A 72089-nucleotide genomic window follows, 5' to 3' on the forward strand; every position below is an offset into this window, starting at 1 on the left:
GAACGACTTTTTTGTTTGTAGCTTCGTCATGCTCTGCATCCCTTTAGGGACGACTTTCGAGCTTCTCCCTGTTTTTTTTCTCTCTCTGCACTCGATGGTGTATGCTCAGATTTTACATTTACATATTTTGGGGGATTTTGCTCTCGTGGAGCTAAATAAGAAAAGAAAGATTCCAAATTATGGCCCCATTAAAAACCTTTCTCCCCCTTTGGAAAGGAAAAGGGTACCATATGAAAAATGAAAAAAGATTACATCAAGTTACACATAGTATCGCCGAAGCTCGTTCGCATTCCAAGATTTAGGAATGTCGTTGCCATCCATATCCTTCAATCTATAAGAACCGGGTCTTGACGAAGGTATCAAAAGAAAGGGTCCTTCCCATTTCAGCTGTAACTTGCCTACTGTGTCTGGATTGGCCACTCTCTGAAGCACCAGATGACCTGGCTTAATGTTTTTTAGCCGAACCTTTCTATCACGCCATTTTATTGTTTTGGCTTGGTATTTATTGATATTCTCCACAGCCTGAAGTCTAGTCCCTTCTATAGCATCTTTTGCCACAGAATAATCAACTTCGTCTTCTGCCAAAGCTACTGTTCTAATTGACCCTGCCTTAGCTTCTTCTGGAGTTATTGCTTCATCACCAAATAATAACTTGAATGGTGTAAAACCTGTTGACCTTGATACTGTTGTGTTGTGGCTCCACACCACTTTAATCAACTCGTCTAGCCATTTTTCTCTGGGCTGATTGAAGATTAACTTCATTATTCCCGTCATTATGATGCCATTTGCCCTTTCGACAAGTCCATTTGACTCTGGATGTCTGACTGATGCAAAATGGATCTTCGTGCCAATCTGATCACAGAATTCCTTGAAAGCTTCGGCATCAAACTGTGTTCCATTATCTATAGTGATAGCCTTCGGCACACCGAAGCGACAAACAATATTTTTCCAGAAAAACTTCTAGACTGTGACCGAAGTTATTGTGGCCAAAGGCTTCGCCTCAATCCACTTGGAAAAATATTCTACCGCCACCACAACATATTTTAAATTGCCTTGTGCTGGTGGAAGTGGGCCTAGCAAATCAAGACCCCATCTTTGCAACGGCCAAGTGGGCTGTATTAATTGAGTAAGAGATGAAGGTTGCTTCTGGTCGCTTGCACATTTCTGACAGCCTTCACACTTTTGGACTAGCTCTACTGCATCCGAAGCTGCCTTCGGCCAGTAAAATCCTTGTCGAAAGACTTTTCCCAGCAAAGGCCTACACCCAATGTGAGATCCACACAATCCTGCATGTATCTCCTTCATCAGCTCTATACCTTCGGCTCTGAATAAACACTTAAGAAGTGGAGAGCAGACTCCATGCTTGTATAACTCCCCTTCTATTATTACATATGGTCTTGTTCTTGCATCCATTCTCTTATTATAAGCTTCGTCGTCTGAAAGGCAATTACCTTGGAGGAAAGATATAACCTCAGTCCTCCAATCTTCACTATGAACAGGAGATATAGTGAGCACTGCTTTTTCGAGGAGTTCCACTGAAGGTGCTCTTATTGTTTCAAAAAATACTTCCGAAGGTAGGGGCAGCCCCTGTGCCGCTAACTTGGCTAGCAGATCAGCGTGCTCATTTTCTCCTCGTGGAATATTCTTAACAGAAAACCCTTCGAATGAAGCCTCAAGCCTTCGAACTGTGTCTAGGTATTTCTCAAGCTTCGGATCTCTTGCTTTGCAACTCTTGTCGACATGTCCAGAAATAACTTGGGAGTCGGTTTTAAGGACCGCCCTTCTTATCTCCATTGCCTTTAACTTCCGAAGCCCCAAAGTAAAGCTTCGTATTCAGCAATATTGTTTGTACAACTGAAATCAAGCCTTATTGCATAGCATGTTCTGACTTTGGAAGGTGCAACTAAGACAGCAGCCGCACCTGCCCCGAAGGTTCCCCAGGAACCGTCGCAGAACATTGTCCAAGCTTTGGCATCTTTATTTGCTTCTTCTTCCTGAGCCCCTGGCATCCAGTCAGCGATGAAGTCTGCTAATGCCTGGGACTGAATTGAGGATCTATGCACATAATCAATGTTGAATTCGTTTAGTTCCGTAGCCCACTTTCCAATTCTTCCAGTAGCTTCTCTGTTCCTCATGATATCCTTCAGAGGTTATGATGAAGGAACAATTATATGGAATGCTTGAAAATAATGCCGAAGCTTCCTGGAGGCCATTAAGACAGCATACAACACCTTCTCCAATTCTGTATAGTTTTTCTTTGATAAGCTTAGAACTTCGGAAACAAAGTATACTGGAGCTTGCTTTTTAATTTGTCCTTCCAGTTTCTCCTGCACAAATGCCGCACTTACTACAGAGTGCGAAGCTGCCACATACAATAGTAATGGAGCCCCTGACACTGGTGGAGTTAGTGTTGTTAGATCAATTAAGTATTGTTTCAGCTCTTCAAAGGCTTTCTGTTGAACTGGGCCCCATTGAAAGACTTCGGCTGACTTTAGTATTTCAAGGAATGGCAAGTTTCTTTTTGCTGATCTAGATATAAATCTATTCAATGAAGCCAATCTTCCTGTCAACCGTTGGGCCCCTTTTTTGTGCTTGGCGGTTCCATTCGAAGGATGGCTTCGATCTTGCTTGGGTTAGCTTCGATCCCCTTTGTTGAAACCAGACAGCCAAGGAACTTACCCTTCTTCACTCCAAAGACACATTTTTCAGGATTTAATTTCAGGCCAGCTTGCCTGAAATTAGCAAATGTTTCTTGCAGATTAGTGATATGATTTTCTTGCTTCGTACTTTTTACTATAATATCATCAATGTATGTTAGCACATTTCTGCCTATCTAGGAATGAAGGACCTTAGCTGTCATCCTGCTGAAACTGCCTCTAGCATTCTTGAGCCCCTCAGGCATCCGAAGATAACAATAGGTGCCACTGGGAGTTATGAAGCTAGTCTTTGGCTCATCCTCCTTCTTCATCCATATTTGATGATATCCTGAGTAGCAATCCAGCAGACTCATAAGTTCTGAAGAAGCTGCCGCATCCACTAGGGAGTCTATTCTTGGTAATGGAAATTCATCCTTCGGACAGGCCTTGTTAAGATCCGTGAAATTGATACACATTCTCCATTTGCCATTGGCCTTCTTCACCATAACAGTGTTTGCTAGCCACTCTGGATATTTTACCTCTCTAATAACACCAGCACTGAGAAGTCTTTTCACTTCATTCCGAGCACCTTTGGCTTTATCATCAGACATTTTCCGAAGCCTTTGCTTTCTGGGCCTAAAAGATGGATCGACATTGAGTGAATGTTCGATGATGTCTCTGTTGACACCACAGAGATCATTGGCCGACCATGCAAAAACATCTTTGTTGTTGAATAAAAACCTTATCAAATTTTTCTCCTGCTCTTCAGATAATTGAGACCCTAGCAATACCTTCTGTTCTGCTATGTCTTCACATAGAAGCATGGGCTTCGGCTGATCAGCCGAAGCAGCCTTCTCTCTTTTGTACTTGTACTGCTCACAAGCTTCAGCTCCATCTATATTGTGGATGGCTTTTGAGTCTGTCCAATTTCCCTCAGCCTTTCTGGTAGCTTCCTGACTTCCATGAATAGCAATAGGCCCTTGTTCCGAAGGTATCTTCATGCATATATATGCTGGATGAAGAATTGCTTCGAAAGCATTAAGTGTCCCACGACCAATGATTGCATTGTAGGGGTATTCCATGTCAATAATATCAAACACAACCTGTTCAGTCCTTGTATTGTGGACAAATCCGAAGGTCACTGGCATTGTGATCTTACCAAGTGCTACAATCTGCCTTCCTCCGAAGCCACAAAGAGGGTGTGTAGCATCATGAATCTTGTCCTCTGGCCCTTGCATCTGTCTGAAGGCTTTAGCAAATATGATATTGGTTGCACTGTCTGTATCAACTAGAACAAAGAACATTATGGACCAGAAATCCCTTGATGACACAAGATATGACCATAGCATCATTATGGGGGTAATCCTTGAGCTGAAGGTCCTCCTGGGAGAAGGTGATTGGGATGTGGGACCATTTCGACTTGATGAAGGGTCCCTACACCCCCAACATGTTGCACCCTTCTCTGAGCTTCCTTTTTCTGCTTCTTGTTGGCCGGCTCTAAGCATGAACCACCTGTTATCGGGAGCACCAGCTTCGTAGTCGAAGCAGCTTCAGCTTGCTTGTTGGACGAAGCCATCAGCTCAATCAGTGGAAGTGAGTTCACCGGAGGTGGGCGCCAATGTTGTGGACTTATTCTCAAATGCTATGAGTTAAGAACAAGGCAACATAAAAAGGTTAATGGTTAATACCCTTCATCCTTCGAAGCATTATCTCCCTTAGGATATAATGATCTTCAGACGAAGGGCATGAATGACATACCTTCGACATCACAGTATATATTAATGAAAGAAGAAGCATATGAGACATGGGAAATAACTTGAATAATCATATGACATCATTAATATTTTTAAATTATATCATCATGAACAAACATGAACAATATTGAATTACATTTATACCTTCGGCTTGGCAGAAGGCAAAAGTCCAAGCGTGATACGCGAGCGAATACAAGTCAGCGTGAACAGTATAGGGGTACTATTCATCTATTTATAGGCTCAGGACGCAGCCTGCGAGAAATTACAATCGTGCCCTTTACACTTGGTTACAATCATAACATAAGCTGTCATGGGCTAATTGGTCATTCCATCCTTTAAGTCGGTGCAACTGGAGATACGTTACGAAGCTCTTTGACTGATAGCTTCGGCATTGTGTTCTGGCCCTTCTAAGGTGTTTCTTCTCTCAAGACCTTCGACGACGAAGCTACCCCCCAACACAAAGGAATCATCCTGTGGATCAAATTCTGGGTGATATCAGCAAGGGAGTAACATTCGCTCACGTTTAGCTAACTTTTGTGATCATTACTCATTTATTTCTTCTATTGAGCCTTTCAGGGTAGAAGAAGCCTTGTAGGATCCGGACTGGGTGTTGGCCATGCAGGAAGAAGTCAACAACTTAAAGAGAAATGAAGTTTGGAGCCTGGTACCACGTCCAAAACAAAACGTTGTGGGAACCAAGTGGGTGTTCTGCAACAAGCAAGATGAACACAGTGTGGTGACAAGGAACAAGGCTCGACTTGTGGCAAAAGGTTATGTTCAAGTCACAGGTTTGGATTTTGAGGAGACTTTTGCTCCTGTAGCTAGGCTTGAATCAATTCACATATTATTGGCCTATGATGCTCACCACTCGTTTAAGTTGTTTCAAATGGACGTGAAGAGTGCCTTCCTCAATGGACCAATAAAGGAGGAAGTATATGTGGAACAACCCCCTAGCTTTGAGGATGACAAGTATCTCGACCACGTCTACAGGCTCTCTAAGGAGCTCTATGGACTTAAGCAAGTCCCAAGAGCATGGTATGAATGCCTTAGAGATTTTCTTTTTGCTAATGCTTTCATGGTTGGGAAAGCTGATCCTACTCTCTTTACTAAGACTTGTAGTGGTGATCTATTTGTATGCCAAATATATGTCGATGACATAATATTTGGTCCTACTAATCAAAAGTCTTGTGAGGAGTTTAGCAGGATGATGATGCAGAAATTCGAGATGTCTATAATGGGTGAGTTGAACTACTTCCTTGGATTCCAAGTGAAGCAACTCAAGGAATGGACCTTCATCTCCCAAACGAAGTACACCCAAGACTTACTCAAGAGGTTTGGGATGAAGGACGCAAAGCCCACAAAGACACCGATAGGAACGAACGGGCACTTGGACCTCAACAAAGGAGGTAAGTTCGTTGATCAAAAGGCATACCGGTCAATGATAGGTTCTTTACTTTATCTTTGTGCTAGTAGACCGGATATTATGCTAAGCATATACATTTGTGCTAGATTTCAATCCGACCACAAGGAATGTCACCTTATGGCCGTTAAGCGAATTCTTAGATATTTGGTTTCTACGCCTTGCTTCGGGATCTGTTGCCCTATCCACCGCTGAGGCTGAGTATGTTGCCACAGGACAATGTTGCATGCAACTGTTTTGGATGAGGCAAACTCTCTGGGACATTGGCTACAATCTGAGCAAAGTCTGACTCTTATGTGATAATGAGAGTGCAATCCGCTTGGCGGATAATCCAGTTGAACACAGCCGCACTAAACACATAGACATCTGACATCACTTTTTGAGAGACCACTAGCAATGGGGAGATATCGACATTTACCATATTAGCATTGAGAACCAGCTAGCCTATATCTTCACCAAGCCTTTAGATGAGAAAAGGTTTTGCAGGGTGCATAGTGAGCTAAATGTCTTAGATTCACGGAACTTGGATTGATCTATAGCATACATGTGTTTTATGCCTTTGATCATGTTACTTTAAGCATTAATGTATTTAGTTGCTTAATTTTGGTGCTCAAATTGTACAAGTCATCCCTGGACCTCACACGTCCCTATGCACATGATGCACATGTTTAGGGGAGGATGTACTACAACTTGATCCTTTGAGACTAACGTGTTTGCTTGAGTATTTTTGATAGTCTCAAAGTTGAATTGAAAGGGAAAAGGTGAAACTGGACAAAGAAAGGGCTTCCACTACATTCCGTATCAATGTATCTTGTCCCAAGTTCTTATTTGTGTTCTCATTGCCTTTTGATCTTATTTGACATTTTGGTGAGGCAATGGGGTTAAAGGGCCAAATAGTTTTCCTGTTTTGGTGCTTAATGCCAAAGGGAGAGAAATTAAGGCCAAAGCAATTGGATCAGCCAACCACTTGTGAATTTCAAAATTTTAGTGTTTAATTCTTGGTGTTTGATCAAAACCCCCTTATTGCAAAAGTTGTTCTCTTATGGGGGAGAAATTCGATTATGTGGAAAAGTGAGAGTTTTTAGCATTTGATCAAATTTATTCTTGAAAGACCTTTTGATTTGCCAAAATAAGTGTTTTTGACATAGAGATAGGAAAAAGAATTTGTTTTGTGAAAATAAACCAAGTGGTGGCAAATGTGATTCAAATATGCCAAATCCTATGTGAGATAAATTTGTCTTCAATTTGCACTCTTTAGCTTCTCTTTGAAAACGTTGTTGCACTTTGAGTTGCTTTTAATGTGTTGGCATAAATCACCAAAAAGGGGGAGATTGAAAGGGAAATGTGCCCTTGGACCATTTCTATAAATGTTTTGGTGATTAGATGCCCAACACATATTGTTTTAGTTGATATGTGCTAAAGTGTTAAAGAGATGCAAATCAAGAATCAAGGTATGTCTCTAGCCTTAGTGAATTGTTTTTGGTAGTAACATATTCCTCTAAGTGCTATGAATCTTGTCAAATCAAATGAGATTGGATTGGAGAAGGTTGGTAGTGCCTAGCCAGACTTGCATTAGCCTGCGGGTGCACTAGATAGTGTACAGTGACCAAGCTGGCATGCTCAACGAACTCGTTGCTCTCGGAAAAAGTTGGGAATGCTGCAGCTAAAATTCAGTAGACTATCTGGTGTGCACCGGAATGTCCGGTGAGGCACCCGCGCCCGCGCCAATGATCGGCAGCGCAATCAACGCACAATCCGCAGGCGATGCGTGGCCTACGCCAACAGTCACCAGGCCACACCGGACTGTCTGGTGTGCTAAGGGGGTCATGGCTGCAATGGTTGGCTTCGCCAGGAAAGGAAGGAGATCACGCACTGTTCACTATCCGGTAGGGCACCAGACAGTCCGGTGCGCCCACGGACAGAAGACAACTATTGCCTTCCAAATGGAGCTCCAACGGCTCCTAACTGCCTTGGGGCTATAAAAGGGACCCCTAGGTGTATGGAGCAGTACACCAAGCACCTCTTGAACATCCTAAGACGTTGAGACCTCACATTCGCGCATTTGATTCACTATGTTAGAGATTTGAGCACTTTTCTCAGTTGCAACTCCGTTGTGCTGCTTTCGTGTGCTCGTTCTCGTCTTGTGTGCATGTTAGTGTTGCGACTCTTGCTTTTGTGTGTGTTGCTACTCGCTCCTTACTCCTGTGCTCATTCGAGATCATTTTGTGTAAGGTGTGAGAGACTCCAAAGTGTGGAGATTCCTCACAAGGGGATAAACTTGAGATAAAGAGAACTGTGGTATTCAAGTGGATCATTAGATCACTTGAAAGGGGTTGAGTACAACCCTCGTCCGTTGAGACGCCACAACATGGACTAGACAAGTGTTCCACTTGGTTGAACCACGGTAGAAAAATCGTTGTCACCTGTCTTTATTCTTGTGTGATTCTCTCTACTTCTACACACTTTATAATTCCGCTAAGTTATATACTCATCTTGTGAAGATCAATTCAGTGAAGAAGTTGTCTCTTCTCGTTCTCTTCCTCTCTAGTCATAGCACCTTGGTTTTGAATTCACTAACATTTCATAAACCAAGTTTATGTTGTTTAGTCTTGATTTTTACAGGATCACCTATTCACCCCCTCTCTAGGTGCTCTCAGTTAGGACTAACCGATGTCTATTTTGAGAAAGACAGACCTTGTGCAGCATGCCAAGCAGGATGAAAGTGCATTCATCCCTTTTGTGAGTTTTGGTGATTTGGATAACAACACATTTAAAGGACTAACAAGTTTGCTAAGTGTTGAACAGGAAATTCAGTATGATGAACATACTTGAATAGTGTATAATGACAGTGAACAAAGGTTCAACACAAGGTTAAATAACTAGTGAGACAATGCAAATGGATATAATATGATCTTTATATTGGTTTGAACATATGGACAAGACCTGAGAAATCACTATGCATAAATATGATCATAATAGAGGTTGAAGTGATTAAGAGGATTGGTCAAGCCAAAGTGAATAAGATATGAGGAACCGTGAATTGGCTTGACCATATTACTATTAGCCATATATGAATATATGAGAATCAAACTAGAGATTGATTGATCTTAGCAGTTATATCTAGATGACATTCAAGCAAGGTTCACAATATTGAAGAAATGATTCTCTCAATGGATGCTCAATAGGATGTGACTCAAGAATGGCTTGATAGGGTGAAGATAGCAAGGAAAGGGCTTCGAGGAACTAAGCGAAGGTGAAGGCCAAGCGACGGCTTGTAGACCGAGGTACCATGGCTAAGGTGAAGAAGAGAGTACTTGCACTAAGTCGATGAACTAATCAGCTATGAAGAGCTACAACATGTTGATGCATTAGTAAAGTGACTTGAAGCCATGATTTGAACTCATATATGGTGAAATGGTACAAGTCACATGGTTTGCTTTGTGTTTGCTTCAAAAGGTGAGACAAGGATGTTTGTGATCCTTATGAAGCAACACCATGGAGAAATCACACATGAGACACCAATTTCTCAAGGAGTTTACTTAATTATATTTTATCTAACTTGAGTATAGGAATCGTCGTACTATCAAGGGGGATCCATAAAGAAGGTTGGTGGTGGTACTAAAGCTCAAAATCCTTGATCTAAAACTTCCATTTTACCCTTGTTTCACTTCAGTTTTCTCAAAATCTGTGCAACAGTTTCAAAAATCGGTTCAACCGAAATTAAAACGGTTCAACCGGTTTTCCTCTCTGTCACAGTCTGACCTACCAGTCAGCCAGTCAGAAAAAGTCGTGTGCAGATTTTTGGAAAACCGGTTCAACCGAATATGAAACAGGTTGAACCAAATTTGAAACTGGTTCAACCGAATTTTGAGTCCGGCTCAACCGAATTTGGGACCGGTCCAGTCTCCGGCTGAGTCCGCCTGTGAACTGAATCCCCCCTGGTGGAATTCGTTTCAACCAGTTTTAGAACCGGTTCAACCGTTTTTCAGTCAGATTTCCCCAACGGCCACCAGCTTTTGGGGGCACCTTTATATACACCTCCCACACTCTTCCCCATAGTAGAGCACGCACAAAACTCCATTTCTAACCTGAGAAACACCTCCCACTCTCTCTCACACACCTCTTGCCTCTCCCATTTCAAATCTTTGGAGAGAAATCTTTGAGTGAGTTTGAGAGCTGCGGTTTTTGTGCTTCATCTCCAAATCTCTCTTGCTCTTCTTCATTCGAGCTTTGGTACTACATCGAGTTCTTTGTGGATTCATTACTCTTGGAGCTTCTAGCTCCTAGACAACTAGGTGTCTCTTGTGAGTCTCCAAATCTTGTGGAAGACCACAAGAAAGTTTGTATTACCCGCTCGTTTGAGCAAAGATTAGTGTGTGGGCTTGACCTTTGTGGTCGGCAAAGGGAGGATTAGGGTTGAAAGAGACCCGGCTCTTTGTGGGCGCCTCAACGAGGAAGTAGGGCACCTTGGTGGTGTGACCGAACCTCGGGATAAATCTTGTGTCTCTTGTGTTCTTGCTCATTGTGTTGGTTTGTGTTCTTCGTTCTCTCACCATCTCGCGGAAGATTTGTTTATATCTTTTTGGTGTGTGGATTTTGAGAAGTGCCCTTCTTAGATCTACTACTTTGAACTCCGTGGATCATTTAGATCATCTCATTTCCAAAGTTAACTGGGTGAATTTCGAGATCAATTCAGTTTTACCCAGTTTGCTTCTACTTTTTGTTGAAAAAATTTTAACTTGCCTATTCACCCCCCCTCTAGGCAACTTTCAATTGGTATCAGAGCCTAATCCTCGTTCTAACGCTTAACCGCGTGAGGAAAGATCATGTCGGGGGGACTAAGAAACTAAAGTGCTTCTAAGCTTGAAAAAGTTGAGGTTGCCTCAACTTCATCTTTTGGTGCAGATGTTGATCCTAGGGCAATAGACCTTGCCATGAGAATCGCCAAAAGGATGTTCCTCAAAATAAAGGAAGATGAGGCGAAGAACAGTATTGAAGAAGAAGAAAATGTCGATGGAGACCAAACGATGAATCCACCTCTTCACAAGGTTCGTCTTTCAAATCCACTTCTCATATGTGCTTTGTTGCTAATGAGAGTGACAGTGAAAGCGAAAGTGAGGATGAGGAGGAGCATGAAAGTGATAGTGAAGATGAGGATGATCTTCAAAAATTCTTCGCTCAACTAAGCAAGAAGAATCGGATGAGCTTGCTCAAACTCATGAAAAGAGCGGAAGAACAAAAGGAAATGCTTCATAAGCAAGAAGATATCCTCATCAAAAAAATCAAAGACTTGGAGAAGTTGACCAAAGAGAATGAGAAGCTAAAGTGCTCTCATGATGATTTGGTACAAAGGTATGAAGACATTTCAATTGAGCAAATTAAAGCTATTAATCATTCATCATATATTGCTCAATTAGAAAATAAAAATGCTATGCTCAAGAACACGGTAGAAAAGCTAAATATTGAAAATCTAGCTTTGCAAGAAAAACATGATCGATAAGCTTGTGTCCTCTCATAATAAATTTATGGATTCACATATCATGTTAGAAATGGCTCATGAGGTTGTGTTAACTAATTTGAAATCATACCAACCTCACATATGCACATGTACTCAAGTAGAAACTATATTATCATGTGCTAACAAATGTTGCTCTCAAGAAAGCCAATCTTCCATTGAGCTAGACATTTCAGGAATTAGTGATATTTCTATCACACAAGAAAATAAAGAGCTCAAGGAAGAAGTTGGAATGCTAAGAAGGAGCTTAACTCGTTTGAAGGGAAAGTGTCATGCTCAACCTTCTCAAGATAACTGTGATAATATGGTGAAAAAGCTTGAGAAGGGGACAACCGTAGCATGCACAAAACCCCTTCAAAAGAATACCAAGCTTTCCAAGAAGGGCATGAGCAAAATCCATGGTGAGAAAATTAATGCTCATATGATTTGCTCTAACAATGTACCTATGTGCTTCAACAAAGAAAGATCAAAGAGAAGCGATAGGAGGTGCTATGGATGCAAGGAGAAGGGCCATGAAATTGATTCATGCCCCCACATGAAGAATCAAGACCTTGCACGATCAAGAAAGATGTCCATCAAAAAGGATGAAAGCAAAAGGCAAATGCATTGCAAGGACAAGCATCGCATTTGCTACAATTGCCGTGAAAAATGTCATCTATTCAAGGTTTGTCCAAAGGGTAAAACTCCTAAGCCTAACTTGTCAATACATTCAAATATGCTTAGGAGACCCAAATTTGACACTTGTGCTAGAAAGGTAAGTAGTTCACCTAAAACTAGCACAAAGGCCATTTGGGTGCCTAAGTATTTATTAGCTAACCTTGGTGGACCCATCCAAAAATGGGTACCAAAATGTACTTAATAAGTTTTGCAGGTACCCAGAGATGATATGAAGCTTTGGGGTGCTTGAGCGGTTCAACTCAATTCTTATCTCAAGCTATCAATCTTACATTGTCTATCCTTTAAGATTGACCCAAAGATGAATTGAGTTGTTATATCACTAACTTCATATTCATCTCTAGCAAGAACTTGTGTTGTAGGGAATAAGGATTAACCTTTGTGGGAATCAAGCAAAAGGCCTACAACCAAGTGATATCCAAAGGATGGTAACAATTAATTCTTAAGTGCACATTGCTTTTAATTGGTATATTCCTTTGTGTCTTTTGTAGCCACATAGGAAAAATGAAGCACTTGAGAATGAACTTAAAAGATTTTACTTGCTTTGGAAAGGATCTAATTATATGGTAGATTGCAAGTTCATATTTTTATATTGTGACAAACTACATGCTTTAAATTGATTGTATGTATCTTGTGGCATATTTCAAGTTAATCATCATATTATTGCCATTACCTAGACATAAAGAGTATTATCCCATGTTCTTAAATGAATAGAGTGCTAAGTAAGAAATTCAAATTCTTATAGCACTTACCAAATGGGGAATTCTCTATATGACTAGAGTTGTGAGACTAATGTTTCTGTCTAAGTGTTTATGTAGTCTCACAACATGAGAATGTGTTTCCCAAATGGAGTGTGCCATTAACATTCAAAGAAGATCGAACCAATACTATGTGATGTATTCATTCTTGTTTAAATTGGTTTTGAGTCTTCTCCATTAATCACTCACCATGCTATGAATTAAACTTGCCATGTAAACTTAATTAAATAATCATGCTACTTTCATCTTTTTTACAATTGATGTTATGCATGATGCTTGTAAGGGTAATTTAGTTCATATCATGAGGTTTCCTTGTTTTTGTAACCTTCTTGTCATTCATATACTAGAGGTTGCTAAATAGGAAACTATTGCTTGTGTTACTAATACAATCTCTTTTAAGATATTTCATGGAAATTCATAAGTAGAGATTGTGCTCTTTCAATTGGTAAAATCACAAGCTTTAAAGGTTAATCTTCACCTAAAAGAAAGATTAGGAATGCTCAAGGCAAAGGTATGGAACAAATTGCTTCAATTGGTAGTTGATCAATAGTAGTTCCTTCCAAGTGGCATTCTTTCAATTGGTAATAATATATTCTATGGAAAGGAATGTCAATATGAAGGTTAAATTCTTTTTGGCTTAAATTTGTAAATTAGTGCATATTCTGCTCCATGTGCATTAACTTAAAAGGAATTTAATTTATGCCTTTACACCTCATAAATGATGATTTGTTTGCCATTCGTATATAGATATCATCATTCATTAAGGGCATGTTTGGTTCGTTACCCCAATTGCCACACTTTGCCTAACTTTTCTGTCTAAGGTTAGTTATTCAATTCGAACAAATAACCTTAGACAAAGTGGGGCACAGTTAGCCACAAACCAAACAAGCTCTAAATACTTCCTTGTACTACTAATACCTCTTTTCAAAGTGTTTTATCGACTAGTTTTAAAAGGAAAAGAGATAACAAAGAAGGAAGTCTCCACAAATGATGAAAAGAAGAATACTAAGGTGACACCACCACAGATAGTAAGATCTATCAACTTGGTATAACAAATGGTACATTTTATATGGTGGTAAGTATTCTTAGGCATAAGTTAATTCATTGCAAATTTGTCATGCCTTGACCATGATATGTAATATACTCCTCATGAGACTCTTAACTGAATTGAAAGTGCATGTGGCAAGTCATTCAAATACTTGATGCACATATCTAGTGGGAGAACATTATATATCTTGTGTCATAGAGAATAAGTTTCACTTGAGTAAGCTATACTAAGACAATCCAAAATGGTAAATTTGTATCTCATTCATATGGATTGTAATCTTTGTTTTCTAAATAGCTACTCTTGATGCAGTTTAAAATTCCCTTATCATTAATTCTAAAAGTGCATAAGAATCTTTTTGTTGATATTCATCACATACATATGCACTAACATGGATATGATTTTTAAACTGTAAAAGGTACAATTAGTGATCCATACTCTCTAAATTTTGGAAACCCATATTTTGATATCTTAGAAATCTACTTCAATCGATATCCATATGCTTCACATTGAATTGGATCACTAAGTTGTAAATTCCATGCATAACTTGTCTTTATGATATGAATGCTTGTGCGACTAACTTTGATAAGCTAGGTGCACCCAAAGTCAAGGTAGGTTCATCATCAAGAAGGCAACACAATGATGTATTAATAAAAGGAGAAAAGGCTCCTATTCTTAACTCTAGTTTTTATCTATGTGATTAAATATTGACTTGAAACCATGTAAGATGGTTGTCAAGTATATGTGGGTGCCTACACAAAGAGAAAGGCCACAATAAGGATTGTGTGGGTACTCAAGGCTCTTACTACTAATCTCAAAGGACCCAATTCAAATTGGGTACCAAGATATGAAGCTTAAACTTGTTTTGCAGGATCACTCCTTCAATGAATCAGGTTGGGTGCTCGATAATGAATGTATAAATCATCTTTGGAGATAGTAGCTAGGGTGGTAACAACTGAATCTCAAGTGCATATTATTTTCAAATCTTATCTTTTTGTGACTTGTGTAGCCACTAAGGAAAAAGAAGCACTTGAGGATATACATCAGTTGTTGATTATGAAATAAAGGTCTAATTGGAAGTTGAATGAATATTATCATATAGTGAACAATCCAAAATTATGTGACGTATTCTCTATCTAGTTAATTTGGATTTGATTCTTCTATATTAGACACTCACCATAATATGGATTAAGTCACCCCTTTAGACTTCATTGAATAACCATGCATATTATCCATGTCATTCAAAATATATTGTGCATGAGGGTTCAAGGAAATTTAGTCCATATTATGATGTTTCTCTATTTTAGCAACACACTTGTCTTCCACATATAAAGGGTTGCTAAATAAGAAACTAGTGCTTGTGCTACTAATGCCATCTCTTGTGTTGAGTTTATCCATAGAAAATCTATGTTAAGAGATGGTGCTTGTTTTAAATTGGATAAATCACAAGCTTAAAGGATACTATTTAACTAAAGTAAGATGAAGTTGATAAGAGGCCAAGGTATGAAAACTTCCTCTCCTTCAGTTGTTTTAGTATTCTATCCTTAGTGGGATGTACCATAGTATAGGTTAATTTCCTTGCAATATAAAATGTTCAATAGTGCATATAACTTTGACATCAACTATATGTGTGCACTAATTTAAAGGAATTTAATCTATCCTTTTGGGTTTCAGAATGATGATTCATTCTCCATCCACATATAAGGATTATCATTTGTGAAACCCTCCCTTGTGTTTCTAATGCTCTCTTTTCTAAGTGTTTCAATAAGGTCTTTCCAAGTGCTTTCAAGATGGAGTCAAAATCTACGGATATAAGAGTCTTGGTTGTTTCAATCATTGAGTTTCAATGGGTCTCATATCAAGTATGATTGAACCAAGCCAAGATGAATGAAGTTCAAGATCGCCTGGTTGGATGAAATCATAAAGAGAAAAGAAATCACAGTGATTCAAGAAGGGAGTTACACTTTTTGTCAACCAAATAATGAAGATGTAGTGACATATTTATATGATATCCTTCATTATGAGGTTTGAGGTTCATATTAGCATGCTTTACCCTTCATAATTTCAATTGATATACTTTCAGTTCTTAAACTTTCAATTGGTTTAATTTTCATCATCTATGTAAAGCATGTTATGTTAAACCAAGATATAGTGCAAACATCTCCTTTAACCTTGTATTGTTGATGTGCATAAGTGCACTTTGTGTACTCTTGCATGCACAAATTGAGGGAGAGTTTAACCTATATCTTGTGAGACTAATGATTTCTTGCAAGTTCATGTTGTGTAGTCTCACACCTTGGTGAAAGAAGAACATCAAATGAGGATGAGTGGTTCCAAGGAAATGATCAAATAATTACCACATGTCACCCCATGGATTAGTTCTTTTGGGGAACGATATGTGTTCTCTAGCATGATTTCAATTGTTGCAAATTTATTATGCCCTGGCCAAGATATATGACGAACCCCTCTAAGAATCTTAATTGAATCAAGTGCATGTTACAAGTAATTCGAGTACTTGATGCACACATTTAGGGGGAGCTCATTCTATATCCTGTGTCCTTAAATACTAACATTTTCTTTTAGTGAACTTGTGTAGTTCTTTGAAAAGAATGGGTTTCTCTTGATTTTTTTGAAGAGGATATGTTTCTCTTTGGCATGCTAAATTTACTCAATACATGTCGTAATGAAGACTGATGGGCATGAATGAAAATCATCTTGCTTTGTGCAAAAATAATGTCAATCCTGTCAAAACACTAAGTTGAAAATTGATGATCATGATGGAGAACATGTGGCATAAAACAAAGGTGTGTCATTCCATGAACTATTGTATTACCTTTGTACATCTAGTCACTTACATGCTAGTGTGTGAATGTATATGCAATATCTTAAGTCACACCATAAGGTTGCACTTGTGGTGACGATTAAAGAATCTCTAGATATTTGATTAATACCTCTTGTGCTGATGTCATAAGTTAGTCTTAAGTCATCTTAGTGAGGTATGAGTCAAACATGTTAACTTCTCAAGAATCTTGGCTTAAAATATTGCATATCATGTCTATTAGTATACCTTTTGATTATGAGTAATTCCTTCAATTGGTGCAATTTTATATTTTCATACTTTATTTGTACCAAGGTTCAAATTGTAGAACTTAATCCCCTGTCCTCACAATTCTAAGTGCATAAGGTAAAACAAGTATTCATCACTTGTATGCACACGTTTAAGGGGAGAATGGTCTATAATTTCAATCTTTGAGACTAACTTCATTTCCAAGTCTATTATGTGTGTAGTCTCAAATTAGAAAGGAATTTTTGGGCAAAGACAATCGCTTCCACTGCAAATTTGATGGGTATCAAAGATTATTTGCTCCTAAATGTATCTTTTATACATTTCATAAGAGAATGAGTTTCTCGTGTATATGCTACTCCAATGTCATCTAAAATTGGTAAATATGTATCACATCCTTTTGGATTGCAAATATCTGAAGTAGCATAGCTTATAAATTCTCTTTTCTAGAACTTAATTGATTAAATAGTGCACATGTTCCTAGGGATGAAAGTGGTAATCCGAACTGTTAGAACAAATTTAATATTTTAAAATAGATATGTATAAAATTTGATGTTGATCTTTTCTTATGTTATCAAGCACATTAGTACAAATATGAATAAAATATTATATAAGTTGTTTTATGTATTATTTGCTCTCTACAACACAAAAAGTAGAAAAAATTACCAAATTTGTTTCCGAATCTATACCAAAGTTTATATCTATTATTTGAGAAAATATAGGATGAATTTGATGTTTACCTTTTATGAATCTTAACAAGTTGGATGTTAAAAACAAGAATACAAATTTGTATTATATATTCTATATCCTATTTATTCGCAATCAAACAAAAAACTGATTACCGAATAAATATCGTTTCCGACCGTTTTCATCCCTACATGTTCCTTATGTTGCATGATTATGTTCAATTGATACTCCTTGTATGCCAATGGTATTTTAAGTTGCAAATAAGTACTTTCAACAGGTATCAATTGAATTCATATATATATGTGTGCACTAAAACTTGAGGAGAACTTAGTGTAATATGCAATTAGTGATCAGATTATCTATCAAATTGTATCAATTGGTGGTTTTCAATTGATATTTTTCGTACATGATCACTAGTTGTATAATCCATACTTGTGCAATTTTCATGCTGCCTCTTGTTATGATAAGAAAATGCTAGGTGACATCTAGACTCCAGGTATCAAGATTTATCTTTCAATTAGTATGGCAATACTCATTTGATATCTTGGACTTATGTCACAATTATGCCAACAAGAGATTGCAAAATGAACTCTAAATACAACACAAGTGTGGAACACCCCTTTGAAAAGGTAAAACGCAAAGGTACATCACTTATGACACTTCTCCATTACCTTTGTGCCATATAAGGACCCTTTTCATGATAGCATGTTCAAATCTTGCTTAATCATTATTTCTACCCTTTATATTCTTTGTATCCTTTTTGGAGATTTATGACAAAGAGGGAGAAATTGTGCATTAAAGCTTACCTTTAAGTCTTATGTAAGTGTAAGAAGACTTTTGAAAAGGGAGAGAAATAATTGACAAAAGGGGGAGAATCATAAGTAAAACATAAGATGTAGGAAATAGATGAGTGCATCATATGTCATGAGCATCACGTTTATTTTATGACTCAGTGCACCCCATGAATAGTATTATATAAGTTGTCTCCATACTTTGACCCAAATATGTGCTTTTGGCATTTGAGTACAAAACTGGTATTTTCTGAAATGCACATATTTAGGGGGAGGAAACTATATCATAGGATTCAAAGTCTTATTTATCAAATCTTATGTAAGCTTTAAATGTGTTGTCATCAATCACCAAAAAGGGGGAGATTGAAAGTGCATTCATCCCTTTTGTGAGTTTTGGTGATTTGGATAACAACACATTTAAAGGACTAACAAGTTTGCTAAGTGTTGAACAGGAAATTCAGTATGATGAACATACTTGAATAGTGTATAATGACAGTGAACAAAGGTTCAACACAAGGTTAAATAACCAGTGAGACAATGCAAATGGATATAATATGATCTCTATATTGGTTTGAATCTATGGATAAGACCTGAGAAATCACTATGCATAAATATGATCATAATAGAGGTTGAAGTGATTAAGAGGATTGGTCAAGCCAAAGTGAATAAGATATGAGGAACCGTGAATTGGCTTGACCATATTACTATTAGTCCATATAAGAATATATGAAAATCAAACTAGAGCTTGATTGATCTTAGCAGTTATATCTAGATGACATTCAAGCAAGGTTCACAATATTGAAGAAATGATTCTCTCAATGGATGCTCAATAGGATGTGACTCAAGAATGGCTTGATAGGGTGAAGATAGCAAGGAAAGGGCTTTGAGGAACTGAGAGCACCTAGAGGGGGGTGAATAGGTGATCCTGTAAAACTTAAAACTTAAGCCACAAAAACTTGGTTAAGTGTTAGCACAATAATCGCCAAGTGGCTAGAGAGGAGTCAAAACATAATAACCACAATAGATCAATCACGGAGATGGCACGGTGGTTATCCCGTGGTTCGGTCAAGACCAACGCTTGCCTACTCCACGTTGTGGCGTCCCAACGGACGAGGGTTGCAATCAACCCCTCTCAAGCGGTCCAAAGACCCACTTGAATACCACGGTGTTTTGCTTGCTTTTCTTAATCCCGTTTGTGAGGAATCTCCACAACTTGGAGCCTCTCGCCCTTACACTTGAAGTTCACAAAGAAGCACGGAGCAAGGGAGGGATTAGCAACACACACAAGACACAAAAATCAGAGTGTCAATACGCACACAAGTCGCAACAAGAGCTCGCAACGCAACCCAATGAGTTCACAACTCCACTAGAGCTCTATATGCTATCACAAAGAAACAAATGCGTGGAATCGTGGTCTTGGTGCTTAGGAATGTTGTAAGAATGCTTGGTGTTCTCCTCCATGCGCCTAAGGGTCCCTTTTATAGCCCCAAGGCAGCTAGGAGCCGTTGAGAACATTCCTGGAAGGCAGATCTTGCCTTCTGTCGACTGGCGCACCGGACAGTCCGGTGCACCACCGGACACTGTCCGGTGCAGATCTCCTTCCTTATTTGGCGAAGCCGACCGTTGGAGCCTGAGAGCCGTTGGCGCACCGGACACTGTCCGGTAAACACCGGACAGTCCGGTGCACCAATGTGACCGTTGGCTTGGCCACGCGTCACGCGCGGAATCCTCGGCCGACCGTTGCCCCGGCTGACTGTTGACTCACCGGACAGTCCGGTGCACCACCGGACAGACCGGTGAATTTTAGCCGTACGCCGTTAATCATCTCCCGAGAGCGACGAGTTCGCCTGTGAACGGCTCACCGGACAGTCCGGTGCGCCACCAGACCGACCGATGAATTTTAGCCGTACACCGCCGTCGAAGTCCCGAGAGCAGCCTGTTCGCCAGAGCCAGCCTGGCGCACCGGACACTGTCCGGTGCACCCAGACCGAGCAGACTTTGGCTGAACAAAGCCATCTCATTTCCAATTCAATCTTTCTTGTTTCCAGTACTTAGACACAATACATTAGTCCATAAAAACTATGTACTAAGTCTAGAAACATACCTTTTTGACAAGATTTTCACTTTGTCCACCACTTTGCATAGATTAGCATAAAAGCACTTGTGTTGGCACTCAATCACCAAAATACTTAGAAATGGCCCAAGGGCACATTTCCCTTTCAATCTCCCCCTTTTTGGTGATTTATGCCAACACAACATAAAGCAACTAGAACAAGTGCAAAATCAAAGCAAATGAACACTCAATATTGTTTTGTTTCAATTTTGGCATATATGGATCATACTTTGCCACCACTTGGTTTGTTTTTGCAAATCTAACTCAAATTCCTATCTCTAAGTCAAATTCACTTGTAGAGACATAAAGAGAGGTATTCCAAAGGAAATTGATCAAGGATTTCAAAAACTCCCCCTTTTTCCCATAATCAACACTTCTCCCCACAAGAGGCCAACTTTTGACAAAAGAGACAATAAAAGAGTTTTGACAAACCAAAAGCTCTAATCTACTATTTTCAAAATTTCTCAAGTGGTAGCTGATCCATTTGTTGCTTTGGCCTTTATTTTCTCCCCCTTTGGCATCAAGCACCAAAACGGGATCAATCTTGGCCCTTAAACCCCATTGCCTCACCAAAATCTTTAAATAAGAACACAAAGGCAATAAGAGTACATGAGATGAACTTGGAATAAGTTACCCTCTCATCGGAGTGCAGTGGAAGTCTTTCATGGTCCAAGTCCATCTTTTCCCTTTCAAACCTCCTTTGAGACTAAATCAAGCAAGCTCAAGCAAACGGTTAGTATCAAAGGGTCAAGTTGTAGCACAACTCCCCCTAAATATGTGCATCACTTGCACAAGGACTTGTGAGGTCCGGGGAGAGATTGTACAACTTGAGCACCATAGTAAGCAACAAAATGCATAAGGAACATGGTCAAAGGCATAAACACATGTATGCTATAAATCAATCCAAGTTCCGCGAATCTAGGACATTTAGCTCACTACGCAGCCTGCAAAAGGTCTTTTCATCTAAAGGCTTAGTGAAGATATCGGCTAGCTGGTTCTCGGTGCTAACATGAAACACTTCGATATCTCCCTTTTGCTGGTGGTCTCTCAAAAAGTGATGCCGGATGTCAATGTGCTTTGTGCGGCTGTGCTCAACAGGATTTTCCGCTATTCGGATAGCACTCTCATTGTCACATAGGAGTGGGACTTTGCTCAGATTGTAGCCAAAGTCCCGGAGGGTTTGCCTCATCCAAAGTAGTTGCGCGCAACACTGTCCTGCGGCAACGTACTCGGCCTCAGCGGTGGATAGGGCAACGAAAGTTTGTTTCTTAGAGTTCCACGACACCAGGGACCTTCCTAAGAACTGGCACGTCCCCGATGTACTTTTCCTATCGACCTTACATCCAGCATAGTCGGAATCTGAATATCCAATCAAGTCAAAGTTAGACCCCTTTGGATACCAGATCCCGAAGCAAGGCGTAGCGACTAAATATCTAAGAATTCGCTTCACGGCCACTAAGTGACACTCCTTAGGATCGAATTGAAATCTAGCACACATGCATACGCTAAGCATAATATCCGGTCTACTAGCACACAAATAAAGTAAAGACCCTATCATAGACCGGTATGCCTTTTGATCAACGGACTTACCTCCTTTGTTGAGGTCGGTGTGTCCGTCGGTTCCCATCGGAGTCTTTGCGGGCTTGGCGTCCTTCATCCCAAACCGCTTTAGCAAGTCTTGCGTGTACTTTGTTTGGGAGATGAAAGTGCCGTCCTTGAGTTGCTTCACTTGGAACCCAAGGAAGTAGTTCAACTCGCCCATCATCGACATCTCGAATTTCTGCGTCATCACCCTGCTAAACTCTTCACAAGACTTTTGGTTAGTAGAACCAAATATTATGTCATCGACATAAATTTGGCACACAAAAAGATCACCATCGCAAGTCTTAGTGAAAAGAGTTGGATCGGCTTTCCCAACCTTGAAAGCATTAGCAATTAAAAAGTCTCTAAGGCATTCATACCATGCTCTTGGGGCTTGCTTAAGTCCATAGAGCGCCTTAGAGAGCTTACACACGTGGTCGGGGTACCGTTCATCCTCGAAGCCAGGGGGTTGCTCCACGTACACCTCCTCCTTGATCGGCCCGTTGAGGAAAGCGCTCTTCACATCCATTTGGTACAACCTGAAAGAATGGTGAGCGGCATATGCTAGCAAAATACGAATTGATTCTAACCTACCACAGGAGCGAACGTCTCCTCAAAGTCCAAACCTGCGGCTTGGGCATAACCTTTTGCCACAAGTCGAGCCTTGTTCCTTGTCACCACCCCGTGCTCGTCCTGTTTGTTACGGAACACCCATTTGGTTCCCACAACATTTTGCTTGGGACGAGGCACCAGTGTCCAAACTTCATTGCGCTTGAAGTTGTTGAGTTCCTCCTGCATGGCCAACACCCAGTCCGGATCTAGCAAGGCCTCTTCTACCCTGAAAGGCTCAATAGAAGAGACAAAGGAGTAATTCTCACAAAAATTAACTAATCTTGAACGAGTAGTTACTCCCTTGCTAATGTCACCCAATATTTGGTCGACGGGGTGATCCCTTTGAATCGTCGCTCGAACTTGGGTTGGAGGTGCCTGAGGTGCTTCTTCCTCCTCAACTTGAACATCCTGTGCTCCCCCTTGATCATGCGCCTCCACTTGAGGTGCCTGTTCGTCATCTTGGGTTGGGGGATACACCATAGTTGAGGAAGACGGTTGATCTTGCTCCAATTGTTCCTGAGGCCGCACATCTCCAATTGCCATGGTGCGTATCGCGGCCGTTGGAACGTCTTCTTCATCTACATCATCAAGATCAACAACTTGCTCTCTTGGAGAGCCATTAGTCTCATCAAATACAACATCGCTAGAGACTTCAACCAAACCCGATGATTTGTTGAAGACCCTATACGCCTTTGTATTTGAGTCATAACCTAATAAAAATCCTTCTACAGCTTTGGGAGCAAATTTAGAAGTTCTACCTTTCTTCACAAGAATATAACACTTGCTCCCAAATACACGAAAATAAGACACATTGGGTTTGTTACCAGTTAGCAGCTCATATGAAGTCTTCTTGAGGAGGCGGTGAAGATAGACCCTATTGATGGCGTGGCAAGCCGTGTTCACGGCTTCCGACCAAAAACGCTCGGGGGTCTTGAAATCTCCAAGCATAGTCCTCGCCATATCGATGAGCGTCCTGTTCTTCCTCTCTACCACACCATTTTGCTGAGGTGTGTAGGGAGCGGAGAACTCGTGCTTGATCCCCTCCTCCTCAAGGAACTCCTCCACTTGAAGATTCTTGAATTCGGACCTGTTGTCGCTCCTTATCTTCTTCACTTTGAGCTCAAACTCATTTTGAGCTCTCCTGAGGAAGCGCTTGAGGGTCCCTTGGGTTTCAGATTTATCCTGCAAAAAGAATACCCAAGTGAAGCGGGAAAAATCATCAACTATAACAAGACCATACTTACTTCCTCCTATACTTAAATAGGCGACGGGTCCGAAGAGATCCATATGAAGCATCTCCAAGGGTCTTGATGTGGTCATCACATTTTTGGTGTGATGAGAGCCTCTCACCTGTTTCCCTGCTTGACAAGCTGCACAAGGTCTATCTTTTTCGAAATGTACATTGGTTAGACCTATCACGTGTTCTCCCTTTAGAAGCTTGTGGAGGTTCTTCATCCCCACATGTGCTAAGCGGCGATGCCACAACCAGCCCATGCAAGTCTTAGCCATTAAGCATGCATCTAGACCGGCCTCTTCTTTTGCAAAATCAACCAAATAAAGTTTGCCGTCTAGTATACCCTTAAAAGCTAGTGACCCATCACATCTTCTAAAGACAGACACATCTACATTTGTGAATAGACAATTATATCCCATATTGCATAATTGACTAACAGATAGCAAATTATATCCAAGCGACTCGACTAAAAACACATTACAAATAGAGTGCTCGGACGAAATAGCAATTTTACCTAACCCTTTTACCTTGCCTTGGTTCCCATCACCGAATATTATTGAATCTTGGGGATCCTTATTCTTGACGTAGGAAGAGAACATCCTCTTTTCCCTCGTCATGTGGTTTGTGCATCCGCTGTCGATAATCCAGCTTGAACCCCCGGATGCATAAACCTGCAAGGCAAATTTAGGCTTGGGTCTTAGGTACCCAACTCTTGTTGGGTCCTACAAGGTTAGTTACAATTGTCTTAGGGACCCAAATGCAAGTTTTATCTCCCTTACATTTGGCCCCTAGCTTCCTAGCAATCACCTTCTTATTCTTTCTATAAATGGCAAAAGAAGCATTGCAAGCATGATATATTGTAGAAGGTTCATTAATTTTCCTAGGAACATTGACAACATTTCTCCTAGGCATATTATGAACAACATTTCTCCTACAAACATTTCTATCATGCACATAGGAAGAGCTAGAAGCAAACATGGCATGAGAATCAAAAGCATCATATGCATTATAACTACTATAAGCATTTCTAGATTGTCTCCTGTCATGATACATAAAAGCATGGTTCTTTTGCACACTATTAGCCATAGGGGCCTTCCCTTTCTCCTTGGCAGAGATGGGAGCCTTATGGCTTGTTAAGTTCTTGGCTTCTCTCTTGAAGCCAAGACCATCTTTAATTGAGGGGTGTCTACCAATCGTGTAGGCATCCCTTGCAAATTTTAATTTGTCAAATTCACTCTTGCTAGTCTTAAGTTGAGCATTAAGACTAGCTACTTCATCATTTAGTTTGGAAATGCACTCTAGGTGTTCACTACAAGTATCAACATTAAGATCTTTACACCTAGTGCAAACATGTTCTACACAAGAGTTAGATTTGCTAGCTACTTCTAGTTTAGCATTCAAATCATTATTAACACCTTTTAAAGTAGCAATGGTTTCATGACAAGTAGATAGTTCACAAGAAAGCATTTCATTTCTGTTAACTTCTAAAGCATGAGCTTTTTGTGCCTCTACAAATTTGTCATGTTCTTCATACAACAAATCCTCTTGCTTTTCTAAAAGTCTATCCTTTTCATTCAAGGCATCAATTAACTCATTAATTTTGCCAATTTTAATTCTATCCAAACCTTTAAATAAACTAGAATAGTCTATCTCCTCATCGCTAGACTCATCCTCACTAGAAGAATCATAAGTAGAACTGTCTCGAGTACATACCTTCTTCTCCTTCGCCATGGGGCATGTGTGACGCTCGTTGGGGAAGTGAGATGACTTGTTGAAGGCAGTGGCGGCGAGTCCTTCATTGTCGGAGTCGGAGGAGGAGCAATCTGAATCCCACTCCTTTCCGATATGTGCCTCGCCCTTGGCCTTCTTGTAATTCTTCTTCTTCTCCCTCTTGTTTCCCTTGTCCTGGTCACTCTCATTATCGGGACAGTTAGCAATAAAATGACCAATCTTACCGCATTTGAAGCATGAGCGCTTCCCCTTGGCTTTGGTCTTGCTTGGCTGTCCCTTGCGACCCTTAAGCGCCGTCTTGAAACGCTTGATGATGAGGGCCATCTCTTCATCATTGAGCCCTGCCGCCTCAACTTGCGCCACCTTGCTAGGTAACGCCTTCTTGCTCCTTGTTGCCTTGAGAGCAATGGGTTGAGGCTCATGGATTGGACCGTTCAACGCATCGTCCACGTACCTCGCCTCCTTGATCATCATTCGCCCGCTTACGAATTTTCCAAGAACTTCTTCGGGCGACATTTTGGTGTACCTGGGATTCTCACGAATATTATTCACCAAATGTGGATCAAGAACGGTAAATGACCTTAGCATTAGGCGGACGACGTTGTGGTCCGTCCATCGCGTGCTTCCGTAGCTCCTTATTTTGTTGATAAGGGTCTTGAGCCGGTTGTATGTTTGGGTTGGCTCCTCTCCCCTTATCATCGCGAATCTTCCAAGCTCTCCCTCTATCAACTCCATCTTGGTGAGCAAGGTGACATCATTCCCCTCATGAGAGATCTTGAGGGTGTCCCAGATTTGCTTGGCATTGTCCAAGCCGCTCACCTTATGATATTCGTCCCTGCACAGAGAGGCTAACAACACAGTAGTAGCTTGTGCATTTCTATGAATCTGTTCATTGATAAACATAGGACTATCCGAGCTATCAAATTTCATTCCACTTTCCATAATCTCCCAAATGCTCGGATGGAGAGAGAAAAGGTGACTACGCATTTTGTGGCTCCAAAATCCGTAGTCCTCTCCATCAAAGTGAGGAGGTTTGCCAAGTGGAATGGAGAGCAAATGAGTATTTGTACTTTGCGGAATACGAGAGTAGTCAAAAGAAAAGTTCGAATTAACCGGTTTCCTTCTCTCGTAGTCGTTGTCGTCGTTGTCCTTTTGGGAAGAAGATGACTCGTCGCTGTCGTCGTAGTAGACAATCTCCTTGATGCGCCTTGTCTTCTTTTTCTTCCCATCTTTCCATCTATGGCCCGAGCCCGAGCCCGAGTCGGTAGGCTTGTCATCCTTCGGCTCGTTGACGAAAGAGTCCTTCTCTTTATCGTTGATCACGATACCCTTCCCCTTAGGATCCATCTCTTCAGGCGGTTAGTCCCTTTGTGAAGAGAACAGCTCTGATACCAATTGAGAGCACCTAGAGGGGGGGTGAATAGGTGATCCTGTAAAACTTAAAACTTAAGCCACAAAAACTTGGTTAAGTGTTAGCACAATAATCGCCAAGTGGCTAGAGAGGAGTCAAAACACAATAACCACAATAGATCAATCACGGAGATGGCACGGTGGTTATCCCGTGGTTCGGTCAAGACCAACGCTTGCCTACTCCACGTTGTGGCGTCCCAACGGACGAGGGTTGCAATCAACCCCTCTCAAGCGGTCCAAAGACCCACTTGAATACCACGGTGTTTTGCTTGCTTTTCTTAATCCCGTTTGCAAGGAATCTCCACAACTTGGAGCCTCTCGCCCTTACACTTGAAGTTCACAAAGAAGCACGGAGCAAGGGAGGGATTAGCAACGCACACAAGACACAAAAATCAGAGTGTCAATACGCACACAAGTCGCAACAAGAGCTCGCAACGCAACCCAATGAGTTCACAACTCCACTAGAGCTCTATATGCTATCACAAAGAAACAAATGCGCGGAATCGAGGTCTTGGTGCTTAGGAATGTTGTAAGAATGCTTGGTGTTCTCCTCCATGCGCCTAGGGGTCCCTTTTATAGCCCCAAGGCAGCTAGGAGCCGTTGAGAACATTCCTGGAAGGCAGATCTTGCCTAGAGATGGCAATGGGTACCCGAAACCCGAAACCCGATGGGTTTTTACCCCATTAGGGTACGGGTTTGGGCCAATTTTCATATCCATGGGTTTGTTAATGGGCATAAATCTGTACCCAGCGGGTTTATGGGTACGGGTTTGTTCCTATAGTACCCAAACCCGTGAACCCGTGGGTTTTTTAAACCCGACCAAACCTAGTGCATATTGTCATTTTATTTTATAAACAAACAACAAACTTGTTATTCCTTATTTACTTCATAATTTTTAACAATTGGTGAATGTATCGGTAATCGGTGAGAGTGTTGCTTGCTTGCTATTATAGTTTTTACTAGCGTTATATATATGGTGGATGGATAACTTAGTGCAAGGTCACTTAATTATACAACTTATTATTTGTATTTCATTCTCTCTACTAATAATTTTTATACCAAATCATGAACTCGTTGTTCATTACATAGATTTTGGATCATGATATCATCAATCATTACGATACTTATTGATTATGAGAAGATAATTATATTGGAGATGAAACCCGCGGGTAACCCATGGGTACCCGTTAACCCGATGGGTACGGGTTTGGGCAAAATCTCAAACCCGTCACGGGTACGGGTTTTTTAATGGGCATAGATATTTTTCACGGGTACGGGTTTGGGACGGCAAAACCCAGCGGGTTTGTACCCGTTGCCATCTCTAATCTTGCCTTCTGTCGACTGGCGCACCGGACAGTCCGGTGCACCACCGGACACTGTCCGGTGCAGATCTCCTTCCTTATTTGGCGAAGCCGACCGTTGGAGCCTGAGAGCCGTTGGCGCACCGGACACTGTCCGGTACACACCGGACAGTCCGGTGCACCAATGTGACCGTTGGCTTGGCCACGCGTCACGCGCGGAATCCTCGGCCGACCGTTGCCCCGGCTGACTGTTGACTCACCGGACAGTCCGGTGCACCACCGGACAGACCGGTGAATTTTAGCCGTACGCCGTTAATCATCTCCCGAGAGCGACGAGTTCGCCTGTGAACGGCTCACCGGACAGTCCGGTGCGCCACCGGACCGACCGGTGAATTTTAGCCGTACACCGCCGTCGAAGTCCCGAGAGCAGCCTGTTCGCCAGAGCCAGCCTGGCGCACCGGACGCTGTCCGGTGCACCACCGGACAGTCCGGTGCACCCAGACCGAGCAGACTTTGGCTGAACAAAGCCATCTCATTTCCAGTTCAATCTTTCCTGTTTCCAGTACTTAGACACAATACATTAGTCCATAAAAACAATGTACTAAGTCTAGAAACATACCTTTTTGACAAGATTTTCACTTTGTCCACCACTTTGCATAGATTAGCATAAAAGCACTTGTGTTGGCACTCAATCACCAAAATACTTAGAAATGGCCCAAGGGCACATTTCCCTTTCAGGAACTAAGCGAAGGTGAAGGCCAAGCGACGGCTTGTAGACCGAGGTACCATGGCTAAGGTGAAGAAGAGAGTACTTGCACTAAGTCGATGAACTAATCAGCTATGAAGAGCTACAACATGTTGATGCATCAGTAAAGTGACTTGAAGCCATGATTTGAACTCATATATGGTGAAATGGTACAAGACACATGGTTTGCTTTGTGTTTGCTTCAAAAGGTGAGACAAGGATGTTTGTGATCCTTATGAAGCAACGCCATGGAGAAATCACACATGAGACACCAATTTCTCAAGGAGTTTACTTAATTATATTTTATCTAACTTGAGTATAGGAATCGTCGTACTATCAAGGGGGGTCCATAAAGAAGGTTGGTGTTGGTACTAAAGCTCAAAATCCTTGATCTAAAACTTCCATTTTACCCTTGTTTCACTTCAGTTTTCTCAAAATATGCGCAACAGTTTCAAAAATCGGTTCAACCGGAATTAAAACGGTTCAACCGGTTTTCCCCTCTGTCACAGTCTGACCTGCCAGTCAGCCAGTCAGAAAAAGTCATGTGCAGATTTTTGGAAAACCGGTTCAACCGAATTTGAAACAGGTTGAACCGAATTTGAAACCGGTTCAACCGAATTTGAAATCGGTTCAACCGAATTTTGAGTCCGGCTGAACCGAATTTGGGACCGGTCCAGTCTGCGGCTGAGTCCGCCTGTGAACTGAATCCCCCTGGTGGAATTCGTTTCAACCGGTTTTAGAACCGGTTCAACCGTTTTTCAGTCAGATTTCCCCAACGGCCACCAGCTTTTGGGGGCACCTTTATATACACCTCCCACACTCTTCCCCATAGTAGAGCACGCACAAAACTCCATTTCTAACCTGAGAAACACCTCCCACTCTCTCTCACACACCTCTTGCCTCTCCCATTTCAAATCTTTGGAGAGAAATCTTTGAGTGAGTTTGAGAGCTGCGGTTTTTGTGCTTCATCTCCAAATCTCTCTTGCTCTTCTTCATTCGAGCTTTGGTACTACATCGAGTTCTTTGTGGATTCATTACTCTTGGAGCTTCTAGCTCCTAGACGACTAGGTGTCTCTTGTGAGTCTCCAAATCTTGTGGAAGACCACAAAAAAGTTTGTATTACCCGCTCATTTGAGCAAAGATTAGTGTGTGGGCTTGACCTTTGTGGTCGGCAAAGGGAGGATTAGGGTTGAAAGAGACCCGGCTCTTTGTGGGCGCCTCAACGAGGAAGTAGGGCACCTTGGTGGTGTGACCGAACCTCGGGATAAATCTTGTGTCTCTTGTGTTCTTGCTCATTGTGTTGGTTTGTGTTCTTCGTTCTCTCACCATCTCGCGGAAGATTTGTTTATATCTTTTTGGTGTGTGGATTTTGAGAAGTGCCCTTCTCAGATCTACTACTTTGAACCATGTGGATCATTTAGATCATCTCATTTCCAAAGTTAACTGGGTGAATTTCGAGATCAATTCAGTTTTACCCAGTTTGCTTCTAGTTTTTGTTGAAATTTTTTTAACTTGCCTATTCACCCCCCCTCTAGGCAACTTTCACAGGAAAGCAAGTGGAAACTAATCATCCAGGAAAAAATGTGATGACAATGTCAAGACCACTAGAACTCCTCCACATGGATCTCTTCGGGCCCGTTGCTTATCTTAGCATCGAGGGAAGTAAGTATGGTCTTGTTATTGTTGATGATTTTCCCGCTTCACTTGGGTATTCTTTTTGCAGGATAAATCAGAAACCCAAGGTACTCTAAAGCGCTTCCTAAGGAGAGCTCAAAATGAGTTTTTAGTTCAAGGTTGAAGAAGATCAGGAGCGACAATGGATCTGAATTTAAGAATCTTCAAGTAGAAGAGTTTCTTGAAGAAGAAGGCATCAAGCATGAATTCTTCACTCCCTACACACTATAGCAAAATGGTGTAGTAGATAGAAAGAACATGACGCTCATTGACAAGGCGAGGACAATGCTTGGGGAATACAAAACGCCTGAGCGGTTTTGGTCGGAAGCTGTAAATACAACGTGTCACGCCATAAATCGGCTCTATCTTCATTGCCTTCTCAAGAAGACATCTTACGAGCTCCTAACTGGTAACAAACCCAATGTTTCATACTTTCGTGTATTTGGGAGCAATTGCTACATCTTGGTGAAGGTAGACATTCAAATTTTGCTCCCAAAGCTGCAGAAGGGTTTTTACTAGGTTACGATTCAAATACAAAGGCATATAGGGTCTTCAACAAATCACCGTGTTTAGTTCAAGTCTCTAGTGATGTTATATTTGATGAGACTAATGGATCTCCAAGAGAACAAGTTGATCTTGATGATGTAGATAAGGATGAAATTCCAACAGCCGCAATGCAAACTTTGGGAATAGGTGATGTGCGACCACAGGAACAACAAAATCAAGATCAACCATCTTCCTCAACACTGATGCATCCCCCAACTCAAGATGAGGAACATGTACCTCAAGATGCAGGCATGAATCAAGGGGGGCACATGAAGAAAAGGATATAGAGGAAGAAGCACAACAAGCACCTCCAACTCAAGTCCGGGCCACTATCCAAAGGAATCATCCAATGGATTAGATTCTAGGTGACATCAGCAAGGGAGTAACCACTCGTTCACGTTTAGCTAATTTTTGTGAACATTACTCTTTTGTTTCTTTTATTGAGCCTTTCACGGTAGAAGAAGCCTTGCAAGATCTAGACTGGGTGTTGGCCATGCAGGAAGAGCTCAATAACTTCAAAAGAAATGAAGTGTGGAGCCTGGTGCCATGTCCAAAGCAAAATGTTGTGGGAACCAAGTGGGTGTTTTGCAACAAGCAAGATGAGCATGGAGTGGTGACAGGGAACAAAGCTCGACTTGTGACAAAATGTTATGCTCAAGTCGCAGGTTTGGATTTTGAGGAGACTTTTGCTCCTATAGCTAGGCCCAAGTCAATATGCATATTATTCTCCTTTGCTGCTCACCACTCGTTTAAGTTGTTTCATATGGACGTGAAGAGTGCCTTCCTCAACGGACCAATCAAGGATGACGTATACGTGGAACAACCCCCTACCTTCGAGAATGACAGGTATCCCGACCATGTCTACAAGCTTTCTAAGGTGCTCTATGGACTTAAGCAAGCTCCAAGAGCATGGTTTGAATGCATTAAAGATTTTCATTTTTCTAATGCTTTCAAGGTCGGGAAAGCTGATCCTACTCTTTTTTACTAAGACTTATAATGGTGATTTGTTTGTATGCCAAATATATGTCGATGACATAGTATTTGGTTCTACTAATCAAAAGTCTTGTGAGGAGTTTAGCGGGGTAATGATGCAAAAATTCGAAATGTCTATGATGGGCGAGTTGAACTACTTCCTTAGATTCTAAGTAAAGCAACTCAAGAAAGGAACCTTCATCTCCCAAATGAAGTACACTCAAGACTTACTCAAGAGGTTTGGGATGAAGGATGCAAAGCCCGCTAAGACGTCGATGGGAATGGACGGACACTTGGACCTCGACAAAGGAGGTAAGTCCGTTGATCAAAAGGCATACTGGTCTATGATAGGTTCTTTACTTTATCTTTGTGCTAGTAGACCAGACATAATGCTTAGTGTATGCATGTGTGCTAGATTTCAATCCGACCCAAGGAATGTCATCTTGTGGCCATGAAGCAAATTCTTAGATATTTACTCTCTACACCTTGCTTTGGGATCTGGTATCCAAAGGGGTCTACCTTTGACTTAATTGGATATTTAAATTCCAACTATGCCAGGTGCAAGGTTGATAGGAATAGCACATCAGGGACTTGTCAGTTTTTGGGGAGGTCCCTGGTGTCCTGGAGCTCTAAGAAATAAACATATGTTTCCCTATCCACCGCTCAAGCCGAGTATGTTGCCGTAGGACAGTGTTGCGCGCAACTACTTTGGATGAGGCAAACCCTCCGGGACTTTGGCTACAATCTGAGCAAAATCCCACTCCTATGTAATAATGAGAGTGCAATCCGTTTGGCGGATAATCCTATTGAACATAGCCGCACTAAGCACATAGACATCCGGCATCACTTTCTAAGAGGCCACCAGCAAAGGGGAGATATCGATGTTTGCCACATTAGCACCGAGAACCAGCTAGCCGATATCTTCACCAAGCCTTTAGATGAGAAAAAGGTTTTGCAGGTTGCGTAGTGAGCTAAATGTCTTAGATTCGTGGAACTTAGATTGATCTATAGCATACATGTGTTTTATGCCTTTGATCATGTTCTTTTAAACATTTCTGTCTTTACTTATTTTGGTGCTCAAGTTGTACATGTCATCCTTGGACCTCACAAGTCCTTATACAAATGATGCACATGTTTAGGGTGAGGATGTACTACAACTTGCCCCTTTGAGACTAATATGCTTTCTTGAGTGATTTTGATATAGTCTCAAAGATGGATTGAAAGGGAAAAGTGGACTTGGACAAAGAAGAGGCTTCCACTGCATTCTGGTATTAATGTATCTTCGTCCAAGACACTATCCGTGTTTTTCTCATTGACATTGATTTTAATTGAAATTTTTGTGAGGCAATGGGGTTAAACATGCCAAATAGTTCTTCTATTTTGGTGCTTAATGCCAAAGGGGGAGAAATTAAGGCCGAAGCAAATGAATCAGCTATCACTTGTGATTTTTTCAAAAGTTTTAGTGTAAGAATACTTTATTGCAAAAAATTGCTCTATTATAGGAGAGAAATTTGATTATGGGAAAAGGGGGGAGTTTTTGGTGTTTGATCAAAACTAGTCTTTAAAGAGATTTTGATTTGCCAAAACAAGTGTTTTTTACGCAGTGATAGAAAAATGAATTTGTTTTGCAAAAACAAACCAAGTGGTGGCAAAAATGATCCAAATATACCAAATCATGTGATAACTAGATTGGTCTTCAATTTGACATCAATTTGCTCTTCTTAGCTCTTTTGGATATGTTAGTTCAATTTGAGTTGCTTTTTGATGTGTTGGCATAAATCACAAAAGGGGGAGATTGAAAGGGAAATGTGCCCTTGGGCCATTTCTATATTGTTTTGGTGATTAGATGTACAACACATTATGTTTGAACTAACATGACGTTGAGCAAAGGTATATGAAGCAATTGAGCTCGCAAGAGGACTTAGTGCAAATCTATATGGATCAAGCAAAAAGGTATGCTCTGAACACTTAGTCAATTGATTTGTGTGCTAATCATGTTTGTCTAAGTGATAGAGAATTAGTAAAGTCAATTCCAAAGGAGCAAAAGAAAGCAAAGGAAGATTAAGAGAAAGCGTACGGGACTGCAGAGCTCTGGACGGTCCGGTGCCACCCACCGGACAGTCTGGTGCACGGCCCAGCCAACGGCCTGCTCTCGGGTTTTTCTGGCTGCGTCGGCTATAATTCACCGGACGGTCCGTGCGAGGCGTCAGGCAGTCTGGTGATCTAGCAGCCAACGGCTAGTGGCCACGTCGGCCCCGGGCCAACTGTCAAGTGGCGCACCGGACTGTCTGGTGCCCCACACCAGACGGCCCGATGCCCCCAGAACAAGAAAGCAGTCAATCAGGGGATTCTCTTCCCGTGCCTAGACCGCATACTGTTCACTGTCCGGTGTGTACCGGACAGTCCGGTGCACCCGCGGACAGAAGGCAATCAGGGCCTTCCAAATGGAGCTCCAACGGCTCCTAGCTTCCTTGGGGCTATAAAAGGGACCCTAGGCGCATGAAGCAAAAAATCAAGATGTCATTGAACATTCTACAACGCCAAGACTTCGCAAACACGCATTTGGTTCATTCTGATAGAGATTCGGGCACTTCTTTGAGCTGTAACTCCGTTGTGCTGTTTCGTGTCTCTTGTGCCATTTACTTCATTGCAATTTTTATCTCTTTCTCGTTCCAATTCTTCACTTGTGATATTGCTCTAAGTCTAAATTATATCTTAAAAGAGCAATAAAGTGAAAGAAACTTCTCTCTTCTTTCTACTCCCAAACTTGGTTTTAATTCTCTCTAACTCACATTTTAGACCAAGTTTGTGTGGTTTGAGTTAAGTTTTATAGGATCACCTATTCACGCTCTCTGGGTGCTATCAATTTTGCAAAGTTTAAACTAGTGAATTATATAGTGGTATAGATTCATTTTTGTTTAGTGTTGTGATTGATACGATATCTAAGCTTATGTGTGCATGTAATGGTTTCATAGATGTCGTCCGTGCTAGATGCTTACTATGTTTGATGTCGACGTTGGCCTTACGAAGACTTTTAAAAAGCGTTGGCGTAACACAGACAATATCGAGACACCGATCCTAACTATAACTTTAGCGGCGATGACTACCTCAGAGAAGACAAACGAATGGTGATATAAACTAGTCAATAGAAACCATACGTGCGAGGAGAGAGAAATGATAGGAACGCGGGTGATTTATAACAAGATTAATTTTGTCCCAGGGGATATAAATTTTATTCAGGACTAGTTTGGGAACCCCATCTTTCCAAGGGTTTTCCATTTTTCCAAGGAAAATTAGTTCATTTTCCCTTGGTAAAATAGAAATCCCTTGGGAAAATGAAGTTTCCAAACTAGCCCTCAGAGGAAAAGCAATAACTATATGTATTTCGCGCGTGACGTAGGACGACACGTAACAAGTCGAAACTTAGGTTTGAAAGGAGAGCCCATACAAAGACGACTTGTTGTTCGGCCCGACTTAATTAGTTAGGCCCATAAGCGTGCCCGTTCTTTTTCGCGTTTCACGGCGGCGCGGACAGAGAGCCATCGGCGGCGCACCGACCGCCGGCGAAGGGTACAGAGATGAAGACGGTTAGCCTCGGCGCCTCTAGGCCTTCCACTGTCAACTTCCGCATGTACGCCCTCTTCCTCCCTCCCTCCTAGTCCTCTTCCATTAGAGAGACGCCTTGGATCGATTGCTTGGGAGAAAGAGGGCGCGGGTGGCTGATTCGTTCCCTTCTGCCTCCTCCGTGCTGCAGGCCGACGAGGGACAACCTCGTGCCTATACGCGTCGACGTCGAGGTGGACGGCCAGCGCTACAGGGACGCCTTCACCTGGAACCCGCGAGGTATCCCTCTTCCGCTTCTCGCTTCATTCATCTCCTCTTAGCGTCGTGCTGTCGCTCGCTGGTTGGATTGACTCGCTTGTCCCCTGCACCTGGCCGGCAGATCCCGACTCGGAGATAATCAGCTTCGCTAAGCGGACGGCCAAGGACCTCAAGCTGCCGGCCAATTTCGTCCCCCAGATGCTCCAGTCCATCCAGGTGCCTCTCTTTTCTCTTGCTTACCTGCCCCTCCTGTCCCATCTCGCCATGTGTTCTATACTGCTAATGGTCAATCGACTATTGTTTTTTCGCGTAGGGGCAACTTGCGGAGTTCCGTTCCTACGAGGGGCAGGAGATGCAAATCAAAGAGAAGATTGTGCCTCTGAAGGTTTGTTGTACTGTTCTGTTGCTCATCTGCAGACAGTTTCTGCGCCTGTTGTATTTTTATCCTCATATGAATGTGGAGCATACACTGTCAAGTGACAGCTTATATATATGGTGAATCTGCAGATTGACCTCCGAGTGAACAACACTGTAATTAGGGACCAATTCTTATGGGTATGTACATGTATCGTTGTGATTTTTGGGAGTCCTCATGTCCTGATAATTGCTTTAACTCCCATCTACTCTACTCTACTCTTGCCTCTTGGTGGTCAGGATATCGGCAACCTTGATAGTGACCCTGAAGAATTTGCGAGGACACTGTGTGATGATTTGAATATTACAGACCCTGAAGTTGGGGTATGTCCTAAATAATAAAGCTCTGAGTGATCAGTGCAATGAACTGTTAATTCAACTAAAGCAGCAGCTTTTATGTTGATGGTTTTCCATGTCAGCTAGCCTCTATTTACACTTTGCAATTCTCCCAAGTTGCTATACAGGAACATGATGGATTACCAGATGAAAGTTTTTCCATATTTTCTCTGAACTTGCATTTAACTTTATGTACTTGCAAGTCTTGTAAAATGCTACTATTGTTATTGTCCTTTATAATCTTTATGATTTTCTGTGGCTGCAGAATTTGATGGGTTTAGTCATGAATTTGCTGTTATATGAATATTTCCTGCACTGCAGTTCTTTTTTTGGAAAAACGTACAGATTAATTATACAAAGTTGTTCTATGCTGACAAAGTCTTTTTGTTTGATGTGCAGCCTGCAATAGCTGTTTCCATCCGTGAGCAGCTTTATGAGGTTAGATATACTTTTCTTTCCTGATTCTAGTTCACAATATCAATAAATCAATTTGATGTTCTTTAGAGGCAGAACTTATGAAGTTTGTATATGGTTCCTTCAGATTTTTTTTTTCTATAAGGCTTTATTTTGAAAAAAAAAATATAAAATCTTGACTTTGTAGATTGCTAGTCAGAGCGTCTCTGTTATGAGAGAGAAGCAAATGTCAAAGAAGGGAAGGCGAGCACCAGAATTTTCTTCAAATAGGTTTGTGGAGGAGTTTACTCTTTTTGTTAAAAAAAAATTAAAAATGTAGGGGAACTGGATGCACACAGATGCTAATTAGCATATTATTCTAGCTAAATGTCATCCTTCCTGTTTGTTGTTCTATATGAAATTCACCTGGCTATGTTTTGCAGTAAAGCCGTGAACAATGCAGTGGATTTGTTCAAGTATTTTGGCAGCAAAGGGAGCGTCATCCGGTATATGATCATTTCTTCTAAAAACCTTGATGCGTTAATGATTACTGTAGTTTGGTACTTCGGTTATGATGGTACTGGTAGGGAAGTACCGACGAACAATGTTCACTCTGTGTTTGGACTAACACGTTGCTAGCTTACTGTTCTCTGGTGTCGAAACCACCTTGATTCTGTTTTTTTCCCTTTTTGGTGTATACCAGGAAAAGGAAGGAATGGTACCTGTATGAGCCTGTTGTTGATGTGGTAGCTAATGACGAAGACGGGAAAGAGGAGGCTAATAATTCTAGCAGGTGAGGATGGCGCTGATTTTGAACATCCATTGTCAGAGAAGTCGGTTTGGTATAGTGAACTGTAAGAAATAACTTCAGTATCGGAGCCGTGCGCCCTGTTTAGTGCCATGCTTTTCACGATAGGAAGAGAGAAACAAACGATGCCTAGGCTGTGTGATTCAATTCACGAACGTTTTTTTTTTTGTTTTCACAGGCCGAAGAAAAGAGCCGACGAAGAGAAAGCTGCAAGCCTTCAGTCCCTTTGAACACAAGCTGCTGATAGTTCTAACCAAGGAGGGTTTCTCTTGCCAATCCCAGCAGATGCCTGCCTTTGACATTCGTCGTAGGATGGCTTCATCATAGCTACATATTTGTATGTAAGCGGTGTGAGAGCGTGTTATTCTCTAGAGTTGAGTTCCACAAGAGTCTTCTCTAGAGTTGAGTTACAAGCGGCTCTTAATTTCTCTACACAAGACAAGGAAGAAACACTAGCTGTAGAATTCCAAAAGGCTCTTAATTTCTCTTAATTTGTCTACTTGCATACCTTTTGGAGAACCTCTATGTTTTCTTGGATCACCAGCTTTAGGAGAAGGCTTCTTTGTTGCACTTTTTGATAAGAGCATGTTGATTCTTGGAGAACCCCTTCCAAACATGTTAACTGATATTATATAACACAATATTAAACCAAATTTCTATGCTGAAAACAGTTAGTTGAAATTTCTATTCTGAAATTGGAACTAAAGGAACAAAGAAATTTTTTATTCTGAAAACAGTTAGATGATATTAATGAGAGCTAAGAGAGGTAACAATGTGACAGTAAATAAAATGTAGCAAACAGAGCAACATGAGTTCCTTTCCTGTTTTTAAAAGGAGCAGCTTTGTCAGGTGAAATTGTAATGGACACATGAGTGCCATCAATTGCACCGATGCAATCTGCACAAGAAAACTATATGTGAATTTTTAAAATTTGGAAGAAAATGAAAAGATATTGAACAAGGATAGAAATGCCATCACCTTGAAGTAAGGATAGAACCAAGGATTCCTTTCAATTTTTGGATGTACTTGAATTGGAGAAGGAGGCTTCAAAAATCGTTTGGCAAGGGAAGGGACAACTATGTCATAAAAATGTTTTATATGATGGTGAAATGTGTCACTACTATGCCCGAACTCTTCTTGCAGATCCTCAAATGAAGCGTTATGACTTATCATGTATAGAAAGAAGCCAAGCTTCTCCTCAACTTTTATCCTTGTGCCACGTACCAACCTTTCCTTCTTAAGATACCTGGCTAGGGCTCTAAAAATTCCAGGTTCCATTCTGAATGCTACTCAGCAGTTCTTGACATGCCCTTCAAGCAACTCTAAAATATGCTCCTCGCCACTTAGCTTGGATGTGTGTCGTCGTTTCTTAACTCTCCTCCCTTTAAGAGAACTAGAACGCAACAAATGTAATGCAAGAAGGAATAACATTATCATATCATCCTCCTCCTCTTGTCTCCTCTTCCTAATGCGCTCCATTAACCCCATACTCATTGCAAAAAATGGGGGTACCGGGTCCCAAAAAGTACCTCTCGGGGATGGTACCGGGTCCTAAGACGGTGGGGGTTGGTCTTCTCCAACTCTAACCGGTGCAGGTACAATCTACAAAGAAAAGGTAGAATATTCAAATTAGTAATATTTTTGAATAAGTGGAACTGAAGTACTATTTTCATATTAAAAGAGAAATGCACGTCACAAATAAACAACATAGCATGACTTGACGTGCATAAACAGATAACCTGTGGCTAGATAAAAATAGGGAGAATATATTGTAAAAAAATTTAGAGCCTTACAGAAGCAACAATACTGCTTACAATAAACAAAGGAACTGATGTTGTCTCTACCAGCAAAACAATGCATACAAATCCGTCTTTTTATTTTTGCTTCTGCACTGCAATGAAACAGACAATGTACAGAACAGAAGATTGGGAGACTGTAGTACTACACAATGCATAGAAGATTTATGATCATAATCCATGAGAACTAGTTTCAGTTAAATAAAGAATATGGCATCAACTAACATCAACTAACATGAGATCAGAGGAGTAAAGCGAAGGGTGGGGCGCTGTCAGGGGGAGCATGTGTGTGTCCATCTTTTGGGCAGAAGGAGGGAAGGAAGAAGCCAGTGGCAGTGATGACGATGGCATTGCCGTCCTGGTGCTAGGCTCGCTCGACCATGGCGCGGCTGGATCTGGATCCGTCCAGCCAGATTTGCACAGTGCCACAGTTTGCATGGCTTGGCTAACGGATCGAGCGGAAGGAGGGCACGGAACACGACAAGACTGTCGCTCTGGTGCTTGATTTGCGAACTAGCAGCTCTATGAGTCCCTTGCAGCGACAGTACTTTATTTGCAAACAAGGGAGATGTAGATCCTTGCAGCGGCAATACCCTAAGACACAGATTCGGAAGAGGAGAAGAGAACGAAGGGAAGGACGAACTCACAGGAGAAAAGTTCGCCGACGAAGAGGGCGGTCGATGGCGGAAGAGCCCTTGCGTCGCCATCGTCACTTCCTCCAGATCACGTGTCGCCACCGTCGCTTCTACACCATGGCCGGGATGGGTTCCACGGTTGTGGAGTCGTGGACTGATTTCAGGCCGGTATTGAGTTTTTTCGTGGGTATTGGGCCTGGTTTGCAAACAGGTGTGGGCTAAACTAACATGTATTTTTTTGGTCTTGTATTTAATCTAGCCATGGATGACACCTATGGATCCGATCATCATATAGGCCATTTCCAGCCCAGTCGAACAAGGCCTGAGGCCTTGTTCGGCACGCTAGTATTTAATACATACTAGAATCCAATACACGGTGGGATTGAGTGAATACATCTCTTGTCACTTAAACCATGTGTGTTTCAACTATAGCTGGGATTTAATACATGGCTAATTTTCTATTGTTTGGTTACAACACATGGTTACATTAATTTGTTGCATGCATATAAAAAGATCAGTGCCCCTCATATCAAGTCCGTGAAATTTGAAGAACACCTTCCTATCTCATAACTTATGAGTTATGCGTATGTTTAGACCGAATGATAGCAGATGAAATTTGAAGCATCAAAATCAGAAGTTGGTCGCTCATTTGTCTCTTATTACATTACAATAGAGTGTGTGCATTTAGATTAAAAACAAACCAAAGGGAGAGGAGTAATTTTTCATTTGAACAACATAACTTATTGGATATCCAACAAGCAATTCAGACAACTCCACCTGCAAGAGAATGTAAGCGTTAGACACTATAATTTCTCCACACATATTAATAATTTCATATCAAACATAAACATGCGAGACCAGATTAGTATTTTCGAGTTAAATCACATAAAAATGAAGCAGTCATAAAAGAAATGTGCTTTTCTTGCAATTGAAATAGGAAATAAACCATAAGGGAAAATAGGAAATGCTCAAATAAACCATAAGCAGTTCATTATTATTATGGTGTTCAAATAGATTTTTAAGAGAAAATAGGAAATGTTCAAGCATCCAGTTAGTGACTGCATAGCAGAAAGAAATGCTAAAGCATGCTTGCAGGCTAGTAATCAACCTAGGAAGAGATGCAAGCCTCAAAAAGTTAGTGGGAAGAGAAGAGGGAAAGGAAGAGAGCATACCAGCTAAGCCATCTCGTTTCTCAGCCAAATCAATGCAGACTCGGCATCATCATCGCATGCACTCAAGAAAATTGCCTATTGTCAAGGTCCTTGAAGACATTGTAGGCTTTCGCTTTTTCCTCCTTTGTAACTTCCATTGTACCAATAATGGATATGCATTTCTTGATTGAGAAGTCTGCAACTTGACTCGCTTCCTTTTTGTCGGGGACCGTAATTAGGGGTACCCCCAAGGCTCCTAATCTCAGCTGGTAACCCCCATCTGCACAAAGCTGCAAAGGCCTGATGGGCGCAATTCCGGTCAAGGCTCCGTCCACTCAACGCACACGATCTCGCCTCATCCGAGCCCAGCCTCGGGCAGGAACGGTAGACCAAGGCAGATTCACGCCTCGCCCGAGGGTCCCCTTAAGCAACGGGCGCACCTTCGACTCGCCCGAGGCCCAACTCGGGCAGGCTTCGCGGAGAAGCAACCTTGGCCAGATCGCCTCGCCAGCCGACCGGATCACAGGAGCATTCAATGCAAGGGTCGCCTGACACCTTATCCTGACGCGCGCTCTCCAGTCGACAAGGCCGAAGTGACCGCAGTCACTTCGCCCCTCCACTGACTTACCTGACAGGAAAACAGCGCCGCCTGCGCTGCTTCGACTGCTGTGCCACCTGCCAGGGTGAGGCTGACATCAGCCAAGTCAAGCCTCGGGCGCCATAGGAATCTCCGCCTCGCCCGACCCCGGGGCTCGGACTCAACCTCGACTCCGGAAGACGGTCTCCGCCTCGCCTGACCCCCGGGCTCGGAATCGACCTCGACTCCGGAAGACGTTCTCCGCCTCGCCCGACCTCAGGGCTCGGACTCGACCTCGCCTCGGACGACGATCTCTGCCTCGCCCGACCCCCGGGCCTGGGCTCAGCCTCGACCTCGAAGGAGCCACCGCCTCGCCCGACCTCGGGCTCGGACCGACCACGCCACAAGGGGGGCCATCATTACCCTACCCCTAGCTAGCCCAGGCTAGCCCAGGCTACGGGGAACAAGACCGGCGTCCCATCTGGCTCGCCCCGGTAAAACAAGTAATGATGGCACCCCGCGTGCTCCATGACGACGGCGGTTCTCAGCCCCCTACGGAAGCAAGGAGACGTCAGCAAGGATCCGACAGCCCCGACAGCTGTGCTTCTACAGGGCTCAAGCGCTCCTCCGACGACCACGACGCCACATGAACAGGGCTCCAACACCTCTCCGACAGCCACGTCGGCATGTACATAGGGCTCTGGCTCCCCTCTGCTAGACACGTTAGCACACTGCTACACCCCCCGTTGTACACCTGGACCCTCTCCTTACGTCTATAAAAGGAAGGTCCAGGGCCCTCGTACGAAAAGGTGGCCGCGCGGGAGAACAGGCTGACGCGCAGTCTCACGCCCTCTCTCTCTCTCCCTCGCGAACGCTTGTAACCCCCTACTGCAAGCGCATCCGCCCTGGGCGCAGGACAACATGAGGCCGCGGTTCCCCCTCACTGGTTTTCCCCCCTTGTGCTCCGTCTCGCGCCGACCCATCTGGGCTGGGACACGCATCGATAATTTACTCGTCGGTCCAGGGACCCCCTGGGGTCGAAACGCCGATAGTTGGCGCCCCAGGTAGGGGCTTGCTGCGTGTTGACGAATAGCTTCCCGTCAAGCTCCAGATGGGGAGACTCCAGCGACCTCTCCAACCCGGGACGAAGCTCCGTTTCGGGAGTCTCGAGTTCATGTCCCTCGACGGCAGCTACGACATGATACTCCTTCCTTCGCCACGCGACAACGACGTCACCCCGCCCGCTGGCGGTGGAATCGACGACGTCTTCCCCGCGTGGCGGAAGAACAACATCCGAGTCTGTCCCGTCGCCTTCCTCGTCGACGGGGAAGGAGGCGGGGCAATCATGGCCAAGCAGGAGGCGGAACCTCGTCGGCTGTCGAGCGAGTCGACGACGCCGGTGCCCCAGCGGGGGACACGTCGGGCGTTGACCTCACGTCTGAGACGAAGACGAGCGTCGTTTCCCCGCAACACGCCAACCCCAAGCAGACGGACGACGCCAGCACAATCGCGAAGGACTTGCTGAGCGTTAGCCTCGTACCTAAGATAACGGTGCAGTCCGTCCCCGACACGACTTCGTCACCGTCTGTCGATCAAGAGGTATCGTCCGTTTCCCATCCTATGCCTTTTAAATTCAGCTCCGACCCACCAAGCGACCCCGCTTCGGTGGATGCTTTCATAAAGGCATATTCGAACCTTCCAGGGTACCATATGTGGTCAACCTGGGACAAATTGACGACCGTCTCGACCTACAGGCCCCCAGGTTCCAAGGAAGACGACGAGCCCGACTCTTGTTGGGATTTCTCCGGGCTCGATAACCCAGTGCCATGCGGAACTTCATGACCGCATGTGACTACTGCCTCTCCGATTGCTCTGATGATAGCCACAGCCTCGGCGACGAGGACTGTGGCCCAAGTCGCGAATGTTTCCACGTCGATCTAGGGGGTCTCGACGAAGGCAACCACCTTGGTATGCCGGAGGACGGTGATCCCCCTAGGCTTGCGCCTCGCGTTGACATCCTTCGGGAGCTAGCTGTGGTCCCAGTCCCTGCGGGGGTCAGGACACACAGCTTGAGCAAATCCGCGAGATGCAGGCCAGGCTCGACGAGGAAGCAAGACAACTTGTGCAGCTCCGGCAGAGCATCGAGCAGGAGTGGGCAGGCCGAGCACCGTCCGGAGAAGCACGTCATCTGGCCTAGGACGTCCAGCACCGCATCACCGACGATGCCAGGGCAAGGCTGCCCCTGGCTTCCAGTGGGGTCGACCATAACCTGGCCGCAGCAGCAATACTACTCCGAGCGATGCCGGAACCATCCACCACCGAGGGGCGGCGTATCCAGGGAGAACTCAAGAATCTCCTAGAGGATGCCACGGTCCGACGGGCCGAAAGCTCTGCCTCCCAAAGGCAGGGATACCCCCCGGAGCATTGCGCCGCAACTTCCCGATTCATCCGGGAAGCCTCGGTCCATACCGGGTGCACGCGGGACACAGCGTCTACGGCCCCGGGCCGCCTCGGCAACGAGCACCATTGCCGCGACCGTCGAGCCCACCTCGACGAGAAGGTGCACCGAGGCTACCACCCCAGGCGTGGGGGACGCTACGACAGCGGGGAGGATCGGAGCCCTTCGCCCGAACCACCCGGTCCGCAAGCTTTCATCCGGGCCATACGACGGGCACCGTTCCCGACCTGGTTCCGGGCCCCGACTACCATCACCAAGTACTCGGGGGAAACGAGGCCGGAACTATGGCTCGCAGACTACCGGCTGGCCTGCCAGCTAGGTGGAACGGACGATGACAACCTCATCATCCGCAACCTCCCCTGTTCCTCTCCGATGCCGCCCGAGCCTAGCTGGAGCATCTGCCTCCTGCGCAGATCTCCAACTGGGACGACCTGGTCAAAGCCTTCGCCGACAACTTCCAGGGCACATACGTGCGCCTTGGGAACTCTTGGGATCTCCGAAGCTACCGCCAGCAGCTGGGAGAATCCCTGCAGGACTACATCCAGTGATTCTCGAAGCAGCGCACCGAGCTGCTCAACATCACCGACTCAGATGTCATCGGCGCGTTCCTCGCCGGCACCACTTGCCGCGACCTGGTGAGCAAGCTAGGTCGCAAGACTCCCACCAGGGCGAGCGAGCTGATGGACATCGCCACCAAGTTCGCCTCTGGCCAGGAGGCGGTCGAGGCCATCTTCCGGAAGGACAAGCAGCCTCAGGGGCGCCAGCCGGATGACGTCACTGAGGCGTCCGCTCAGCGCGGCGCGAGGAAGAAGGGCAAGAGGAAGTCGCAAGCGAAACGCGATGCCGCCGACGCAAACCTTGTCGCCGACGCAAACCTTGTCGCCGCCGCCGAGCACAAGAACCCTCGGAAGCCTCCCGGAGGCACCAACTTGTTCAACAAGATGCTCAAGGAGTCGTGCCCCTATCATCAGGGTCCCGTCAAGCACACCCTTGAGGAGTGTGTCATGCTTCGGCGCTACTTCCACAAGGCCCAGCCATCGGCGGAAGGTGGCAGGGCCCCCGACAACGACAAGAAGGAAGCCCACAAGGCAGAGGAGTTCCCCGAGGTCCATGACTGCTTCATGATCTACGGTGGGCGGGTGGCGAACGCCTCGGCTCGGCACCGCAAGCAAGAGCGCCAGTAGGTCTGCTCAGTAAAGGTGGTGGCGCCAGTCTACCTAGACTGGTCCGACAAACCCATCACCTTCGACCAAGGCGACCACCCCGACCGCGTGCCGAGCCCGAGGAAGTACCCGCTCGTTGTTGATCCTGTCATCGGCAACGTCAGGCTTACCAAGGTCCTCATGGACGGAGGCAGCAGCCTCAACATCATCTACGCCGACACCCTCGGGCTCCTGCAGATCGATCTGTCCTCAATCCGGGCCGGCGCGGCGCCCTTTCACGGGATCATTCCCGGGAAGCGCGTCCAGCCCCTTGGACAACTCGATCTGCCCGTCTGCTTCGGGACTCCCTCCAACTTTCGAAAGGAAACCCTCACGTTCGAGGTGGTCGGGTTCCGAGGAACCTACCACGCAGTGCTGGGGAGACCATGCTACGCCAAGTTCATGGTCGTCCCTAACTACACCTACCTCAAGCTCAAGATGTCGGGCCCCAACGGGGACATCACCGTCGGCCCCACGTACCGACACGCGTACGAATGCGACGTGGAGTGCGTGGAGTACGCCGAGGCCCTCACCGAATCCGAGGCCCTAATCGCTGACCTGGAGAGCCTCCCCAAGGAGGTGCCAGATGCGAAGCGCCACACCGACAACTTCGAAGCAGCAGAGGCGGTTAAGTCCGTCCCTCTCGACCCCAGCAACGACACCTCCAAGAAGATCCGGATCGGCTCCGAGCTCGACCCCAAATAGGAAGCAGTGCTCGTCGACTTTCTCCGCGCGAACGCCGAGGTTTTTGCGTGGAGTCCCTCGGACATGCCTGGCATATCGAGGGAAGTCGCCGAGCACTCACTGGATATCCAAGCTTGAGCCCGACCCGTGAAGCAGCCTCTGTGCCGATTCGACGAAGAAAAGCGCAGAGCCATAGGCGACGAGATCCACAAGCTAATGGCTGCAGGGTTCATCAAAGAGGTATTCCATCCCGAATGGCTAGCCAACCCTGTGCTTGTGAAAAAGAAAGGTGGGAAATGGCGGATGTGTGTAGACTACACTGGTCTAAACAAATCATGTCCGAAGGTTCCCTACCCTCTGCCTCGCATCGATCAAATCGTGGATTCCATTGCTGGGTGCAAAACCCTGTCGTTCCTCGATGCCTACTCAGGGTATCACCAAATCAGGATGAAAGAATCCCACCAGCTCACGACTTCTTTCATCACACCTTTTGGCATGTACTGCTACATTACTATGCCATTTGGTTTGAGCAATGCGTGTGCGACATACCAAAGGTGCATGAACCACGTGTTCGGACAGCACATTGGCCGAACGGTCGAGGCTTACGTCGATGACATCATAGTCAAGACGAGGAAAGCCTCCGACCTCCTCTCCGACCTTGAAACGACATTCAAGTGTCTCAAAGCGAAAGGCGTAAAACTCAATCCCGAGAAGTGTGTCTTTGGAGTCCCCCGAGGCATGCTCCTGGGGTTCATCGTCTCCGAGCGGGGCATCGAGGCCAACCCGGAGAAAATCGCGGCCATCACCAACATGGGGCCCATCAAGGACTTGAAAGGAGTACAGAGGGTCATGGGATGCCTTGCGGCTCTGAGCCACTTCATCTAGCGCCTCGGCGAAAGAGGCCTGCCCCTGTATCGCCTCTTAAGGAAGACCGAGCGCTTCACTTGGACCCCCGAGGCCGAGGAAGCCCTCGGGAACTTGAAGGCGCTCCTTACAAGCGCGCCCATCCTGGTGCCCCCCACTGCCAGAGAAGCCCTCTTGATCTACGTCGCCGCTACCACTCAGGTGGTCAGCGCCGTGATCGTGGTCAAGAGACGAGAAGAAGGGCACGCATTGCCCGTCCAGAGGCCGGTCTACTTCATCAGTGAGGTGCTATCCGAGACCAAAATCCGCTACCCGCAAATTCAGAAGCTACTGTACGCGGTAATTCTGACACAGCGAAAGTTGCGACACTACTTCGAGTCTCATCCGGTGACTGTGGTGTCATCCTTCCCCCTGGGGGAGATCATCCAGTGCCGAGAGGCCTCGGGTAGGATTGCAAAGTGGGCGGTGGAGATCATGGGCAAGACGATCTCGTTCGCCCCTCGGAAGGCCATCAAGTCCCAAGTCTTGGCGGACTTTGTGGCTGAATGGGTCGACACCCAGCTTCCAGCAGCTCCGATCCAACCGGAACTCTGGACCATGTATTTCGATGGGTCGCTGATGAAAACAGGAGCGGGCCTGCTCTTCATCTCACCCCTCGGGAAGCACCTCCGCTACGTGCTGCGCCTCCATTTCCCGGCGTCCAACAACGTGGCCGAGTATGAGGCTCTGGTTAACGAGTTGCGCATCACCATCGAGCTGGGGGTTCGGCACCTCGATGCTTGTGGCGACTCGCAGCTTATCATCGACCAAGTCATGAAGAACTCCCACTGCCGCGACCCGAAGATGGAAGCCTACTGCAATGAGGTTCGGCGCCTGGAGGACAAGTTCTACAGGCTCGAGCTCAAACACGTCGCTCGATGATACAACGAGACTGCAGACGAGCTGGCTAAGATAGCCTCAGGGCGGACAATGGTTCCTCCGGACGTCTTCTCTCGAGACCTACATCAACCCTCCGTCAAGGCCGATGACACTCCCGAGCCCGAGAAGGCCTCGGCTCAGCCCGAGGCGCCCTCGGCTCAGCCCGAGGCAGCCTCGGCCCCGCCCGAGGCACCCTTGGCCCCCGAGGGTGAGGCACTGCGCGTCGAGGAAGAGCGGAATGGGGTCACGCCTAATCGAAACTGGCAGACCCCATACCTGCAATATCTCCACCGAGGAGAGCTACCCCTCAACAGAGCCGAAGCTCGGTGACTGGCGCGGCGCGCCAAGTCGTTCGTCTTGCTGGGTTTCGAAAAGGAGCTCTACCACCGCAGCCCCTCAGGCATCCTCCAGCGGTGCATATCCATTGCCGAAGGTCAGGAGTTATTGCAAGAAATACACTCGGGGGCTTGCGGTCACCACGCAGCACCTCGAGCCCTCGTGGGAAACGCCTTCTGACAAGGTTTCTACTGGCCAACCGCGGTGGCCGACGCCACTAGGATTGTACGCACCTGCCAAGGGTGTCAATTCTACGCAAGGCAGACGCATCTGCCCGCTCAGGCTTTGCAAACAATACCCATCACCTGGCCGTTTGCTGTGTGGGGTCTGGACCTCGTCGGTCCCTTACAGAAGGCACCCGAGGGCTTCACGCACCTGCTGGTCGCCATCGACAAATTCTCCAAGTGGATCGAGGTCCGACCCCTAAACAGCATCAGGTCCGAACAGGCGGTGGCGTTCTTCACCAACATCATCCATCGCTTCGGGGTCCCGAACTCCATCATCACCGACAACGGCACCCAGTTCACCGGCAGGAAGTTCCTGGACTTCTGCGAGGACCACCACATCCGGGTGGACTGGGCCGCCGTAGCTCACCCCATGACGAATGGGCAGGTAGAGCGTGCCAACGGCATGATTCTACAGGGACTCAAGCCGAGGATCTACAATGACCTCAACAAGTTCGGCAGGCGGTGGATGAAGGAACTCCCCTCGGTGATCTGGAGTCTGAGGACGACGCCAAGCCGAGCCACGGGCTTCACGCCGTTTTTTCTAGTCTATGGGGCCAAGGCTATCTTGCCCATAGACTTAGAATACGGCTTCCCGAGGACGAGGGCATACGACGCCCGAAGCAACCAGACAAACCGAGAAGACTCACTGGACCAGCTGGAAGAGGCTCAGGACATGGCCTTACTACACTCGGCGCGGTATCAGCAGTCCCTGCGACGCTACCACGTCCGAGGGGTTCGGTCCCGAGACCTCCAGGTGGGTGACTTGGTGCTTCGGCTACGACAAGACACCCAAGGGCGCCACAAGCTCATGCCTCCCTGGGAAGGGCCGTTCATCATCGCCAAGATTCTGAAGCCCGGAACATACAAGCTGGCCAACAGTCAAGGCGAGGTCTACAACAACGCTTGGAACATCCGACAGCTATGTCGCTTCTACCCTTAAGATGTTTTCAAGTTGTTCATGTACCTCGTTTACATACACAAGCAAAGTCTAACCTTCAAGGAAGGGTCAGCCTTGCCTCGGCAAAGCCCGACCCTCCCTCGGGGGCTAGAAGGGGGGAACCCCCTCTACGTCAAAATTTTCCTCGGAAAAAGTCTTTCTGCCAGAACATCTTTCGTGCTTTTCGACTACTTCGATAGTGGAATCCTGAAAACGACGGAGTACACGTAAGCAGGCAAGGCCGACCGAGCCGAGGGATTCCTACGCCTCTGGGATACGGATACCTCACTCATCACCTTCTGCGATAAGTAACTCACGCTCGGATAAGCGATTCCGCTGACCGAACAAGTCTTAACGCTCGAAAACTTTTTCTGCCGAAATGATTTTTTGTGCCATCTCGACTATATCGATAACAGAATCCTACGGACGAGTAAGAGTACACGTAAGCGGCAAGGCCGACCGAGCCGAGGGACTCCTACGCCTCTAGGATATGGATACCTCACTCGTCACCTTCCGCACAGGGCAACTCACACTTGGTTAAGCGGTCCAGCTAGCCGACAGGCGAGTCCTGGTGCTCGAAATGGGGAAGAAACACGGCTTTACGCCCAAATACACAGATGTTCAGGCCCCGACAGCCGCAATGAACATACGCCAGCACTCAAGGTGCCATTACAAACGGGACTCCGGTTCCGTTCCCGCGGGTATGAACAACCTCCATACCAGGAGGCCCGCGGGACGACGAACTCCAAGTGGCACACCGCCGCCCACTCCTGCGGCAGCAACAACGACCTCCGCTCCGGGCGGCCAAACAGCAGCAGCGATGACCTCAGGGCAGACGCTGCTGCGACAAGGCCCTCGCCCACGTCTCCACTCGAGGGGCGAGGACAAGCTATCAAAGCCAAAGAGCCGGAGGCCCGGAGCGCGGATGGCAGCGGTGGTCTCGTCGGCGACGAGGACTTCTCCGGCCACCTGTCCACCGGCAGATCCCCACACAAGTCCTCCCGGACGGGCGAGCACCGGCCCCCACGCGAAGGCGTTGTGCCGGAGCAAGGGTAGGATAGCCCAAAAGCACGAACGCCGCCCTAGCAGCGCGTGACGTCTTGGGCGGTCCCCTGGTGCGTGCGGCGCAACAGCCGCCCATACGGCAGGAAGATAGCCGCACTCCGCCCAGCGGTGGAAGATGGCACCAGAAGCCGTGCCAGAGCTAGCTGAGCCAGCGAACCAGGCGTGCTAGAGCTGACGACGCTTGCGACCGCTCGGCCACGCGTTGTCGAAGTCTGCCCCTTCCGCTAAGCCGGTGAGCGCCCTCTCCCATGAACGCCGAAGGAGGAGGTGGCCCGCCGGCCCATACGAGAGGTAGAGCTCCAGCTCAGCTCGCCCTCCGCCCTAGCAAGGATGACGAAGATCCTTGAAGCTGAGGGCGGGGCAGAGGCCGCAGTCCGGCTTGCTTCTCCCCACCATCAAACTGGTGGTCCCCGTCTTGGGTGACCATCGGCGAGGGGATGCAGTCGGGCTGCACGACGAAAATCCTTGAAGCCGAGCGATGGCTGAAAGGTACCAACCTCCACAAGGTTGTGCTCCTTCCACAACGAGACGAAGACAATGCGGGCGCTCCCCATCCGGGGGCTCGGAAGGCGGAAGGACGCGACGCATGAGGAAAAGTGTGAAGGCATGGCTACCGCCCAGGAGGTCGATCCCTTTTTAAAGGCGACTCTCCCCGCTCGCGTCCTTAGCCGTCGCAGACTAAGTCTTCACCAACACGCTCCAAGGTCCTCCCCCTACGACACGGGGGCTGGGCCCCACGCGTCATGCAAGCTGGCCCAGGACGGAAGAAGCCAAACCGTCGCGCGCGGAGCGTGTAACCGCCCAGCGGTTACAAGCATTCCTCCGTCTTCGCCCAAACCAGCGGGTGAAAGGGCAGACCGCCATGCAGGCGGCATACAACTGCACCAAGGGGGCGCACCCTTTCGACTTCGACGCATCCAGCATGGAGGCCCAGGCCCACACGTCATGTAACCGGCGCGCCGGTTACTACGTGCAAAAAACTACAGCGCCACTTGCGCCAACACCGCGCCTTCTCGACTACGGAACCGGTGCCGCGACTCGAGGCAACCCTGCGCATGGCCCAACAGTGCCAACCAGGCACGCCGGTCATGGGTCAGTCAGCCGCGGGAGAAGGCGCAACGATCAATATGGCCAGAAGTGGGCCGGCAGTAATGGCGGCGGCAGACGGGCAGAAGCAGCAGTCAAATCGTTTGCAGGCTCACGTCCCCTCCTGGAACAGCAAGAGAGCTCTCTCCATGGCGTGAAGACGACACGCCTGTGTTCCGTTCCTCGAACGGCTCGCGCATGCACAATGGCTGCCCCGCAAACCACTCGTCCCGTCGCATTAACTCTGCGGCAGGGCAGGCGACACCTTTGGCAGGGGAAGCGGGCGACGCTTCACCTCCGCCATAATGACCGTGTCAAAAAAGGTGCGCCACGTCGTTCAATTTCGTATCCTTTTCTTCTTCCCCTTTCTCTCTCTTGCTACAGGGACCGGGAAAGGGGGATACTCCGAAAGGGATCCTTCTTCGCGAAGGAAGCGGGCCCCGAGCCCTCCTACTGATCAGAGGTTCGAAGGCTGGCCCCCCAGAAGGGTTCGACAGCCGCCTCAGAGCACTCGGGCTCCACGCCCACTACTGGTCAGAGGTTCGAAGGCTGGCCCCTCGGAAGGGTTCGACAGCCGCCTCAGGCCACTCGGGCTCCGCGCCCACTACTGATCAGGGGTTTGCAGGCTGGCCCCCCAACGGGTTCGACGGCCACCCCAGAGCACACAGAGTGAGGGATGACTCTGGGTACGTTCGATACATAACCAAGGCTCGGGCTACGCTCCTGAGGTACCCTAGGACATTTCCGAGACCAGCAGGAGCGATTTTGTAACGGAATCCCATCAGAGGGAGGCATCGAGCCCTCGGACCCTATCGAACGGGACCGGGTCCGACAAATCACCTACAGGTACTTTTGGAGCGCGCCTCTGGGCCACTAGCCGACCCTTATTGAACGGGGCACGGGCCTCCACTCGGATCACCCGTTAGCAACTCACTGGAGACACCATGTTCGGTGCCCTCCGAGGGCAACATGGCGCTTTCCCCCCCTCCTCCTTGTGGAAAGGCGACGAAGGGGCATATGAAAAAAGCTGAGTCAGTCCTTGACCGTCCTCTCGCCCTGTGCAGAGGCTCGGGGGCTGCTCTCGCAAACCTGGCTTCAGCCAACCCGTTGACAGCGTCAACATACTAGCCCGAGAACTCGGAACCTGACTATGCACCCGGGCAACGACCAGTTCGCATGAGGGAACAACCAGACCGGCCGAGGCATCACGAAAGGCACTAAGACCTCGAAGGAGTCAAACCACTCCTCCGAGGCCTCGGGGGCTACACCAGCGGGTGCGCTCGCGCGCACCCACCGGAACAAAATGCAACCAAGAAAGGCCGGTCCCCTTGCAAAAAAGTGCGGCAAAGCCTCCAAGCGAGTACCCACACTCCCTTTGAGGCTCGGGGGCTACTGTCGGGGACCGTAATTAGGGGTACCCCCAAGGCTCCTAATCTCAGCTGGTAACCCCCATCAGCACAAAGCTGCAAAGGCCTGATGGGCGCAATTCCGGTCAAGGCTCCGTCCACTCAAGGGACACGATCTCGCCTCATCCGAGCCCAGCCTCGGGCAGGAACGGTAGACCAAGGCAGATTCACGCCTCGCCCGAGGGTCCCCTCAAGCAACGGGCGCACCTTCGACTCGCCCGAGGCCCAGCTCGGGTAGGCTTCGCGGAGAAGCAACCTTGGCCAGATCGCCTCGCCAGCCGACCGGATCACAGGAGCATTCAATGCAAGGGTCGCCTGACACCTTATCCTGATGCGCGCTCTCCAGTCGACAAGGCCGAAGTGACCGCAATCACTTCGCCCCTCCACTGACTGACCTGACAGGAAAACAGCGCCACCTGCGCTGCTCCGACTGCTGTGCCACCTGCCAGGGTGAGGCTGACAGCAGCCAAGTCAAGCCTCGGGCGCCATAGGAATCTCCGCCTCGCCCGACCCCCGGGCTCGGACTCAACCTCGACTCCGGAAGACGGTCTCCGCCTCGCCCGACCCTCGGGCTCGGACTTGACCTCGACTCCGGAAGACGGTCTCCGCCTCGCCCGACCCCAGGGCTCGGACTCGACCTCGCCTCGGACGACGATCTCCGCCTCGCCCGACCCCCGGGCCCGGGCTCAGCCTCGACCTCAGAGGAGCCACCGCCTCGCCCAACCTTGGGCTCGGACCGACCACGCCACAAGGGGGGCCATCATTACCCTACCCCTAGCTAGCCCAGGCTAGCCCAGGCTACGGGGAACAAGACCGGCGTCCCATCTGGCTCGCCCCGGTAAAACAAGTAATGATGGCACCCCGCGTGCTCCATGACGACGGCGGTTCTCAGCCCCCTACGGAAGCAAGTAGATGTCAGCAAGGATCCGACAACCTCGACAGCTGTGCTTCTACAGGGCTCAAGCGCTCCTCCGACGGCCACGACGCCACATGAACAGGGCTCCAACACCTCTCCGACAACCACGTCGGCATGTACATAGGGCTCTGGCTCCCCTCTGCTAGACACGTTAGCACACTGCTACACCCCCTGTTGTACACCTGGACCCTCTCCTTACGTCTATAAAAGGAAGGTCCAGGGCCCTCGTACGAAAAGGTGGCCGCGCGGGAGAACGGGCTGACGCGCAGTCTCACGCCCTCTCTCTCTCCCTCGCGAACGCTTGTAACCCCCTACTGCAACGCGGTTTCCCCTCACTGGTTTTCCCCCCTTGTGCTCCATCTCGCGCCGACCCATCTGGGCTGGGACACGCAGCGACAATTTACTCGTCGGTCCAGGGACCCCCCGCGGTCGAAACGCCGACACTTTTCCTCTCTCTCTTTTGCTAGTTGTGTGGCTTCTTCCTCAGCTTGCTTTATTCTCATATCAATGTATCTTCCCATTATTCCTTCTAGGTTATCGCCCTTTTTATGCCTCTTTGTCCTTGTTTCTTCATTGTTCCCTCTTGCAGCAGTAGTCCTCCTCTGCAGCACCAGATCATGCCTTCCACTTGTTGCATCTCCTGCCTCAACTACATGGACATCATCTTCTTCATGCGCCGGCAAGGTTTCTTTCACTTCATCTTGTTCATGTTCTATGTTGACAAACTCATCTCCATTTCCTACTTGAGTAAGATCTGGAAGTTGGGTGGAGGTGTAGTTGTAGGTCCCTTCAGCTGTTTGCCCCGCACAATAAAGTTTTACTAAACAAGGGTAGACAACATAACATATTGGAAAGCAAGGACATTGTAACGAGACTAACCATCATAAAGCTCCCCCAAGGCCTCATATAGAGGAAAAGACTTGTTGCGAAACTTTTTAGCCTTAGGATGAGAAGTCAGTATATTTTTCCATAAAGCTGGGTCAGCCGTAATCCTCCCTGTCTTCTCATCAAAATGAGCTCCACTTTGATTCTTTGCATCCTTTAGCAACCTATAGTCCCTTTTCAACTCTCTTTCCTTATCTTGTATTTGTGTCTTTGTGAAATAGACATATTGTTCCCTCTGATGAAATTCCTTGACAATTTTCTTCCATGCTTCTGTTGTCCATCCATTTTGACCCCAATAATCAGCTGTCTTGTGATCATGCAAGAGGTCCACAAGAGTCTTCTCTAGAGATGAGTTCCAAGCGGCTCTTAATTTCTCTACACAAGACAAGGAAGAAACATTAGCTGTAGAATTCCAAGAGGCTCTTAATTTCTCTTAATTTGTCTACTTGCATACCTTTTGGAGAACCTCCATGTTTTCTTGGATCACCACCTTTAGGAGAAGGCTTCTTTGTTGCACTTTTTGATAAGATCATGTTGATTCTTGGAGAACCCCTTCCAAACATGTTAACTGATATTATATAACACAATATTAAACCAAATTTCTATGCTGAAAACATTTAGCTAAAATTTCTATTCTGAAATTGGAACTAAAGGAATAAAGAAATTTTTTATTCTAAAAATAGTTAGCTGATATTAATGAGAGCTAAGAGAGGTAACAATGTGACAGTAAATAAAATGAGCAAACAGAGCAACATGAGTTCCCTTCCTGTTTGTAAAAGGAGCAGCTTTGTCAGGTGAAATTGTAATGGGCACATGAGTGCCATCAATTGCACCGATGCAGTTCTGCACAAGAAAACTATATGTGAATTTTTAAAATTTGAAGAAAATGAATAGATATTGGGCAAGGATAGAAATGCCATCACCTTGAAGTAAGGATAGAACCTAGGATTCCTTTCAATTTTCGGATGTACTTGAATTGGAGAAGGAGGCTTCAAAAATCGTTTGGCAAGGAATGGACAACTATGTCAAAAAATGTTCTATATGATGGTGGAATGTGTCACTACTATGCCCGAACTCTTCTTGCAGATCCTCAAATGAAGCGTTATGGCTTATCATGTATAGAAAGAAGCCGAGCTTCTCCTCAACTTTTATCCTTGTGTCACGTACCAACCTTTCCTTCCTAAGATAGCTGGCTAGGGCTCTAAAAATTCCAGGTTCCATTCTGAATGCTACTCGGCAGTTCTTGACATGCCCTTCAAGCAACTCTAAAACATGCTCCTCGCCACTTAGCTTGGATGTGTGTCGTCGTTTCTTAACTCTCCTCCCTTTAAGAGAACTAGAACACAACAAATGTAATGCAGGAAGGAACAACATCATCATATCATCATCATCCTCCTGTCTCCTCTTCCTAATACGCTCCATTAACCCCATACTCTTTGCAAAAAATGGGGGTACCAGGTCCCAAAAAGTACTTCTCGGGGATGGTATCGGGTCCCAAGACGGTGGGGGTTCGTCTTCTCCAACTCTAACCGGTGCAGGTACAATCTACAAAGAAAAGGTAGAATATTCAAATTAGTAATATTTTTGAATAAGTGGAACTGAAGTACTATTTTCATATTAAAAGAGAAATGCACGTCACAAATAAACAATATAGCATGACTTGACGTGCATAAACAGATAACCTGTGGCTAGATAAAAATAGGGAGAATATATTGTAGAAAAATTAGAGCCTTGCAGAAGCAACAATACTGCTTACAATAAACAAAGGAACTGATGTTGTCTCTACCAGCAAAACAATGCATACAAATCGGTCTTTTTATTTTTGCTTCTGCACTGCAATGAAACACACAATGTATAGAACAGAAGATTGAGAGACTGTAGTACTGCACAATACATAGAAGATTTATGATCATAATCCATGACAACTAGTTTCAGTTAAATAAAGAATGTGGTATCAACTAACATCAACTAACATAAGATCAGGGGAGTAAAGCGAAGGGTGAGGCGCTATCAGGGGGAGCATGTGTGCGTCTAGCTTTTGGGCAGCAGGAGGAAAGGAAGAAGCCAGTGGCAGTGACGATGATGGCATTGCCGTCCTGGTGCTAGGCTCGCTCGACCATGGCGCGGCTGGATCTGGATCCGTCTAGCCAGATTTGCACAGTGCCACAGTTTGCATGGCTTGGCTAACGGATCGAGCGGAAGGACGACACGGAACACGGCAAGACTGTCGCTCTGGTGCTTGATTTGTGAACTAGCAACTCTGTGAGTCCCTTGCAGCGGCAATACTTGATTTGTGAACAAGGGAGATATAGATCCTTGCAGCGGCAATACCCTAGGACACAGATTCAGAAGAGGAGAAGAAAACGAAGGGAAGGACGAACTCATAGGAGAAAAGTTCGCCGACGAAGAGGGCGGTCGACGGCGGAAGAGCCCTTGCGTCGCCGTCGTCACTTCCTCGAGATCACGCGTCGCCGCCGTCGCTTCTACACCATGGCCGGGATGGGTTCCACGGCTATGGAGTCGTGGACTGATTCCAGGCCGGTATTGAGTTTTTTCGTGGGTATTGGGCCTGGTTTGCAAACAGGTGTGGCCTAAACGAACATGTATTTTTTTTTGGGCTTGTATTTAATCCAGCCATGGATGACACGTGTGGATCCTATCATCATACAGGCCATTTCCAGCCCAGGCGGTGCTGCCCTGTCACCTAGTTTGACGACACCCGTCCAGTACTCCTATTGTTGTATTTGTATATTCAGTTGGCTGGCCTACAGAGGGGAGCTTTGCTGCTCTTGTTTTTACAATGCATGTCCAAAGCTAAAGGAAGCCTTTGAACTGAATACCCTTGGAAGAACAGGCACATGTAATCTCAGATAGCATTGCAAGCGTCCGCTGCCGCCTGCTGGTCAGCAATAGAAACAATAATATACGTGCATGGCTGGACTGCGAATAACAAATGAGTTGGCATCTCTAGGTGCTACTAATCATAGAGGAAAAATCTAAAAAACTTTTCAATTAGTTTGCGTTGACTACATTTAGATAGAGTTCACCTGAATTGACTAGTGTTTGTTAGATTCGAGCTACATTGACTAAATTTTGCTACAATTGAACTAGATTGACATTTTTCCCTGAAATTAGGCTAAGTTAGTTAAATTTTGCTAAATTAACTACGTTTAGATAGAATTGAGCTAAGTTAGCAATTTTCCTAGTATTAAGCTAATCCAGCTAATTTTTATTAGAATTGAGCTAAGCCTCCAAATAAGTACCAAAAGTACTTCCTTGAAGGCTCAGGGGCTACTGTTGGGAGCAATAATTAGGATACCCGAATTGTCCTCCAAACAAACATACTCGGAGAAATAAGGACCACTACCGGAATCCGAGGTTTTGCCGAGTGTCGGCCTCTTTGCCGAGTGCCTTTTGTCGGACACTCGGCAAAGCAGGCTTTGCCGAGAGCCGCACTCGGTAAAGTTAGGCTCTCGGCAACGAGCCTCTTTACCGAGTGCTGGACACTCGACACAGGACCCCACTCGGCAAAGACACGTTTGCCGAGTGTGAAACACTCGGCAAAGGTGGCGTTCGGCAAAGGGCCGTCAGCGGCCGTCCTAAAGCTGACGGCCATCAGTCTTTGCCGAGCGCCAAGGATTGGACACTCGGCAAAGGACCCTTTGCCGAGTGTCTTCTCTAGACACTCGGTAAAGTATATTTTTATTTTTTTGATTTTGTCTCCGAAACTTTTTGTGGTATGTTCCTACACTATGTAGACCTACATGTATCATTTGTGGACAATTATAACAGAGTTTTCAATCGTTAGTAGATTTAGTTTGTTTATTTGAATTTTTTCGGAAAATTCAGATTTGAACTGCAGGTCACTCGAAACTTGAAAAACCGTGCATGCAAAAATGATATTCATGTTACTTAGCATAAGTTACGACTGATTCCAGGAGCGGACCGGAAACTTCGAGCAACATGCTCACTAAACATGGCCGTGAACTTGCCATCCACATGTTTAAAAATTATATAAAACACAAACAAAGTCAGAAAATCATGAAACTTGTCCACGTGTCATGATATCATATGTACAGGCTGTGATAAAAAATTGAAAAAGTTTCGAGAAAACTATGACGCGCTGTGTGTACAAACCTAAGAGATCCACATTAAAACTCTATGATTTCATGTGTAGTTCTCTTAGGTTTCTACACATAGTATCTCACAACTTTCTCCAAACATTCTAAAATTTTTATCACAGCCTGTACATATGATATCATGACACGTGGACAAGTTTCATGATTTTTTGACTTTGTTTGTGTTTTATACAATTTTTAAACATGTGGATGGCAAGTTCACGGCCATGTTTACTGAGCATGTTGCTCGAAGTTTCCGGTCCGCTCCTGGAATCGGTCGTAACTTATGCTAAGTAACATGAATATCATTTTTGCATGCACGATTTTTCAAGTTTCGAGTGACCTGCAGTTCAAATCTGAATTTTCCGAAGAAATTCAAATAAACGAACTAAATCTACTAGATATTGCAAACACAGTTATAATTGTCCCCAAATGGTACATGTAGGTCTACATAGTGTAGGAACAAACCACAAAAAGTTTGGTGGCCAAAACAAAAAAAAATACAAATATACTTTGCCGAGTGTCAGCTGGTTGACACTTGGCAAAGAGGCCGTTGCCGATGTACAATTCGCCGAGCGTTCTTTACCGAGTGTTTTCTAGGTTTTGCCGAGTGCCTTAGGCACTCGACAAAGGAGCTGTGTTCGGTAGTGGACGAAACTCTCGAGAGGTGACGACCGAGCTACCTATAAAAACCGAGACATCTCCCTGAGATTCTCCCACCTCGGGCATGACTCCGCCTTGCCCGAGGTCGCCACCGCTCTATCCGTCTCGCCCGAGCCGACCTCAGGCAGATAAGATAGGGGCGCCCAAAAACAGGAAGGGAACATGCACATTTGATGTGTGTGCCAACCCACGATGCGGCAACAGAGCATAGTGACTGACAAGACGACGATTACGTCTCGCGCAACGACATGATTACGTCTACAATACAGTGTGCACACGTCGCCTGCCACCCTCCGATGGGATGTCTAATACGACAAGCAAAGCAGACTGGCTCTTGGGCACAATCTCTCCGCCTCGCCCGAAGCAGGATTTAGCCCGTGGATGCAATATCTCCGCCTCGCCCGACCCCGGGTCTAGCCTTTAGGTGATTTCTTCATCTCGCCCGAGCTCAGCCTCGGCCACCTACCACGCCGCGAATCCCACAGACGGCCACTCTGCCCAACTGTGGTGCACGTCAAGGGATGGCTCGGCTAACACCTCAGGAAGACTTCCGCCTCGACCAAGCAGGGGCTCTGATCTCGATAAGCGCAGCAGGGAATCTCGACGTCATCCCGTGCAAGGACGCTAACGCGCCCCGTAAGCAGCCTTTAGCCCATACGTTGGTGCTGTTACAACAACTACGACATGGGCAGCCTCTCCCTCGGGGGCTCGGGCGTACGAACAACCCCTCGGTCTCTGTCTCGGCTCTATACGGGAAATCAGCACGCGCAAGTCAACAACATAGTTCACCGTCACGTCAGCTTGCAGACACCAGGACATCTCTCCTTCAGATACAACACCCGGCTTCACTACGGACGCTCCCCTTCATGTATAAATAGAGCAGTGGTCCCTCTAGAATGCTAGGAGAAGATAAGGGACGACCATATGAACAGCACACCGACGAACACTTAGTTCTCCACTCGGTCTACTCGGTCGTAGATATTGGCACTTGCCTCAATCATCTCTAGGGACTTGGGGACTTCCCCTCTCCAGCCGTGCTTGTAAACCCTACTACAGGCACCTCGGTGTGAGTAATATAAGTCTCATCCCCCTCTGCTGGAAGTAGGGCCTTGCGCTGCCCAAACCAAGATAATTGCTTGTGTCTTCTCGCACACCATCTAGAGTCTGGCCACATGGCATAATTTACTAGTTGGTTAAGGACCCATGGTCCAAACAACGATAAGATCGATTGTCCATTTTCTAACCATATTACATGTACAATATAAACAAACCAAGCAAGGTAACTGTCGGTACCCTAAAACTGGGGTACCCCTTGCTACAGTATGAAGACGCTATACCCGCGCAGTTACCTCTAGTTGCGTGGCAAACAACTCTCTGCCCCGCTACGTGGACGGCTCTGGGGTCGCCACGTGGCCAGAGAAAGAGATGCACTCCAAGATGCCAACATTGGGTCCAGCCCCCCATGGGAAAGCGTCGGACCCCTGTACATATAGACCAGACCTCCGGGGCAAGGTCCAGGACCCCGCGAGTATAACTCGGACCTTCGGGTCGGGTCTCGGACCCCTCTGCGTGGGGTCCAGACTACCCACAGCGGGTCCCGAGTAGAGATGGCAATGGGTAAATACCCACCGGGTATTACTACCCCATACCCACGACACAAAAATAACCCCATCGGGTCACCCATATACATTGGCGGGTATGAATTTACCCCCATACCCATACCCATGTGGGTATGGGTTACCTATCGAGTCACCCGTACCCACAAAAATTAAACATCTATCAAAATATTATATTATACAAATGTCAAGTATATCCATCTAAATACCATTACAAAATTTCTAGCATTATTTAACTATCCATTCAACGCACCAAAGATAATTGGATAAAGTAGTAACACTAGGATAGTACTGCATAGCACATTATATGTTCTATTACATGGTCATTAAATTGTCGTTAAGCCTTCTATTACATTATGGCCTAAAAGGTTGTTAAATAGTAAAAAGGATAGATGACTAAAGTCCAAGTTCATGCTTGGGCTAAGTTTACATTGGGTATTTTATACCAACGGGTTAACGGGTATGGGTGAAGGCGGAACGTTCTAATACCCGTTTACCCATTGGGTGAAGATTTTTGCCCAATAACAGACCCACGTGTAGAATATTTAGCCCACATACATACCCTAATGCAGTAAATACCCATCAGGTATCGGGTCGCGGGTACCCATTGCCATCTCTAGTCCCGGGACTCAGGGGAAAATACCCAGGCCTTGCTCAGGCAGGGGTCCGGTGCCGACATGTGTCCAGGCCCAGCCTGGTGTGGACCTGTCCGCGTAACGCTACTGCCCCGCCCAGGCGAAGACCCATGGCTACAGTGTGGCCTACCGCGCGTGATGTAAGCCCGCGGGCGGAGCCTGACGTAAGACCTCTGGGCCGCGCTGTCTCTACATTTATTGCGGAGAAGACGCGCCGCCTGACTATCCTGCTGACAGGCGATGTGCCCCTTCAGCATTTAATGTGTACTGTCAACTCAGCTGGCAGGCGGCGTCCAGGCCATCCAGCAGGCGGCGTACCTGTCTATTCCCGTTGGCTAATAGTACGCCTGTAGTGCCGCATGCGCTGCACTCATCATGCTCGCCTGTTATCGAGAACGATGCCACAAGATATCAATACTGTATGCACTACGGATATTATGGCGCTCGGAGATCACCCTCGTGTGGCAAGCAGTAGTTTTCTTCCATTCGTTATGTCCCTAGGCCCACATGTTGGGGCTCAGCACCCTTGTACGTGCCCCCCTTAGACTATAAAAGGGAGGACACGCTGCGATTTAGGCTCAAGCCATCCTAGACACAACTCAAGCTCACGAGCAATACAAGACACAGTGGAGTAGGGTATTACGCTCCGACGGCCCGAACCACTCTAAACCCTCGCGTGTTCTTGTGTGTTCATCCCCCAATCTCGTAACAGGAAAAATGCTTAGGCCCTCCTCATCTTACGATTTAGGGCGGGTGCATTCTGCCACCCGGCCGGAGATTTCCTCTCCGACATTTGGCGCGCCAGGTAGGGGGCTTGGCTTTTGGTTTTTGCTTGTTTTCCCGCTCGGCATCATGGTCCATATCGTCGAGCACCGTGACGTAGCCTTTGAGGACTTCCTCATGGAGGAGGAAGCCGCATCTTCTGCGCCGCTGAGCTCCAGCCGCCCGGCGCCTGGTGCAGTGCTGTGCGCCCAGCACGGCAACACACGCCTACACAGGCATCCCAGACTCCATTGGGGGTAGTTCCCGCCGGGGCGCTTTCCGCAGCCAGGGAGTTGTTGCGCCACCCACCAAGCTCCACGACCTCGTCAAGGGCTATGAAGCAGTGGCGCGATGACGTGGATCGCCTCCTTGGCATGGCGCACTCTGGCTCAGCCAGACCTAGGCCTCGATCATCCTGGCGCCAGCACGAGGCATCGACCTCGGTGCGTTCACCCTAAGTGAGGACTACGCCGACCGAAGATCTACGGGCGGAGCTGAACCGCAGACATGCGGTAGAAGATGCTCAAGCCTCTCTGGAGAGGCCTAAAGACCTGCGGGACGAGCTCAACCGCAGGCGCGCGGGCGAGGATGCCCGTATCTCTCTAGAGAGGGCGCGTGAGCGCCGCCAAAACCTCGAGGGTCGCAACCTTGAGCAAGACTTTGTTGTGGTCGCACCATAGACCCTAGGGGGTGCCCGATTCCAGACGGGTATCCCGTTGGCTGGTGTGGGCTGCGCCGCTCTAGCGGATCATCTCCGCGCGGCGACGTGGCCATCCAAGTTCTGACCACACCTGCCGGAGAAGTACGACGGTACGATAAACCCGTCGGAATTCCTGCAGGTCTACGTCACCGCCATTACGGCAGCAGGTGGAGACACCGTCGTGATGGCGACCTACTTCCATGTAGCTTTGTCTGGGCCAGCCTGGACTTGGCTCATGAACCTAGCCCCAGGATCCATCTACTCCTGGGAAGAACTTTGCGCGTGGTTCGTAGCAAACTTCGCCAGCGCTTACCAGCAGCATGGTGTGGAGGCACACCTCCATGCAGTGAGGCAGGAACCCGGAGAGACCCTCCGGACATTCATTTCCCGCTTTACCAAGGTACGTGGGACCATCCCTCGTATCACAGATGCTTCCATCATCACTGCTTTCCGCTAGGGGGTACGTGATGAAAAGATGCTGGAGAAGTTGGCCACGCATGATGTGGACAACGTCACCACACTCTTCGCTCTGGCCGACAAGTGTGCCAGAGCCGCCGAGGGCCGTGCATGGCACTCAGCGCCACAGACCGGGGTTTCCCAGACGAACGGCTCGGGTGCCGTCGCCCAGGGCGATGGCAAGAAGAAAAAGAAGAACAAGTATCACAGCCACGAGAAGCCACAGGTTGCTGCTCCGATTGCCGCTGCCGCGGCCGGGGGCCGGGGTGAGCGCAACAAGCGCTCACGGCCCTAGGGAGGCAGCAGTGGCACATGCCCTGTGCACCCCAACAGCCGCCACAGCACCGCCGACTACCGCGGGATTATCAAACTCGTGAAGCGCGTCAGCGAGCGGCACGAGCAGTCCTCCAAGGACGGCTCGCTAGCTCGTCGCCGGCCCAGCAAGGAGAGGGCTGACGAAGAAGCCGCGACCGCAGGGGAACGAGACCTCGGGTACTAGTCGCCCGAGGGGGACCTCAAGGACGTCTTCACCAGAGACTCCGACTCCAGCGACGACAGTGACCGTCGCAAGAAGCTGTACGTAATGTACGGCGGAAGTTGGGAGCTCACCTCCCGCAGGAACACCAAGTCCCTGCAACGGGAGGTTCTTTCGGCGGTCCCAGGGGTCCCCAAGGCTGCTCTGCACCAACGGTGGAGGAGCACCACCATCTCCTTCGGGGCATCCGACTGCCCCGACAACATGGCGGGGGTTGGTGTACTACTGCTCATCACCGCCCCTGTCGTCGCCAATATGCGGCTGCACCATGTGCTGATCGATGGAGGGGCCGCCCTCAACGTCTCAGCCATGCGGCATTCAGGCAGCTGCAGATCCCGGGGTCCTGGCTGGGGCCCTCTCGCCCATTCTCCAGGGTGGGCCCACAGCCAGTGCATCCCCTCGGGAGCATCACGATCCCGGTTACATTCAGGACGGAGGAAAACTTCCGCATGGAGAACGTCCAGTTCAATGTCGCGGATGTTAACATCCCCTTCAACGCCATCATTGGTAGGCCGGCCCTGTATCGGTTCATGGCCATTGCCCATTACGGGTATTTGGTCCTCAAGATGTCGTCCCCCGCAGGGGCCCTCACCGTGCGGGGCGACCGCGCCACCGCGCTTGCGGCCGTCGAGAAGCTACACACTTTGGTGGCCAAGATTGCTCGACCGGACTGCGGAGGGAGAAGCCCCTCGACCTCCGATACCAAAGCGCCCTCCAAGGCGCCGAAGGTACAGCCGTCTGGAGCAGACAGTGGACCCGTGAAGACCATCCAGGTCGACGCGGACCCCTCCCAGACCACCCGCATCGCGGGAAATCTAGGAGAGAAATAGGAACTCGCGCTCGTCGCCTTCCTCTAGGCAAATGCCGACATGTTCGCTTGGGAGCTGTCGCAGATGCTTGGGATCCCTAGGGAGGTGATTGAGCACCATCTGAAGATCTACCTGGACGCCAAGCCGGTGAGCCTGAAGCCTCGGAGACAGTCCGTGGAGCGGTAGGACTTCATCCGTGAGGAGGTTCGGAAGCTGTTACACGCCGACTTCATCGAAGAGGTTCATCACCTCGTGTGGCTGGCCAACCCAGTCATCGTGCCAAAGGCAAACGGGAAGCTTCGGATGTGCATCGACTACACTAGCCTGAATAAGGCATGTCCCAAAGACACGTATCCACTGCCACGTATAGATCAGATAGTGGACTCTACCTCTAGGTGCGACCTTTTGTCCTTCTTGGATGCCTACTCCGGTTTCCATCAAATGTGGATGTCTAGGGAGGATAGGAAGCATACCGCTATTGTAACAGTAGATGGCTGTAATGTTATGTTGTAATGCCCTACGGTCTGAAAAACGCCTTGCCAACATTTGTTCGGGCAATGAGTAAGACCTTCGGGGACTTGATTCGGGACAAGGTGGAGATTTATGTCAATGACATCATGGTCAAGACTAGGAAGGGGTCGACTCTAGTAGAAGACCTGACCCTGGTTTTTGACAAGCTGCGGGCAACCCGCACCAAGCTAAACCCAGAGAAGTGCGTCTTCGGTGTCTCCGCAGGAAAGCTGATGGGGTTCCTGGTTTCATACCGGGGCATTGAAGCTAACCCGGAGAAGATCAAGGCTACTAAGGCAATGAGGCCTCCCGCCCGTATCAAGGACGTCCAGAAGCTTACAGGATCATTAGCTTCCCTTAGCCGCTTCATTTCGAGGCTAGCCGAGAGGGCACTACCCTTCTTTAAGCTCCTGCGGAAATCCGGCCCATTTTCTTGGACTGAAGAGGTGAAACAAGCCTTCCAAGAGTTGAAGCAGCACCTAGTATCCCTGCCGATCCTGGTTGCTCCGGAGCCAGGGGAACCACTGTATCTGTACATTGCGGCGGCTGCAGAGGCAGTGAGCATGGTGCTAGTCGCCGAAAGGGCAACACAAGAAGGCCAAGGACCTGAAGGCTTAGAACCAGCTACAGGGGCCTGGACCATCCAGAAGCCGGTCTACTACGTCAGCGAGGTCCTCCATGAGGCGAAGTCCAGGTACCTCGAGACGCACAAACTCCTCTATGCTGTGCTGGTTGCGTCTAGGAAGTTGCACCACTATTTCCAGGCACATAGAGTTGTGGTGGTGACCTCCTTTCCGTTAAGGGCCATCCTCCACAACTCTTACGCCACTGGCAACATCGCCAAGTGGGCAGCGGAGCTCGCTGAGTTCCAGCTGGACTTCTAGCCTCGCCACGCCATCAAAAGTCAGGTCCTGGCAGACTTCATCGTGGAGTGGACTCCACCTCCGAGCGCCCCTGGGGGCCCAGACCCCGATCTGGGCCCCACACCTGCAGAGCGCAGGGGTCTGATCTTCACCGAGCCCTAGTGGATGCTCTTCTTCGACAGATCCGCCCGCCAGTAGAGTGCTGGTGCAGGGGTGGTCCTCATCGGCCCAGGCGGAGATCAGGTGAAGTACATGGTGCGCCTTGAGTTCAAGGCCACCAACAACATGGCGGAGTATGAGGCACTGATCTTCGGCTTATCTGTGGCCCTATCCCTAGGGATCCGCCAGCTCCTCGTGAAGGGAGACTCTCAGCTAATCATCAAGCAGGTCCGCGGGGAGTGTAGCTGCAATGAGCCTAGACTCGTAGCTTACCTCCTCCATGTAAGGAAGCTGGAGAAGGACTTCACAGCCCTGGAACTGCAACATGTTCCCTGGGCCGACAATTCAGCAGCATATGACCTCTCCCAGAGAGCATCAACTCGGGCACTCGTGCCCAAGGGTGTCTTCGAAAGACGGCTGCTGAGACCCACCACCCAGCCCACCAAACTGGGCGAAGGGGGCGAGACTGGCACCTCAAAGCTGGTGGTCCCGGTGGCGTCCCAGAACCCACCGAAGGCTGTGTGTGCTCTGGGGGACTCCACCGACCCCTTAGCGCCACAGCCGACAGCTCAGAGTGGTCCTGATGCATGGATCTCCAAGATCCGGGACTACCTAAAGGAAAATATCCTTCCTGAAGACCATGTCTCCGTAGAGCGTATAGTGCGGTTGGCTAAACACTACACGGTGGTGGAAGGGGATCTCTACCACCATGGCGCCAACGGCATTCTCATGCAGTGCATCACCCAGGAGGAGGGCCGTGAGCTACTCACGGAGATCCATGGAAAGGAGTGCGGAAGTCATTCTTCATCCCGCACACTGGTCGGTAAGGCCTTCCGGCATGGCTTTTACTGGCCAACCGCCCTCCAGGATGCGGCCGAGATGGTAAAGTACTGCGAAGCGTGCCAGTTCCACGCAAAGCAGATACACACACCGGCACAGGCTCTGCAAATGATTCCGCCCTCCTGGCCATTTGCCGTATGGGGGGTGGATATCCTGGGACCATTTCCCAGAGCCGTCGGTGGGTATAGGTACCTCTTTCTTGCCATCGACAAGTTCACCAAGTGGCAGAGGCCACCCCTGTGGTCAGCATCACCTAGGGTGCTGCTGTCGCTTTCCTCAAGTCGATCGTCTGTAGATTTGGGGTCCCAAGTCGTATCATTATGGACAATGGGACCCAGTTTACAAGTTGGATCTTCCAGGAGTACTATGAGGGCATCGGCACCCAGCTCTGCTTCGCATCCGTGGCTCATCCTAGGAGCAATGGCCAGGTGGAGAGGGCAAATGCGGAGATCCTCAGGGGACTCAAGACGCGCACCTATGACTGCTTGAAGAAGCATGGTGCAAATTGGGTCAGTGAGCTGCCATCCGTGCTGTGGGGGAACCGGACCACACCCAGCCGAGCTACCGGGAGACCCCATTCTTCTAGGTCTATGGGGCCAAGGCCTGCCTTCCCCCGGAAATCATTATGGGCTCCCCACGGGTCTAGTCGTTCGATGAATCTACGTAGGAACAACTACGGCATGAGGACGTGGACTTCATTGATGAGCATAAGTGGCGAGCAGCAATCCGAAATGCATGGTACAACCAGGCGCTCAGGTGCTACCACCAATGGTTCATGCATAGTAGGAAGCTCGGGGTCGAGGACCTGGTCCTAAGGCGAGTACTGAACCGAGAAGGGCTCCACAAACTCTCCCCCAACTGGGAAGGACCCTTCAAGGTGACGGAAATATGCCACCCCGGGTGCGTCCGCCTCGCCACAACTGACAGAGTACCTCTTCCCAACCCTTGGAACATAGAGCATCTCCGTAAGTTTTTCCCATAAAAGCAGAGCTGGGGATTCAGTTTCCTTTCTTTGTGACTAGGTAGCGCATATATGTACGCTAGCCCAGTGAGGTCCACCCTCATAAACCTGGTCTGTTGACCTACGCTCATGTATATCCAGTTGTAAGGAAGGGGTTCGCCCCACAGATTTGTTTTTTTGGTGATTCTATTCTGCGTCCAGGCAACTCAGTCACTGACATGGGGGCCCGGGCCCACAAGTCATGCAGCTGGGGCGCTGGTTTCCAAGTGTGAAGAAGGCAAACCGCCGCGCGAGGAGCGAACCACCGCGCACGATCCCGCGCCACCTCGGGGCCGCTGCGGGAGAATATTTTTAACCTAGGCGGCGGCAACAAGGCGCCCCGCGCACGGCCTGACAAAACCGCCATGCGTGGGGGCCACACATTAGTCAGCCGCAAAGACAGACACGATAGTTGGTGTGACCGATGGCAGACTGACACCGTGTGCGCGCCGAGTTAATGCGGCGCACGCTAAGGAGGCGCCCCAGTCATCAGTCATGCCGCGCTGACGCAAGATACAGATTTTTGGCCCCACCTACAGGCTCGCATCCTCCCCTGAGGTGGGCCCGGGGGCCACTGTCGGTACACTGAAATAGGGGTACCCCTTGCTATAGTATGAAGAAGCTATACCCACGCAACTACCTCTAGTTGCGTGGCAAACAACTCTCTGCCCCGCTACGTGGACGGCTCTAGGGTCGCCACGTGGCCAGGGAAAGAGATACACTCCAAGACGCCAACAGTGGGTCCAGCCCCCCATGGGAAAGCGCCGGACCCCTGTACATATAGACCAGACCTCCGGGGCAAGGTCCAGGACCCCCGTGAGTACAACCCAGACCTTTGGGTTGGGTCCCGGACCCCTCTGCGTGTGGTCCGGACTACTCACAGCCGGGTCCCGGGACTCGGGGGAAAATACCCAGGCCTTGCTCAGGCAGGGGTCTGATGCCGACATGTGTCCAGGCCCAGCCTGGTGTGGACCTGTCCGTGTAACGCTACTGCTCCCCGCCCAGGCGAAGACCCGTGGCTACCGCGTGGCCTACCACGTGTGACGTAAGCCCACGGGCGGAGCCTGACGTAAGACCTCTGGGCCGTGTTGTCTCTGCATTTATTGTAGAGAAGACATATCGTGTGACTATCCCGCTGACAGGCGATGTGCCCCTTCAGCATTTAATGTGTCCTGTCCACTCAGCTAGCAGGCGGCGTCCAGGCCATCCAGCAGGCGGCGTACCTGTCTATTCCCGTTGGCTAATAGTACGCCTATAGTACCGCATGCGCTGCACTCATCATGACTCACGTGTTACCGAGGACGATGCCGCGAGATATCAATACTGTATGCACTATGGATATTATGGCGCTCGGAGATCACCCTGGTGTGGCAAGCAGTAGTTTCCTTCCATCTATTATGTCTCTGGGCCCACATGTCGGGGCTCAGCACCCTTGTACGTGCCCCCTTAGACTATAACAGGGAGGACACGCTGCGATTCAGGCTCAAGCCATCCTAGACACAACTCAAGCTCACAAGCAATACAACACACAGTGGAGTAGGGTATTATGCTCCGGCGGCCCGAACCACTCTAAACCCTCGCGTATTCTTGTGTGTTCATCCCCCAATCTCGTAACAGGCAAAACGCTAAGGCCCCTCCTCATCTTAGGATTTAGGGCGGGTGCATTCCGCCACCCGGCCGGAGATTTCCTCTCTGACAGTAACTAAGGAATTCGATACAATAAATATAAAATGTAGTCAACTCACCAGATGATTTTGTGCATGGGTGACTGCACAATTGCTCTAGGTTTGAAGAGGTTGTTCCATGATGTCTAGCAATATAAACCTCGACATCGCTCGGGCCTACTATAGTGGCAACTTCATGTGTATAGACAAGTCATATGTGGTAATCGTTGCAAACATATGATATAATATAATTTATCATGTGTTTAACCTTGAGGATATGATTATTGGTGTTATAAGTGTGTTTTAGATCATTGCAATAGTTCCATATATGTTTCTTAGACAAATCTTGGAACTGTTTTGAAACTCAGAGTTTGCAAAGAGTATAGTAAGCCTCCTCACAGTTCACCATCCACAGAATGGTCACATGCACACATATTTTTCATAATTAGATAATTATTATATTGGGAGTGTAAGATAAAATATCCAAAAATACTCTTCCTAATGGTATTTCTCCCCGGTCAAGTAAATAGATGAAGATCTCCACTTCTTCTCCATCAATTGCCCTAGAATCTCCTTAAAATACATAGTATTTGTCTGTATATGAGCATAGGACATTGAGTCCTTGACAATCTTTCATGTATTCTTGTGAAACACTATATGTGCATGGACCACATAATTTTCTTCCTCTAGCAAATAAAAAGATAGCTACAAAATAAAATATGGGATAAGAAAATCTATGCATTGTACTTCAAAAAACTCAATCACAAAAGAAAATGCAAAATAATTGAGAGCACCTAGAGGGGGGGTGAATAGGTGATCCTGTAAAAATCGACAACTAAATAGCCACAAAACTTTGTTAAGTGTTAGTACGGCTAAGTAGCGAGCTCTTGCGAACACACAAGAATCACAGTAAAACAATCACACAAGACACGCGAGTTTATCCCATGGTTCGGCAAGTACAACACTTGCCTACCTCCACGTTGTGGCGTCCCAATGGACGAGAGTTGCACTCAACCCCTTTCAAGTGATCCAATGATCGACTTGAATAGCATGGTGTTCTTTCTTGCTTATCTCTTTTCCCGTTTGCAAGGAATCTCCACAAGTTGGAGTCTCTCGCCCTTACAACAAAGATCAAAGTGAAAGCACTAGAGTAAGGGTGGGAAGCAACACACACAAATCCGCAGCAATACGCACACACACAGCCAAGACTTGAGCTCAAATGAATCGCAACAAGTTCACCACTAGAACGGAGCTCAAATCACTAACAAAGTCAATAAAGTGCGCGAAGACGGAGTGTGGAAGACTTAGAATGCTTAAAGTATGCTTAGGTAACTCCTCCATGTGCCTAGGGGTCCCTTTTATAGCCCCAAGGCAGCTAGGAGCCATTGGAGGCAACTTTGGAAGGCAAATCTTGCCTTCTATCGGGTGGCGCACCGGACAGTCCGGTGCACCACCGGACAGTCCCTGTAGCTGTCTGGTGCGCGATTTCCTTCCTTTTCTGGTGCATCCGACCGTTGCAGATTTGCGGCAGTTGGCACACCGGACACTGTCCGGTGCACACCGGATAGTCCGGTGCCCC

At 47.1% G+C, this 72089-nt stretch overlaps 2 protein-coding genes across 2 annotated transcripts; one reads left to right on the plus strand and one right to left on the minus strand.

The window, feature by feature from the left end:
- Positions 1 to 35775: 35775 nt before the first annotated feature.
- LOC100191936 (SWI/SNF, matrix-associated, actin-dependent regulator of chromatin subfamily B member 1) lies at positions 35776 to 38638 on the plus strand. Its single transcript, NM_001137360.1, has 11 exons — positions 35776 to 35895; positions 36019 to 36107; positions 36208 to 36302; positions 36400 to 36471; positions 36594 to 36641; positions 36741 to 36824; positions 37236 to 37274; positions 37438 to 37520; positions 37673 to 37735; positions 37933 to 38022; positions 38216 to 38638. Exons 1-11 carry the CDS (start codon positions 35843 to 35845, stop codon positions 38265 to 38267), a joined length of 768 nt encoding a protein of 255 aa, NP_001130832.1. The 5' UTR covers positions 35776 to 35842; the 3' UTR covers positions 38268 to 38638.
- A 3064-nt stretch (positions 38639 to 41702) lies between these two features.
- LOC109941614 (uncharacterized) lies at positions 41703 to 55743 on the minus strand. The gene is made up of 5 exons (XM_020542745.1): positions 55635 to 55743; positions 55175 to 55555; positions 54740 to 55115; position 54484; positions 41703 to 41834 (listed from the first exon to the last, which is right to left on the minus strand). Exons 1-5 carry the CDS (start codon positions 55741 to 55743, stop codon positions 41703 to 41705), a joined length of 999 nt encoding a protein of 332 aa, XP_020398334.1.
- Positions 55744 to 72089: the final 16346 nt, after the last annotated feature.

The sequence above is a fragment of the Zea mays genome, chromosome 8 (assembly GCF_902167145.1).
Source record: "Zea mays cultivar B73 chromosome 8, Zm-B73-REFERENCE-NAM-5.0, whole genome shotgun sequence".
Lineage (NCBI taxonomy): Eukaryota > Viridiplantae > Streptophyta > Magnoliopsida > Poales > Poaceae > Zea > Zea mays.

Bases quoted from the DNA above. Each gene is read 5' to 3' on its own strand.
- LOC100191936 (NM_001137360.1), top strand. From the start codon at position 35,843: ATGAAGACGGTTAGCCTCGGCGCCTCTAGGCCTTCCACTGTCAACTTC. The intron at 37,736-37,932 runs GTATATGATCAT...GGTGTATACCAG, and splicing joins AGCAAAGGGAGCGTCATCCG to GAAAAGGAAGGAATGGTACC. The intron at 38,023-38,215 runs GTGAGGATGGCG...TTGTTTTCACAG, and splicing joins GAGGCTAATAATTCTAGCAG to GCCGAAGAAAAGAGCCGACG.
- LOC109941614 (XM_020542745.1), bottom strand. From the start codon at position 55,743: ATGTTTGGAAGGGGTTCTCCAAGAATCAACATGATCTTATCAAAAAGT. The intron at 55,556-55,634 runs GTATGCAAGTAG...TGTCTTGTGTAG, and splicing joins ACATGGAGGTTCTCCAAAAG to AGAAATTAAGAGCCGCTTGG. The intron at 55,116-55,174 runs GTTAGTCTCGTT...ACCCTTGTTTAG, and splicing joins CTTGGGGGAGCTTTATGATG to TAAAACTTTATTGTGCGGGG.